Source organism: Spea bombifrons, chromosome 4 (genome assembly GCF_027358695.1).
Source record: "Spea bombifrons isolate aSpeBom1 chromosome 4, aSpeBom1.2.pri, whole genome shotgun sequence".
Classification (NCBI taxonomy): domain Eukaryota; kingdom Metazoa; phylum Chordata; class Amphibia; order Anura; family Pelobatidae; genus Spea; species Spea bombifrons.
The window spans coordinates 96,464,848-96,525,490 of NC_071090.1; the positions used below are offsets into that span (position 1 = coordinate 96,464,848).

Genomic DNA, 60,643 nt, shown 5'->3' on the forward strand with positions numbered 1-60,643 from the left:
TTAGGGTTGAGAGTCTTTGGTGAGTAAATCCCCTAACGTAAAAGGGCCTAGATGCACTAAAGCGAGTAAAGACAAAGCCCTTCCAGTTTCCAAAGGTCTTTTTGCGACCTTTAATGTATTAGGATCTTTTCAGCTTGTAATAAGTGGCTCCGTAAAATAGTTATTTCCCCTTAACTGCTTCAAAGACAAAGTATTTTGGAATTTCCATCTGCAACTTGGGATGTTGAAAACCCCTAGACCTGTTACACTAGCTTTTAGTAGGTTTCATTCTTTTAAGTCTTGTTTATTTTTCTCATTTTTTTCTTTTTATTCACAATGTTCTTCCAAAATGATTAAAAAGCACTTGGCAAGAAGACCATTGTCCCCTCACGTATACTTTAAATAATGAATTCTAACTAACAAAGTCACACAGTATTACATTGTAAAAGCTGAGAAGTGCAATAATGTTCTGGAATGTGAGTAGCAATGGATATTAAGATGTTAGTATGTTTAATGTATATAATCTAAATGACATTTTGGGCTTGGAAGCAAGCCACCATTCGCTGTGTCTGTGAAAGGTATATATCCTTTTGAGCATAAGCCGGAGAAGGGTATTTGTTGAAATGCTAATTTGATATCCTCGCTGGTCACTTTGGTCGTTTTTTTATTTAGATATGTGCAAAAAATATGATTCAGACAAATTTTTTTTTTCAGTTTTGCTCCAATCATTTTTGGACATTTGCTCTCTCAATGTCTCCCTATCTTCTCCGACGACCATTTCTGTGTCTGTTTCTCCGTCTCCTTTTCTTGTTCTCTGCTTCTTCTGACTCTCCTTTGCATTATCTGGCCTCTTCCATGTACTTCTTCGACAGGGTTTAGCCTCTCCACGCACCATGCGCCCTGTTGCGGAAGTATTACACCAGGCCAGACGGATCCACAGAGAGAGAAGCGCTTCTTCAATTCTCTCTCTGCAGAGCTGGTGTAATACTTCCGCAGCATGGCGGAAACTCGGTGGTCAAAGCGGGGACATCCTCTCCTCTCCCACATTTCTCCAATCGGGGGGAGAGGATGTGCGCCAGGCCAGGATAACACGACGGAGAGCCAGGACAAGCGGAGCTCCAGAGAAGACAGAAGAAAAAAGAAACGGAGAAGCAGAGACGCTGAGAGGGTAGAGAGACATGGACAGAGAGCGTGAACAAAAACAACGAAATCCACAGCTCTCTACTTCGTTCTCGTTTGTTTTGTTGATGTCGTTTTAAGACCTTTGTATGAATTGACGAATGAAAATGTTAAATTCGTACAAAAGTGAATGCACAAATCTAATAGACGTATTTGATACATGACAGTATTTTCAGCAATAACTAAGGATGCCCAGAAAAAATCCATTCCAATGGATGTGAGTGTCTGGATAGGTCTGAAAATGTGCGTCGATTAAAGCAACACGATCACGAAATGGTTTCATTTGCCAGCTTATCATGTGACTCGCCAACATGCACAACCTGGGGTTCATTTATCAACCAGTGTTGTAGATACCGATTTGCAAATGCTGAGAGGATACAAGTCTATTACATCCCAACCGAGCTGAATTTCTGTTCATTTTTTATTAAAATGAAGTGCATAGACATCAAGTAAATAATCATCAATTACTTGTGATTTTATGCAAATATCTTTACTCATCTAAAATGAACGTTGTACACCTTGTACACGTGTTTAGGCTCTGCTTTTAGCAAGCTCCTTTTCTCCTCTCCTTGCATTCCCCTTTCTGGCTCTTCTCTCATTTCTTCTACCTCTACAATTTACTGTAATCAACTTATTTTTTTCCTTTCGTTTGAATAATGTGCCTTTTTTTTTTAGCAACTCATTTTACTTTCCTGTAATTAGTTGTGAATCCTGTATTCTTACCTCTGCCATATATACAATTCTGCGCATGTATAATGAAAAGAGTGTGTGGAAAAAAATAACTACGTATTTTATGTGATTCTGTCTTCTTAATGTAACTTAGAGTAAGAAACCTGTTTTCGCTGATCAGGTTGAAGAAAACTACAGTGACAGACCATCATTTCTCATTTAAAAAATGCTTTGCACATTCAATTCTGTAGTGAAAAGGGGAGAAAAAAAATCTTCCGTACCACACTGTGTTAGAAATGGACTACACTGACATTCAGTTCAGTCACGGGGATGTGGTCTTACTGTGATGTAAATTCTGTTATTTATTGGAAATCGAACTGTTGGAATGAGCTCTGTATCCTTCGGGGAGCGTCGCCGCGTGTGCACGCCTGGAAGTGCCGTCTCAAGCTGTGTGCTGCTTCCGGGATCCCTGAAAGCGTAAAAACATCAATTGGTGGATAAAACCAAATAAATTTTCAGTCCATCTGAATGGAAGTCTGTTTATTTTAATGTACTTGTACTGTGTTTTTTTTTTTCCTCTTAGCTATATAACATTTATTGGGTTCACGTGAATAACTAGCGGTCTACAACCCCAAATGTGCTGGTTCAACTCTGCTTATCGGTTTGGGGGTTTATTCACTAAAGGAAGAGTTTGCAGGAGAGTTATGTTTCATCTTCATCCCTTCATTATACATTATAAAGATCCAAACCCATCAACCTTCTGCAAGGTGGCACCGTATAATGAGAAGTCGTCTCTCTGATTTAACTATAAAGTGGTAGTTATCGTACACGCCGAATTATATTAAGTTTAGCTCAACCCTCTTCAAATTTCATAATAAATAATGAAGTGAGATAGTTAAAACCACAACTTTCCTCTCGGCAATCTTTTTAGTGAATAAATGCCATCGTAAAATCATAGAAAACGCATATAATAGCCGAGAGGTCCATTTAAAATTTGGTGGTTCTCATAGAGGGATTCTGCTGACTCTCCACAGCCTGCCGTGTTCATATTTTCATCCCTTCTTGCTGGACAAGGTAACTGGGGTTGGTTCTTTGTTAAAGCAGAATGACATCATGGAGTTGGAATATTAACCCAACAACTTGTTATAAATCGGATAGACCACTTTTTAAGGCCTGATTATGGGCAATTACTTTCACAGGCTTACTTTTTGGTCTTTTAATCTATTTTGTAATGCATTTTAGAAAATGTATTAAATTTTTTTTCTTGTGTTTTGGTACGTGGGCAACCCCATAATGTAGAAGTTTAACCCCAGTAGGGAAGATATTTGTGGGGGGCATTTTCATTTGGCACAAAACAAACCCCATCTCAAATCTGAGCACGTTATCTTTAAGCATGGGCTAGAATACAATACGCCATATTGAAATCATTATCTTGCTGTTAATCAGCCATATTGGAGTCATTAGCTTGCTGTTGACAGACAGACGCACGTTGACATCACACATTACATAATGAATTGCAGACACAGCATATTACAGAAATGATTAGGGCAGAATGACATGATTATAGGAGGCAATTGGAAAACAGATCTGATTTTGGTTATTGCACATGGGCAGTATAGGTGACCAACCTACCTACACATGTGGATAATAAGTGGCAGGTACATTATATGAACAAAGTATTTGGACATCAGACCATTACACTCTTACAGGGTCTCTGGCTTTACGTGGTCTCCTAGTTAGTTCCTAGCCGCTTCCACTTTCCAATGATACCACTTATAGCTGACCGTGGAATATCCAGCAGGGATGTAATTTCATGGACTGACTTATTGCAAAGGTGGCATCCTATCTCAGTACCGCACCTGAAATCACTGAGCTATTTTTTTCCATTGCATTTTTTGTTTGAAAATGCAGACTGAATGGCTCGGCGATCGATTTTTTACGGCTGGTCTGATTAAAACACTTGAATTCAATAAGACTTGTGTCCCAATACTTTTGTCCCTATAGAGTATGTGGCTCCCATATGATCTGCACAGGTAATCCTAAAAAATTAGGGAATGACATTAAAATTACAGCTTCCGGCACTAAGGTTAGGAAGAAGTTGGCAATTTCTTTTCATTTGATGGTACTGGGTAGACCGTTTGCAGATGACCAGAACCACTATTGGTTGATAATACCTGAATGGGAAATTTGCTTGATTTTTAACCATGAAACATATTAATATTTCACTCAGGCGTAAAATAAATGTTTGTTTTGAACCCCAATGGATGAAGCAACAGTGAATGGCATTTGTTTAGGACGGTAACTGCATTATTACAGAGACCAGCCGGAAATACCAATACAATGATTTATTATTAAAACTCATAACCATACTAAGTCAAGGCAAATGCAAGACTGCAATCCATGCACCATTTGATAAAGCCTTGATTGTAAACGCGTGCATATAGGAGCCTGAACCCTGGAGAATTATTCTGTAGGAAAGCTGATCTGGAAATGTAATTCTATTAGTGACTCAAAACAAAACATATGCCTCGTGATGATCAAACGAACCTATTTGCAACATGGCTGGTATGTGTTCAGACGAGCTCCTGGGAGGCTGTGCCCTGCTACAACATTAACCTAATGACCACATTGAGCTTACTTTCAGCCTCTCTGCATATAAACCGCAGAGGTCTCGGCCAAACTCCTGGATCATATACGTCCTTAAACAATCCATGTGTCCGTACCTCCTCCGTGGTGTTACTATGACAAAAAACAGTAAAGGACACATCTGTTTGTTGTTAAGTTGATATCAATATACACTGAGCTGCTTTCAAATCAATGGAAGAATAATAAAAGGTAATTGTTTCATTTAAAAACTGCCCGCCGTTGTGAAAGGGGATCTTTGGAATTCTCGTGCCCTGCGCTCTTGTCTCTTTTACACGGTGCTCTGTGACTTTGTGGTCTGTCTCCTGGTCATCTGCGATGGTGGGATCGGCCGTAAACATCTTTACCTGTGCACCACCCCTCAATCTATTAAAGGGACATTTTTAATGCCCCCCGACACCCTATAGAAGAGAGCACGTTAAAATGAAAAAGATCAAAGACTTGTTACCTGACCGCGAAGTTGCTGCTGTCCTCCGCTGTGGTCTGACATTTTTAATCACTGATTGGCTGCTTCAAGCAACCAATCAGCACCAGGAAAGCGTTTCCATTGAAATTACGGGAGCGCTCGCCACATATGCGTGTTCACTGGCCCAGCACTGGAGCAGACCGGGTGGAGAGTATATCTGGGGATCAAAAGGAAGGGGCTAATGCATACGGGTAAATTCTGCAGCCTCCTGCCGTGCATTCACAAAAGAAACACCGTGAAAATGTAAAGGCCCGGTTCCCCCGACGTTCCGGAACGGCCAGAGACGCTTCAGCTTTATGGCATTTTGAGATGCGGTTGGAGGGGCCGATTTGGTCAAAACTTTTTAGCCACCTTTATGATTAATTGATAGTGATTTTGGTAACTACGCCATAATAAAGTATTTTATTGACACAATTTAATTTACAATCACATTTCCTGCTAAACATTAACAACACTTGGTATGGCTGTAGAACACTGTGATAACCAACAAATATACGGCTTCTAGAACACAGGGACATCAGGGGAGGAAAAGGGGAAGCGTGGGAGGCATGATAATCATTTACTAAGACGTCTCACAACCGTCTAAACATCTCCAGAGTCACTCCGAAGGCGCTGCACTACGCGCGCTTCCCTAACCTCCAGCCTGTCATCGGGCCCCGCCCCCTCTGCGGCTGACCGCGCCAAACAGGCAATACCAGGGCAGCTTTTGCGGTGACGTTTTGGGGGCCTTTCAATAACACAACAAACATGGCGGCTCCCGTGAACAGGTGGCTGGGCTGCGTAGCTGGAAGGTGTGTAACGCAATGTGAAAGTGGTGATAATACGCATAGAAAGAGATTGAAGCGAAAAAATGTGGAAAGTTATTAAACTAGGAAACTGTTGAACGGCGTTTGACATAGCCGCAGCCGCTGTTTTGGTAAATGCGTTCTGCTTAAATATATTTGAATGTGTTTTAAAAGGGCAGTAAAAGCGTCCTGTCAGGGGCTGTGGTAGGGATCGCCATTTTCACAAACAATGTTTTCTGACGCTTATAATGACCATAAGTGTTCCAACATCTTTTTATACCATCTTTTTTAATGGTACAATAAATGCCAGCGTAGAGCTGCTTCCCAGACAAGTATTATAACAAGTTCCTTTTCAAACTGATGCTCAAACTATTAAGGCCGTAAACCATGAAGTGCTTTGTTACATTTTTAGGATGACGCATTAGAAACATGTCTGATGTATTTCTTAACTATTTTCCTCTAGGTGATAACATTGTGTAAGATCATGTTAGCCAGATATATATTTGACATATTTGCCACGGCTTGCATGTAAATGCTTGCAGGATGAAATGCTAAATAAAGTTAAATGTAAGCGATTTATTGTATGTGTGTGTGTGTGTGTGTGTGTGTGTGTGTGTATATATATATATATATTGCAGTTCAATTGGTTCCAGGAAGTTGGGGCACAACTATTCTGTCTGATGGTCCCTTCTGTCTGATTGGCCCTGAGTGCCCAATTTTCTGTATGAAACCTTCCAGAAAAAAACATCACACACACAAGCCACACCTTGCACCTATCTGTATATATTTAGATGGGTGCAAGGTGTTAGGTGGCTTCTCAGATGGAACCCATGTGTTGTTGCTGCCACTTTCTCCCCTTTCTCATTATCTCCCCCTTCTCTCTATGTCTCTTCTCTCTCTCTCTCTCTCTCTTTCTCTCTCTCTCTCTCCCCCCCTATATCCTTCTCCTTATCTCTCTGTTTTCTTACTATCTCTCCTGTGTCTCACTATCCATCCCCCCCTTTCTCACCATCTCTTACCTTTCTTAATCCGTTTGGTGGGAGCACAAGGTCTGTTCATACAGACCTTTGTTTCAGCCCTTCATTGCCATGCAGGCAGTTTCAATGATGACAAATCCCAGCGCTTAGCATTAATTTCTGGGACATTAGTGAGGGAGCAAAGAAACAGAAGTCATATATATGAACATACCTTGTGCTCTCTTTATTTTGGGCTCATTTAAAAATTATTTACCAGTGGTAATCTGCCCCCATGCTAGAGCAGAGACCTTGGCATGCTGGTTGTGGCATGTGTGCGATAGGTTTGCCGTCACTGGTCTAGAACAAACTGACAAAAAAGGGAAGCAGATGAGGTTCTACAAAATATGTGCACTTAGAAAATGTGATCCAAATAACAAGCATAATCTGCTGTTAAAAATACGCAATAAGTAATTAGAAGGAACATTTTCAAACAAACTTGCGGTTAAGAGTCCTCAATAAGGTCTTTTTTCTTGCTATATGTAGATTGGCCAGTCTCATACTCCTAAGATTAATTATAAAATGTATTGTAGAATCCTTTTTTTTACTCCACCTACATCTAATGGTGCTTAATATCCGCTCATTCGCTGTCAGAGGCAAAAGGAGCAACCTAGATGTGTCAGAGCTTAGGCACCACTGCAGACTGTCAATCAGTGCTTTGCTAGAGTCTCTAAGAATTTGGATATAGCGGTATTGGTCCAAAAGAAGATGACTCCTTAGTCAAATATAATATTCTTTATTGAGCCAAAGTAGAAAAAGATCTGCCACATACAACTTCATGACCTCTAAGTCCCAAAAGCTAATATGTCTATGTTGGACCAAGAAATGTACCCCTTTTTTTTCTAGGGTCTTGTGACACCAGTTTATGATATCTGAACCCATAGTAGCTTGCACTGTTGTAGGACCAGAGTTCAACACCTTTAAACATTATATACGTTTTCCTTGAGTAGATTTATAGTTAATTTCATTTATATGGTTAGCTGCATGGTAGTATAAAATCTGTCTGAAAGGGAGCTATGACATCAGTGTATGACCTTATACTGCAGAACTCTTCTCAACGGTGAGGGAGCAGTAATGAAAAGGCGCATAGGGTTAGAACCATGGCTGTTTTAATCCTCCCATTGGACTTTCATGGAATGACAAACATAACAAAATATGCAGATGCGTTTTAGAAAAATATGGAGAGAAAAATGTGTTTCTTTTCCCAATGCTCAGTTGTGAATTCTTATTTTTATTATTGTTTTTGTTTTTATGAACTCCAGATTTTATCGACAACTGCAGAGAACAGAGCTTTATTCGACCAGAGCACATTATCCGTTTGTTGTGAAGAAATCACAGCTGCTGCCTAATTTATTTATTAATCCAGGTACTTTTGCTCACGGTTTATTAAAGGCATGTAACTTTGACAGGGAAGTAATTATTTATATTATTACTATATTTTATTATATATTATTATTTTTTTTTTTTTTTACAGAACCACATTGTATTTACAAATCTGTTGAGTATAAAGTAGGGTCAGCAGCCAACAACCTTTTTTTCCAGGGGTGTTCTGTCCTTTCTTAAATATGAATCTGGAATTGATATCTGATTCTGTTCAGATATATTATTTAGCCATCATATATTATCTAAGGCTTTGCCTAATAGTGGCTAAAGGGAGTGGAGCCCAAAATCGTCTTGGGAAAACCTTGGGTATGTGAACTCGGTAAATGGCATAGAGGAAATATTACAGGGTATGTTTAAGGGGTGACTGGTATGCTTATGTGCTGGTCTGTGTACCGTGTACGTTGAGGTTGTGTGTCTGCAGTAGTCCTGAAACAACGAATCGATAAAATCGATAATAATCGATAACGGGAATCGTTGTCGACGATTTCCGTTATCGATTAATCGAGTGATCGATTCGTCGTTGGAGCGCTCGGCTCCTTTAACTTACCTCCGCTGGCGTTCCCCCGTTTCTGCTGCAGAGCTCTGTAGTGTCCGTCTGCTTGAAGTTACGTAATGACGGATGTGACGCGCGTGTACGATGAAGATTTGAATAAAGTTTTGCGGTTGCACGTTGTAAGTGGAAGGATTCGGTAGCGGAGGTACGTATGGGGAGAGAGAGAGAGAGAGAGAGAGAGAGAGAGAGAGAGAGAGAGAGACAGACAGAGTGTGGGTGGGTGCAGGGCATTTTATTAAATATTTTTTTTTATCCGATTAATCGATTAATCGAAAAAATAATCGGCCGATTAATCGATTATTAAAATAATCGTTAGTTGCAGCCCTAGTCTGCAGTATGTATAAAGACCTTGATGAGCGGTGAAAGTTCTGTCAGTGCTTGTTATAAGCGCAAGTCCTAACTATTTAACGAGCTTAGCAGCATATCTATATACTATTGATTCAGAACCTGTGCTATGGAATGTGAGGTTAAGACATTTATATCTATAATGATCAGGAAATACTTGTCACCCTTCTAGAAAAGCAGGTTTTGTGCCATCATGAGCCTTCTGGAGCATTTTGGCTATAACCTCACCTTATCAATGAAGATGAGACTTCAGTCCACTATCGATTACTTTTGTGACTGCCCTTAGTTTGCTATCTGCCTTTTGCACTTATCTTGGTAGAGGATCTACCTTCAGAAGGAACTTACGTATATATCACATCTAGATAAAGAAGCAGAGTCCTCTGAAGAAGAGTGTGAGTGGACAAATGAGTTTGTTGTTAAGGATAGTAGAACATTGAAACTTGCTGTGTGATCTTTGTGTCTCAGTATCAAGGACAAGAAACCTAAGGATGGTGTCTATGCCGACTTTTTTTTTTTTTTTTTTTTTTATGAAGACTAAACTTATCTGAAAGACAAAGTTCCTAGAGAGTTAGTCCTTCCTTTTGTCGAGAAAAATTCTGACGCTTGGCAGGTACTTAAAGTGAATAATTTGGTAACTAACAGATCATTCTGCCCCTGAAGGATGCAGTGTATTCCTCAGACCCAATAGATTGTAAGGATAAAAGCGCCCTCAAGAAGGCTTTGGAATCGGCCTTTGACCACGTATACCTTCAATGGTAATTGTATAGTCCATTAAGTCCGGTCTATTGCTTGGAAACATGCTGGTTACCTAGTAGATGACAGCCATTGAATCAAGGATTTCATCAGCTGGAGGTTCAGCTCTCTCAATGGCATTAGAATGACAAGCCCTGTTCTGTCTGAACCTTAATTAGAAGAGGAGTCATCATTTGCTTGAGTGGGATGCCAAACTGGGATCAGTAGGTGTTCATCTTTATCACTTTCTTTCAGCCTTGTAGCATGTAACTATGGACCCTTGGATCCCACAGATGTAAGCCAGACTATTTCTGTGTCTGACACTTCCTCCACATCTGATTGCTAGAAGATCAGACTAAAGGCTCCTTTGTGAACCTGTTGTTTTTTTTCCAAGCAACCTCTGGTTCCTCCAGGAATGGTAGAAAAGATATGTCAATGTTTTTTGGGGTTGGATTTGTTTCATGATGTAGATAGTCATGTCTAATCTAGAAGCTCTGTTTTCCTATGTGCATTGTCAATCAGATGGATGCCTAGCTTCACGTTCCCATCTGGCTGGGACATTAGTGAGGAAAGCAGTGGCCTGCAACAACACCAACTGGCTTGCTCAATTCAGAGTCTTCCCTTCTCACCTTTCTCAGAATTCTGGTAATAGTCGTGGCATAATTTGGTTGTTGACCGTTCTTGCCTCCTAACTTGATGAATGGCTGGTAATAGCATGATATGTACTCTTCCTTTTGGATCACCTACAGCTGATCTTATAAACATTAAAATTAGCTTAGCTGTATCTTCCATTTTCCTCGATCTCCTTACATAGTCCAATGGAAGGTATTTCTTCCAGAAAATACGATTTTGAGACTGTTGGTATAAAGGATAGTGGGGTTGGACCCCAGAGAGCAGAGCGTGCCGGGAGAACAGGGTACCGTGAAGCAGGTCAGGGAACAAGCCTGGTCAAACCAGAAAAGCATGACAAGCCAAATCGGAATCCAGGAACGTAGTCAACTAGCCGAGTCAATACCAGACGTTCAAATGATGTCTGACTATGAAACTAAGATCTAGATCCCCTGCAGCGCTGCAGGGGACCTGGTTCCTCCTGTCTGGTTACCTCAGCAGCGGAGGTTGTCTACGCGCATTGCGCATACCTTACCCGGCTATATGCCACTTTGCCTCCAGAAATGCCTTATACACCTTATATGCCACTCTGTCCCATGATATGCCATTTAACCCCCCATATGCCAGAGTGGCATATAGGGGTATAAGCTATTTCTGCAGGCAGAGTGGCATATAGGGGGTTAAAAGGCATTTCTGGAGGCAGAGTGGCATAAAGGGGCTATAAGGCATATCAGGGAAGCAGAGTGGCAAGCCTGGGGGTAGATGAGCATAACTGGGGGGCAGACTGGCTAATAAAAACAAAAAAATTTTTTCTCAATCATAGCTTTTTATTAAATTTAAAAAATAGTTCACATGAATTCATATTTACAAGTAAAACTTTTTTCCTATAGAGTTGTCTGATATTCAGGCTTTTTTTTTTTTTTCCCTAAATTAATCAGATTTTGGGGAGGTCGTCTTATAATCGAGCAAATATGGTAATTTACTAGGCAGACCTGTTGGCTTGTGGCCAGGAGTCATCATGGCTTCTTGTGGTTGCTCTAAAAATGACGCTGCTTTCTTTGTTATTAAACTTAGCTTTACAGAGATTAAAATAACTCTTTACTTTCACACCAGATATCTCCAAAACAAAAATGCTGATTAAAAAAGCGCAAGCTGCATGTAGCTTAAATACATACATTATTTGTTTCGTGTGACATCCTTCCCTTCAGCTGATATCAGTGATGGTCTCTTATGAGTAGTCGTTGGTTCTTCCAAAGCTCTAACATAATTTTTGTTTGTCTCTCTCTTGCAACGAGGGCCTACAAGAGCCATGACAAGACGGCTCACTACATTCATAGCACAGTCTGAGTCACAGGAAGACCATGAGATAGGTGGCAGGTTTCAGAAATGTAAAGCAGGCGGTTGTCAAAAAAATTTACGTCAAAGGTTTGGGCTCAACAGTTGGATCCTAGTTGGCTGTTTTGTTTTCGGCAGTAGATGTGTCACTAAATGAAAATAGTAGTGGGTTTTCATTAACAAGAAAGTTACCATGGATGCCAACAGAGGGCAGCACTACCTCAATACACACACAGTGCATTTACAGTAAAAACCCCTGGACAGCGGGTCCCTTAAGCAGTGGTTGAACTAATTAATGTACACAACATGATAAGCTATGCAATTAATAATGCAGCTTCCCCTTTAAAAGAGGGAGTAATCAGTATGATAGTTCTGGCAAACGTACTTTGCTTAAAATATTTTTGCTGAACTTTTTATAAACTTATCCTACTTGGATTTCGACCTCTGCCTACGATGTCAGTGTTGAGGATTGGAGGACATACGCACTTTAGGTCTGGGGTCATTCGGCGATGTTGCAGACTCATGATGTATAACTGTCTGGCAGGCTGTGATTCAGTTTTAATAAAGATATGAACATCCTTTCCATGACTCCATGTTTTTCCAGCTGTATCTCTAGTGCTCCCCTCCCAAAGCTTCAGCAACGAGCAAAACCGTCAGCAGACACAACCTATTTACTCCTCACTTAATGAATACGGCCACGGTGGCTTCTAGACCCTGGCCAGAGGAGGCTTTATAATTGCGGGTAGACATCCTGCATAGTGGTAGCTTAGTGCCAGGCAACTCAGGACCAGGGATGGGGTGCTGGTTGTTCCCCGACAAAATCTGGCACCTCCCAGGGATGCAGTCGAGGCCCCTGCAGCGTAGAGGTCTTCTTTTAGTCACTGATTGTGTTATTTTGAGGCCCTTTAAAAGTCTCACAGTTCATAGATATTTTTTTTTTTTTTGCACCGAAAATATTTGCGTTTTATGGCTTGCAAGAAAAACATCATAACTTCTATGGAATTTTATGTGGCATATTTTGAAATGTGTATGTTTCAGGCACTCGTAAGTGAATGCATTGTAAGCCCACCATATTTGTACATAGTATGGAGAGTTTGGGAAGCCATGTTTATAATTTCCCTTTCAACCTGGCTTTACTGAATCTAGAATAGACAATACTACCAATCCTGTGAAACGTTGCGATTGTGATAGATCCTTCTCAATGGTGCCGTTACATTTGGGCAAAACATTAACTGCACTAACTGGAATGGGAAGCAAAGAAACCTTAGTAGATCTGTTATTCTTTGCTCTGAAGATTTAATCACATAAACCCATACAGACATTAAGGAAGCTTTTTTTTTTCAGTTTCCATAGCAACAACCTATCCATGCCTGGTTTTGTGTCACTTGACAATTATGTCTTCCGTTATGAATGAAGCAAGATTTTGTGTGATTAAATATTTTAGGGACGACTTTGGGCATCCAGTCGTACCAAGATTGATGCTTCTAATGTTCCGTTGAGTTACATGTAAAGTAGGTGGAACAGCATGTTTTGAAATAACTTGACATATAGATAGAAAATGTAAATTAATTTGTTTACAATTTAGTGCATATTGAATTATTATTGTATTTGATGTGTAATGTCAGACTTGTACAAAACAAGGCAGTAACTGCTTACAAGACATGAGGCACATACCTTGTCAACACCCCTGAAGCCCATGACATGCTATACAAAATGTACATATCTCAGATTCTTTTATCATTTACAAAGTGTATATATACTTAAATGTTACTGGGTTATCTTTGCTGCAGTTGGTCAGAGGAATTTTTAAGCACAGTACATTATTACTCACAGTGCCTGTAGATGTGTGAACATCTCCTGCCGTGCCCTGGGTACAGAACTACTACTGTAAGACTATGACATCATCAAGGTTAAGGAGTGTCACTACAATACGTCAATGATTTGGTGTTATGGAACTAACTATGCCGGCCTAATGACACCATCGAGGTTAAGGAGTGTCACTACAATGTCCTTCCTTTGGAGTTGTAGAACTACTTTAAAGCCTGGCCTTAGGACGTCATCAAATTCACTCACAAACACAAGAACTTTTAAGAAGCTTGTAAGTTTCTGTTGCAACATCCTATATCTGCCTGCCTTGTTGTCACATGCCAATTCCCAGCAAACAAAAATATCAACAAGGTATTTCAAAGGAGGACCATGTGAGGACACGAGGTCATAGTCTAAAATGAGAGGGTCAGAGGCTTAGGTGTAATCTAAGGAAGTTTTACTTTACCCCTAGTGCTTCTTCTCAGTAGAAGTGGTAGAGGTTAATATAGTGAAATAATGTAAGCATGTATGCCATATGGCTATCCTAACTATAAAACAAGGCCAAGGACCAAAAAAGGGTTGAGTCTGTCCAGCAGAGATAATATGCAGACTACATGGGCTGAATGGTTCGTACCTGCTGGCAAATGTTTCTAAATAGCTATTTCTGGGAAGGGTTTGGACATCAAACAGCAGAAGGAACAATGTAAGATCCAGGCGAGTAGGCAGGGCAGAACCTCTTCTACATTGAAAAGTACTCGGTAACGTAAGAAGAATGAGGGCCCACTGAGACAAACAGGACTTCTCTTCATTCCAATAAGGGAGAAGAAGCCTGAAACTTCAGTAACACATTTCTGTATTACATAGTTACATAGGCTGAAAAAAGACAAGCGTCCATCAAGTTCAGCCTTTCCTATATCTGTTAATTTGTTGCTGTTGATCCAAAAGAAGGCAAAAAAATCCCCGGCTTCGCTCTTTCCAATTTTGCACTAACCAGGGAAAAAAAACTCCTTCTTGACCCCAAAATGGCAGTCAGATTTCTCCTTGGATCAATAAGCTGTTTCCCCGTAATTAAAGATTATATCCCCGAATATTATGTTTTTCCAGGTATCCATCCAGTTGCAGTTTAAACGTCTGTACAGACTCTAATAAAACTACCTCTGCAGGCAGAGAATTCCACATCCTTACTGTCCTTACTGTAAAAAAAACCTTTCCTCTGCTTTAGTCTAAATCTCCTTTCTTCCAATCTGAACGCGTGACCACGTGTCCTATGTATAGTCCTGTTTATGAACAGATTTCCACACATTGGCTTGTATTGGCCCCGAATATATTTATATAACGTTATCATATCCCCTCTGAGGCGACGTTTTTCTAAACTAAACAGATTTAAATTAGTTAACCTTTCTTCATAACTATAGTGCTCCATTCCTTTTATTAATTTTGTAGCCCGCCTCTGCACCCTTTCTAGTGCTATGATATCCTTCTTTAGAACAGGTGCCCAAAATTGCACAGCATATTCAAGGTGCGGCCTTACCATTGATTTATACAGAGGCAAAATGATATTTTTATCCCGCGAGTTGATGCCCCTTTTTATACACGACAATATCTTACTGGCCTTAGCAACCGCAGACTGACACTGCACATTGTTTCCTAGTTTGTCGTTTATAACAATTCCCAAATCCTTCTCATTTGTCGTGACCCCTAATTCACTACCGTTTAGGGTGTAGGTTGCTTCGCTACCCCGAAGTGCATAACTTTACATTTATCTACATTGAATTTCATCTGCCATTTGTGTGCCCAATCCCCCAGTCTATCTAGATCCCTCTGCAGCACTGTAATATCCCGCTCGCCCTGTATAACTTTACCTAGTTTAGTGTCATCCTCAAACACAGAAACATGACTTTCAATGCCTACTGCCAGGCCATTTATAAATATGTTGAATAAAATTGGTCCCAGAACGGAACCCTGAGGGACACCACTTACCACTTCTGTCCAACTTGAAAATTTACCATTTATAACAACTCTCTGTTCTCTACCTCTAAGCCAATGTTCTACCCAAGCACAAGAATTTGCATCTAGACCAATTTCCTTCAGTTTGAATACTAACCTATTGTGTGGAACCGTGTCAAACGCCTTGGCAAAATCCAAGTAGATTACATCCACTGCAACACCCTGATCGACACTTCTACTTACTTCTTCATAGAATGCAATTAAATTCGTTTGACAGGACCTATGTTTCATAAAACCATGCCGGTTTTTGCTAATAATACTGTAAGGACAATAAGGATGTGGAATATTCTTAAGTTTTTCCCCCGATTCGGTTGGAATTTTCTTTATCGCTCATACAGATTGTGTTTTTGATTTGTTTTTTATATAGGACTGACAGCTGTATAATGACATGTTGGAGATGTAACTATATAAACAGTTAAAAGAAAATGTTTAGTCGCCCAATTATGCCTTTGGGAGTGTATTTAGGAGCCGCTCCCTGAAGTCTTTTTTTTACTCATTGAAGAGTTTTTAAAAAATTGCTTTTGCTTCCATTATGCCCCGTAACGCACCTTTCATTTCATGAAGGAAAACTGGGAAAACCGGTTTGTCAACTTTGGTTCCGGGAAAAAAAGCTCTGCTATAAATAGCAAAGTAGATGTCATACAGTTTAACCATTTTTGCTACCGAATGGGTCAGGCTTTGGTGGTTAAAGCAGCCAAAAAATGTCAAGAAGCTTGTAGTAATGTAAACATAGAACGGTCTTGGTTTAGACAAGACCAAGGCCGATTTAAGGTTTGGTCTTTTTTACATCAGGGAAAAAAGGCAGTCTAGAGGGGCCGAAAGGTTCTTATCTGCCATCAGATTTTAGGGTTCTATTCCTGCTGCTGCTTTTGCTCTCGTAGCACAACATGAAAGAGATATTATTCCTAATGCTGTTGAATGCCCAACCGCTTCCCAGAAATATTTATTAGTCCTGTAAAAGTTTCTTACTCATATTTTTGCCAGGAACACTTAAATGTCATCATGTGGCACAAAAGCAGACGCCGATAGCTTGTTGCCATAGAAACTGAATAGGCTTCTCAGATGTTTTTAGCATTAATCACCTTCAAAAGAAAATAATAAAAGGAGAGCTTGTTAATGCCAGAGCTCTGAATTAATGTTCTGTCTGTGTGTCTGCACCGTTAATCGATGTGGAGATAAAGTGCATCCTGCTGGTAATGGTCAACCGTATGGGCTTCCTGGTGTTCCCCCAGCTTCTGGGCATGTGACTTCATTTAGGGACAGGGTTATACCAGACAGGGTGGAAATTGGGTTGGAACAGGTTATAGTGGGCAGGGAGTGGGCGTGCTCACGTCTGGCTCCCCTCGCTGGAGAAGGAAGAAACTGACCTGGGGAAGCAGGGCTTTACCAGGAGACTCCAGGTCAAACCCAGAGGGTTCCCCTGCAAATTATTAGTAACTTCTGGGAGACTGGGCCATGAAATGTAACATGGCAAGCCTCTCAAGTAGCTGTTGAACTTCTCTGTATCCCTGACTTGGTCCTCACCTCACAACTGTATTACTTTATCATCCATTAACAGACCGAACCATATAAGTAGACCCTTAAAGAGACGTCTGTTTATACTGTGCATCTTATATTTAAAAGAAAGTCCTTGTCCAGTTAGATACAATACGTAACCTAAATGAAACACTGGTTAAACATTACTATACCAATACATTTCTTCTCTGGTCTTCCCTTTTTATATATTATGATGTTGTAATGTTATTTTGAACTCCTTTGATTCTCTGCTGGGTCTATGGTGGAGAATTATAGTAGCTGTAGTCCCATTACAACAGTGGAGCTACCTGCTGTCCCTGGTTTATACTGATGATGATTATGAGCTCAATGAGAATTGCGTCTAATATTCTTGTCACCTCCTATAGTGAGATGCATGTTCATCCAAACACAGGACACCCCAAATCCCAACAGCATCAAATTTATCCCTGGGAGAGCGGTCCTGGATGCAAGAACCATGGACTTCCCAAGCCCTGCTGCAGCATACTGCTCACCTTTGGCCAGGTAACCTCAGCTTACAGACCCAATGGTCAACTTGGTTGCTTTTGGGAAGCATTTGCTGTTGCCTATTTATTAAAATGATGTATTTGTTTTATTCTTTATTTCATTCTCTTAATTTGGATTTTACTTTATTATTGATGGGATGGTGTTATGCGACTATAATGCACCTGCACATGAAGACTTGAGAGGTTACGCAATTAGGTCACTGAGCTAAAGTTATTTGCAGTAATGGACCTTGCATTTAGTAGTATGTAAACACTGTGTAACATTCGTAGCTTCTAAAGGTTTATGTATCCTGGATAACCCTGTTACAATATTCTAGCTATTATTCTGTATCGGAAATATATGTGAAATGTCCCATTGTTGCTTAAACTCTTGTATAGCCAAGCTCAGAATAGTAACTGTTGAAACATAAAAAGTATTATCTGAGATGAAGATTTTTGCAGCCAGGTAGATGTTGTTTGGGGAGCGAATATGATTTCTTTTGCAGGCACCGAGGTAAGGCTGCGGCCACAGAATAAAATCTGATATGGCCAATTGCCCTACAGGCAACAACTAGTCCAAATAGTTCCTTTGCAATGTAAGCCCACGTGCATGGCCCTCATCGGCCCACCATTTTTCATCATGAACTTTGTAGGAAGGGCTAAGAGTGTAAGCTCCCAGACACTTCTTGTGTAACATATAATATGTACGTTCATGTCTGGTATTTTACTATGTACCTTAAAAAGCTTAACTACGGACAAATTAGTTTTCGAGCAGTGTTTTGTGCAACGTTCAGAGAAGTACATGAGCCGTATTTCTTATTCTCAGACATCTGTTCCGAGTGGAGGGAGTGAAAAGCGTCTTCTTAGGTCCTGATTTCATCACGATCACCAAGGTAAGCGGGATAGTTTATTGCAGGAGGGTAAAAGGGCTAAAATGATCATAATTTATTTAGAATGTATATGTTTTACCACTATAGGATAGTGAAGGGTTTGACTGGAACTTGATAAAACCCGACATATATGCGACCATCATGGACTTCTTCTCCTCTGGCCTTCCCGTGGTATCTGAGGATGCTCCCCGTCCTGACTCTGGTAACTTCCATCGTAGATTTATGCCAACTAACACGCTAATGTGATTATGCCTATGATTAGGTGATTAGCTCCACGGCAGCCCATTTCATCCTGCTTAGCGTTACGCATTTACCACACTTTGAGTGGGATATCACCCCTTTCAACACAAATCATCTGCTTCAGATTTCCTATAAACCCGAGCTAAACCACAATGTGTTTTTAATTCACTTCATCTACGTTGGTGTTTTCTTTTTTCCTGAATGAATGCAGCTTAGGGAGATGACCTCATGGAACATTGTTAGTGCAGCTGGGTGACAGCATCTCGGTTTATTGAATACACCCAGTGAGAGAACTTCTGACTCTGAAACCCAAAGGGCCCGCTAGTATTTCGTAATCATGATTACTCTTGGCAGGCAGATGCGTTTGGTGACTCAGGCAGGATTGGAGGAAATTCACGAAGGGTCACTAATGCAGGAGGAGGCAAGAACCCACCCCGGCTTATTCATATAGGACATATTGTTTTCGCTGTCTCTTCTGGATAATTTTACTCGTGACATAACTTGTCATGCACTTGACCTCCCGTACGTCACTTTTAATGACATTCTCTGCTTTCGTGTAAAGTTGTCCTATAACAGCTATTGACGCTCTAGGGGGGCAGCTTTTTAGAGATGTCGCAGTCTCTTCTAACGTGCTGCAGGCTAGCAACTGGCTGTTGTGATGAGAATGCAGAGCACTCTGTTTAAAGGGCCTTCAATTTTCTCTTTTAAAAGGGCTTTAATTTTTCTTTCACCTGTTTTTAACCCTAATTTTATAAACCAAAGGGCAGGTCCAGTTAATTCTGTTGCAGGACCCCATATACTAGATTTTATACCCCTTATAGAAAAGGGACTTTTAACTTTAAAAGAAAGCTATTTATAATGTTCAGAAATGTCTTGTAGTACATTATTTTTTGTCTTCTGTTAAGGTGTTTCAGAAGATGATGATGAGGTAGTGGCTATGATTAAAGAACTTCTGGATACTCGAATCAGGTAATTCATTTAAGAAGTGATGGTGAAAGATGAATTTCTTTATTAAAACACGTTTGCATGTACAGGAAGCATCTGTATGTATTTAATATCATGCCTACGCTGGCAATGATCTTGCTCAATGAGCCATACTGGTGGATCCACCCCAGCGCACTGCTCTGTTTCCGAGCCTGGTGGCACTGAACCTTACTTGATCCTCTGCCCCATTAAGTCTTTCAGTTTGGATCTTTCAGCAACAGTAACTGGAGGCCAAAACATCGTTGTGATGACTTGGTGTATGAGAGCAAATCATGAGCGGACTTGGTATCTGTTTAGGATAATGCTGGCTGCAGGTAAATGATCATCCTTTCAGGTTTCTACATATGATGTTGCCCTCCATCCATAGGGCTCAAGTTGGGTTAGGGCCAGTCAACCTCTGTGTGGGCTACTGGAATAAGGCTACATAATCTCAATGTCTTTAACATACCCCTTCCAAAGGGTTACTCACTCCATATATACTGTAAGTACCGAAGCTCAAGCAGCCATACTCCTAATGGATACGCTGATGAGTTCTTTTATTCTTTGCTCCTAAAATAAAATCAAGCCTTTTAAAATGTACTGTTTGGCCCAGATAATTCAGTGTAAAATGTGGGATTTGAGAAAATTACCTGTCATCGGTTTTGAAGCTATATTGTCAATCACATTGCAACTGTCCATTAGAAAATTTCCTCCAGTTAACCAACAAAGAGATGTGGACTGCAGATAACAATCTAGTATGCCCTTTTTTGCTTGCTGTAAAGACTCAAACCATAATCAGACCTTAATGCATGTTTACATTTCCTCTCTGTATTGGCCTCTACAACCTCTGCTGGGAGCTGTTCCATTTACCTGCTACACTCAGCAAAGTAAAAATTTAATTATGGCCTAACATTTCTCATCCTTTAAAATAAACTTCCTCCTCCTTCAAATTCCTTTATACGGTTTACAATAATTATTTTCCTGTTATTAATTAGTTACCAGTTGTGTAACCAATGATTATTATTTTTAGTCATTGGAGACCTATTATTATCTTAGCCTTGAAATATGTTATACCATTTTCTGACTGCACCTATTCAGCTGTATCAGCCCTAGGGCAGGGATGAAAGAAACCCCTTGAAAAGGTCAGTGTTCATGTAGATGAGATGAGTGCTAGTCCAGCTACTATTAGGACTACAACTCACTTCATTTTATCTTGAATACAAATCATAAATGTATTATAAGGTTTTAGGATATATAGCACATTTAAAAGGAATGTCTTCATTAAAACCAATATCGCCCAAAGAGACCACATACTGACAAAGTTAGAACTAACCCAGACATGTGGCTCACGTGACATCACTTTGCAGAGTGGAACTCTACTAATAGCTCCAATGGATCTATTGAAGATGATATAATCAGATGCTTCTTGGTCAGATGTCCCTAGCGTGATTGCCATACCTGAGAACTCTGAGTTTGACCCAGGCTCTCCAGGTGGAGCCCTGCTTTCCAGGGTCTCCAGGTCGGTTTCTTCCATTCCCACACTATAATGGAAAGACCAGGGACAGGTGATATCATTTCAATCATCCATGAATTTCCCTATGAATTTCCCTTGGTGTGTGGAGAAACCAAATCCATTGCAATAAGGCATTAAATATTAAAATTGTGGCTTCCCTTTATACTAAAAGCCTTAAAGGTAATGCTTTTAAATATAAAAAGGGTGTTAGAATTGAATTATAACATAATTATTATTTCTTATACTTTTCCTTGTTTAGCTAAATGCCTCAAGGTGTACATTTTGTAGAAATGTGTTTTTTTGGTATTTGTATTTGGCTTTGTATTTTGCTTGAAGTGCATCATTCTTCTAGGACAGCCAGGTGCATGAAAAAAAACCCAGTAATCTCATCATATTTCTTTATTATAATGTACTAATGACAGATATCAATAACTTAATCGCAACAAACTCAAATACAATAGCCCAAACTATTAGTAAAGATTGTTTCTCATACAGATTTTAAACAGCGGTCTTATCACAATGGAAACGGTTCAATGTTAATATGGTGATAAGATCTTTACAGTAGAATTGTGTTGTTTTTTTTATCAATATTCTTCAATATGAGATAAAACCTGATTATCTAGTTTCAAAGGAGAACTTTTATATCCGTTGTCACTGCCCTGTGCATGTAAGGGATATTTATGTAGAATTTGTAGCAACAACTTGCATAAATAGTAACTCTTATTTCTATGCTTTCCACATAGAGTACTCATCTACCCATGATACACATACATTATTTGGTGCACAATATACAGTATAAATAATATCCACATAGTTTGAGACATTACTATGGCTTCACGTACAGAGCTTCTCAGGCTAGTACTGCCCTCTAGTATCAGAAGTCCTGCTAGAATTCGTGCAAAACTTTCTGGACGTTTTCCTGCTCTTCTGCGAGTAACAAAAACACACAATGCTACTACCTGAATATGCAACATATAGGGGGAAAACTACTTTACTACTATGTGATCTATCTGTCTACCGTTACTGTAATCTTTAAATGTAAATCATTTTTTAGGGCATGCATGTTAGACGTAAATCCACTATGAACATAAGGCAAGGACTAGGTAAGGTTTAAGGTCTTAATCAACTTGGGTAGAAAAAGACTACGAGCCATTGGCTCTAATCTGCCATCGCACTTTCCAGGTTCACCCAGTGCCTGGTTATATTAGGTACAGTACTGTTCAAATGTTTGGGGTCACTTTCTGATCCATTTTGGTTATTTTAATGGGCAAGATTTGCTTTTCTTTCAAAAGCAAGGAAATGTTTGTTACCCCAAACTCTTGAACTGTAGTGTACGAATGATTTGCCGGCCCTCTTATGGAGCAATGGGACCTGGTTCGTTGTGTCATAATGTCTCTCTCCTTTAGCCATGAGTAATTCTGCCCCCACTCCACAGGCCCACAGTCCAAGAAGATGGCGGTGATGTTCTCTACAAAGGCTTTCAGGACGGCATTGTACAGCTGAAGCTGCAAGGTTCCTGCACGAGTTGTCCCAGTTCTATTATAACACTGAAGAGCGGCATACAAAACATGCTTCAGTTCTACGTCCCAGAGGTAGAAGGTGTCGAGCAGGTAAAAGCTGTGTGTATGCAGCGGTCTCCCACGTATATATAGATGTCTGTTAAATAAATGTTATATACATGTTATGTCACGGGCACAGGCTGCAACCTATATCAGAGACATAGCTTGGCTGGGCTGTAACCCAGGGCAACACCCCAGCCACCCTCTACCACTTTCATTGCTGTCTGGCACAGTTTGATAAACCCAGTCGGGTGATGTTCCCCGGTTATGCTGCAGAACGGCTACTGACCTAGTCCTGGTCGGCCTAGGTGAGAATACACTGCGGATTCTGGTGCGCTCCGGAAAGCAGACTTGTCACCACAGCTTTGCTGATGGAGCCATTCAATTGGTTGCTGTGTAGATAACCCCACTTCTCAAATTTTCCACCAGAATCATTTTATACAAAACGTTGGCTAGTAGCCACATTCTTTGGTGGCAATCAGCGTTATCAAGTCAAGGAGCGTAAGGACTGTTGAATCTCTAGGGATAACTGCGGGTGTGTGCCGCAGCCACATGGAGTAGAAATTATATATAATGTCCTTGTTACTACCGTGTAGCTGAAGACTACAATGTTATAGTTATGTGTCTGTAGAAAATAATGAATTATGGCTGCCCAAGCATGATTCCTGTGCATTTAACTGAATTTGCTGAAAAAATACAGATGTCAAAATTATTAGGAGTTGGACCATGGTGCATTATTTACCAATGAATGTGGTGTTTAAAAAAGGAAATACCAGGCTTTCCCCAATGTCCTATTAAAAAAACAAAAAATCCTCGTTGATCAGAAAATGTTCAGCTGTACGCGGTAACGTAGGTTAGCATTGACAAAAACCTGGTTCTCTCTCGTATTCTTCCCATAATCTTCATTTATCTGCAGAGCTGGTGGCCGCCATGGTTGTCAGTCATGTGATATTTCGGGTGACTCCCTGTTTAAACACCACACTGAGCTGATGCTTTACGGCAACGCTAATGCACACTTCTACATAGGCTTTCGTCCGTCATTCTCTTGTTTACCATGGGTCATATAGTTACGAGTCAGGGTGTCTGTCTAGTAGACTGGGCTAAGGAAACGCAAACATTGTTTACACAAATGTTTACACAAACATTGTGTAAAAAATAGAGCCGTTTTGAAGAATGAAAACCGCGTTTTTGAAGAGTGTTTGGGTTTTTTTTTTTTTTTGGTTTTTTTTTTTTTATAGCTCCTTTCGCTTTTCTGACATCATCATGTTCCTCTCCTCTGCTGGCCTGATGCCGGCGTGGGGCTGGAATAACAGGCCTCTGTTCGTTTCATGCAGCGCTGGAGAGCTGCACGTAGATTAGTGCTGAATAAATATGTTCTCTGTTGGGCAGATCTCAGCAGCTCACACAGGTCAACATTTACCTTTCAGTCCGTACACGGAAGCGGACCTAGCAGGAGATTACTCATTCCTCTTAGCGCTTGAAATTGAGCTTGATCACGCATGAGGGTAACGAATTAACCCGTCGCACACCAGCCCCATCTTCACCTGTCTGCTCTCTGATGAAGACATACTTGATTTATTTAACCCTTTCAGTGCCAAATGAGTGATGATACAGACTGGCAGTACCCTAACAATTCGAAGAGTTAATGGAACTTAGTGGGGGGGGGGTTGAGGTGTAATGTATCTTACTAAAATATTTCATACAGAGGACATACTTGAGGCCTCTGGGGAAATGAGAGGAAGTGGAGCTGTGCAGAAAGGTGGGGGTTCAGGAGAATAATGTGCCCCCCCCTCCCCATGAGTGGCTGCTGAAGGGAATGTAAAACTGCCCTGGACTGTTATACATCTGTTAAAAAAAAAAGGGGGGGGGAGAAACTGGATCCTGAAAGCGCATAGAATGGGGTATAATCATAGCACATTGATTAATGATGTGCTGCTATCAATTACTTGATTTACATGTTTTAAGACCGCAGTCTTCTCTGCTAAGATTATAAGACTTTGGTTTCTGCAGCCCAAAGTGTAAAGGTCTGCCATGGGATACTACCATAAGTATCCCAAAAAAAACCCAAACTATATACGGTTGCTTTTTGTTGGGAGTCAGGCTGAGTGTGGTTCAGCTGCATAAGCGTAGGTTAGTAGCTATCGGAGAAAGTTACCAGAGACAGCTCGTGGCTTAGTGACTAGACTCCTGGCACTCCTGCCATTCCCTTATTTACAAAAAGATCCTGCTTGTAACAATTGAATATCCTTAATGCGTGTTTATTGTGTAAATAAGTCTATTAAAGAGACATGCTGTATAATTAAAGAAAAAAGGAGTATAGCAAGACTGTCTTTTCTTTGGCAAATATGCTTCCTAGCAGTCATTTGCAGTCTAATCAATCCCTTATGTGTTATTTCACAATCTCCCCATTTCCTCCTCATTTTCCTGCAATGCTTCAAAGCATCATTTGGCAAGGACTGAAACCCACTGTGTAGTCAGAGCCGATGTCTACTTTTAACAAAGTCAAGAAAAGGCCCATTTAGTTCGTCGTAGGATATTGCTATGTCCTATTTGCCTGTTGTACAACGCAGTGGAATATGATGGTGCTATAAAAATCAATAACTAATATTGGCACTAATGGCGTTGGTTATGTATGGACTTCATGGTAACATCTGGGCTTTATGTATGTGTTGGCTCATACCCTACATCACTTCCAACAAAGTTTACTTCACTTGTTGAGTAACTGTAACGTGAACAATGCGCTGAGTTGCGTAGACTCCGGCACTCAGACCTAAGATGATTTTGCCGAAACCCCACCTTGTACCCTACTCCAGTGTTAACCGCAAAAAAAGTCAAGTGGATGTTTGATGATATTAAACTTCTATTACATTATATTTGTTTTTCTGTAACCTTCCCTATTGTTTAGTGGTCAAGCAGCAGTGATTGCCCAACATCGTCCCCGCTGTAGCCAAAACTGAGACACTTCTGCCAAGGGAGTGATCCGAGAGGCAATCCTGGCTGCTCGATGAATGGGCGAGGTGATCTAATGAGCTAAACTCACAACAGAAAAATGTACACGGAATTTATTCTAATTTGTGATTCTGTCAACACAAAATCGCCACGGACCTGGTTATCCTCACTGTGTGAAAACGAGGTCACGCCATTCGTGGCATTAATACAGTTCAAGTTAACCTGCGTCTTTCTAGACACTCTCTATCACCTACTTACCTGTCCGGTATTGTGTAGAAAGCTGGTCGTACGTCATTGCATGCACACTATTTTTTTTTTTTTTTTTTTTTTTTGGAGGTACAGTTTTTATTTTTAAATTTATTAGCGCAGCCACTACTTGGCTAGTGTTTTTAGAGTAGGTTACAGGATGATCATATAGAACGCTCCATAAGTATGCGCACACATACATAAATACACATTCGCCCCCCTCAGATGTAAACACATGTGCGACCATGATTGTGATGTGTTTAGAAAGCCCTCATTTGTCTTCTAACAGACTGCATTCAGTCTAGCCCAGCCAGGGGTCCTTGTATCTATACATTATGTACATTGGGCTGCCAGTGCAGACTAACATAAACAATGTTATCAGTCAACAATCCCTAATCTCCCAATTTACTGTGTGATTAGCCAAACGTAATTAACACGTAGACAGATAACAGCGCTAACTGCCCATAGCATCTCTTTTTACATTCATGAACTTGGAGTGGAAGTGCATGTTTTAAAGAGACGGTGTGAAATATATTTTAAGTCTTCTGTTATGGCATAAATAGATTTCTGGCGCCTGTTTGATATAAGCTCCATAAAGGTATTTTATAGCAATAACAAGTAATAAAAGTGATGGTAAATGAGTCCCTGTTTTTAGATAAGAGTTTTGAAATCTATGCTGCAGTGACTGTGTCTGCGTGGTGGTGTTGGAGGTTTTACGGGACGTTACTTATAAACATATCTCCAAACACTAAATACTTCCCTTGCACCATTATGGCTATATTCATTTTGCCCGTTGTGCTGCTTACGCTTTGCTGAAGGTGAATCTTTTTTTTTCTTTTCTTTTTTCTTTCAAATCCTACATTTTACAGATCTATACAGCAAGAACAGAAAACAAACTGGCCCATTTGTTAATACTGTAGGATATTTTTCTGTACGTCCCAGGCTTTCTTGAGTTCCTTAACTAAATATGCTTGTGGAACTGTTTACAGATTAAAATTATAATATACACACACACATTATAACATGCCTTATGTGTATACTCTGGAGAAATATATCTAAACTTCTGGTTCTCAAATGTGTGTGATTACCGTAAAATCTTGGGTATAATATGCCCAATTTACCCCTTTTTCAACGGTCCTGAAAAAGGGGGTGCATTTTATACCAGATTACAATTTTGATTCTCCTGCATGATCGCTCAGAGTAACTGTGCTGTGTCAACCCTTTAGTGTTGCAGTCCCAGCATCGAAGGGGTTAAACGCTTGTCTTAAGTCCCCACAGGCTCCTATGGAGCACCAGCATTGAAAGAGTTAAATTAATAAAAATATATTAATAATCTTCAACATCTCTGACCTGGAAGTCAAAAGTATTTCCTGGTCGGCTGCTGTCAATTACATTCGGAGGCAGTTGACCCCTCACCCTTCCATTTGTGAGAGTCAGAGAGAGAGAGGGGGCATCGGGACAAAAAAACTTAACTTTTATTACATAACCGATTGCTACCCCATCACTGATTAGTGACATTTTAGGTCACTGATTATTGCTTGTATTCACCAACCGATATTGATCTGATAGAGGTTACAGGTTTTTAAGTTTACAATATTTATTATATTTTTACAATTTTTAATCTAATAAATTAAGGACTCTTTTAATCAGTTTCACCAGTGACCTAATCTGCTGGGTGCGTATTATACACAAGTGTTTCCTTATTTCCTTATTCCCCAAAAGATACTGTCCATTTAAATGTGTATTATACACGGGGGGCATATTATACCTGACATTTTACATTATTCATTAGGTTTTTGCTCACCTATTGTTATAAATTAATATTTTGAGACTCTTGTTTTCTTCTCTACTTTCCAGGTAACTGATGACGATGAAGAAGAACCTGGGAAGGAGCTCAATTCTCCCTAATACAATTCATCTTATATCCAGCGAGTAACTTGCAATATTGTTTTAGCAGTACACCCGATGCAAGATTGTCACCAATGCTCACCTAAGAGTTTCTTTATCCTAGAAAAAAGATCTGTGGTTTTATGTTTGTCTTTCACAGTTGAGCAGCAATCCTTATTTATCTGCTTATAATAAAAACAATAAATTAAGTAACATATGGTGAGGTCATTTTTTTTTTTTTTTAGAGCTGTGATGTGGATGGGATTAAGTATTGAGTATTACTGTATAGTTTTCTTTGTAATCTTTAATGTTTTGAAGCATCCAGGAACTCTATAAAATGTTAATGTTTTGGGGATCATTACAGCCGACTTCACATTGCATGTGCTTAGCAATGAAAAGCACAGGGTGCAAGAATGGGGGAATTTTTTTCTTCAGCTACAAAACTATATTAACTGAGCGGTTGATATAGTTTATTTGCTGATACAATTCTAGACTGAGTGGATGGTTAGAGAGAGACCATGGGAATTTTGGAGATACTTTACATCATTTGTGGCTATTTTACAACTCTGGCCATTAGTAATTCCAAAAAAACAGAAATGCAGCCTGCCCTATTGAATATGTACAGAATATTGAACAAGAAAACTATTGATCTGGAGCAATTCCAAAGAATAATCTTGAAGGCTTCATGAAGGTTTCATTTTAAAAATAGCTGCTAAGCTACCAGTTGTCTTCCCCGGACTTTGTATATTTTGTTTATTGAGCGCTAATTACGTGAGCTTTTCACTACAGCATAATAAAAGTGGAGGTACAATACATGTTGTCATATAATATATACAATAGTATACACACCCAATTGTGGCACAGTAGGGATAAATACATTGGTAAGGGCCGTCTGTGCCCCATAGAGGTTACAGTTTATAAATTGCTTGTTGTCCAGTAGGATCCAAGCAGAGTAAACAGATACCTCTGTATAATAAGGTCTAACGTGTCGAATCGTGTAACGCGGAGCGCATACATCTCCTAAATACTTAAATGAGGGCAAGGCGCTGTTTGGATTCTTGACTATTAAAAAAGCTCTGTTTGGGACCTGTGTGTAACTTGGAGTGCTGTTCTCAAGTGCCATGGCATAATGCACACACAATCAGTTAGAGGAGCATTGTGGGGCTGTTTTGTTTCAATATTATGTTTATTTTGTAAGCACCCAAGGGGCTAATGGGCTATGTGACGTTTGACAGCAGATAACTCATTTGTTGCAACCCACCTTGAGCTGTTCCTAAATCGCTTGTGAGCTTTCACACACGAGATGGTCTTGTACCTCTGCTTCTGGATCTCTCCTGAGGTTCGGCTACCTAAAACTACCGTGTGTTATGCCCTCGTTTCTCGCAAGCTGGCCTCAACCCCCAGCTTCAGAATTGTTCTAGCCTGTCTTTTTCTGAAATATGCTTCCCTCCTGTACTTAATTGAATCCATATTGTATGTGGAACATTGTCACCCCCCTCACTTCCCTCCAGTATTCTGAATATTTAGATTATCTCGATGGGGGGTGTTCTCATACCATATTATGTACATCTATGATACAAGCGAGTATACTTTCTCGAGGCCAATGTTCTTGCTGACGATCTCTGAATTTGCTTTCATTTGTCCTGGAATCAGATCTTGATATGTTGGTAAAGAAGTAAATAATTATGTGTCGTCCATCAAATAAAAAGTAAAGCAAAATTCTGATTGGTTGAGACTAGCCCTCTCCTATATATCTTCTGATGCAAAAACATGGGTATGACTGTCTCTCCAGCTTATTACCTAGAGAATAGCAACAATTTGGAAATAATGTGTAACGACTGCAATCTAAAAATCAGAGAGGATACGGACAGAAAATAAGAGTAAATCCTGACAAGACATTGTGCTTTCTGGGTCCAAATGCTGCTCCCCACCACCAAAAAAACACCCACATCCATTATGCTTAATGATGAATACATTCATTCTCTCATGCGTCTCACACAGGGAGGCCATCGGGGGCTATCACAGTTATAAGAGGCCCGGCTGTCCTGGGGGGCCATCTCAAAGAAAAAGGCAGCTCATTAAAGCTTGTGATCCCAATACTACAGGACCACCAATTAGAGGGGGGCTGAAGTTGGAGTCCTAACTGTCAGAGATGTCAATAGTCTCCAGCGACAGCAAAGTGGCTGAAAAATTCCGAAAAGAAATTACAATTTTGTAGTGAGACCCTAATGCCATTTAGCCTCCAAACAGCTTGTCTGTGCCATCTTTGTCCGCAAACAGCTTGCCATTGCCCCCAGTTTGTCATCTTCTCACTAAATGCCCTATTAAGTAATTTCGTTTAGTAACTAGAATTCTCCCAACGAAATTTAGACCCTACCCTGTCTCCTCAAGAGGTGATTTGGGCATAGATGCGAACTATGTTCTATATATATTTTAAGCATATTCAGAATTCAGAAACCTTATCTAAATTTACTGAATTTATAACATTTATATGTAATAATTTTGTGTTGCAAACAAAGGTTTCTGTATTACATCTATTTATTGTTTTAATATTAGATTTATTTGTAACGAGAACTTAAAATGAAAGCTTTGGAATGTCTTCTGTCATGGGTAATGTACCAAGAGGCAAGATTTATGTGAGGGCTTAAAACTGCCTATTATCCATGACCCAGAAAGTTTCATTTTATGGTGCAGAACCAGAAAGGCTGTTAAAAAGTTGCATTGTTTTATAAGAAACACACACTGAGGTTCTGGTCGGTGAGAAGAGAAGCTTGAGTCTCCTGGGTCCTGCCAGGCCGATGTTATATTTCAGGGCACGACAAATTGGTGTAGAAGTTAGGATCCAAACAAACAAATCTGGGATCCATCTTGATATTTTTCTAGGAGCCAGAATGTGCTACACCCCTGGAGATCAATATAAAATGGCATTAAAAGTCAGGAATCGCATCTAAAACTTTAGAAATTATGGCTCCTGGAAGTTTTCAGGCCATGTTGTATTATAATTCCTTCAGCTCAAGGTAGTCACCCAATTCCAACCCAGGCGTTGTACATACGGTGGCAATAATAACATGAAATTGAACTGTTCCACTTTGATCATCTGTATATCTGTTCCGTATTGTATTTGCGCTATACTGGTGAGAGGTTATAACTCGCATCAATCACCACATTTTACATGAAAACAAAATGTGTTTCCATATGTTGCCCTAAATTACGCACCTCCTTTGTGTGTGTGAGTGTAGAATATTCACGGTAAGATTTACCGCATGGCACATATATGTAAAGAATGTATAAAAGTTCTTAAGAATAAACCCTGATGGGGTCCTCCACTGTGTAGTCATGCAGTCACATATATAAATATATATATATATACATGTATACACCCGACTATTACACCAACAGTGACTTTTATGACATTGCATTCTAAATACAGACATTAATATGTAGTTGTCCCCCCTTTGCAGCTATAACAGCTTCCACTCTTCTGGTGAAGGCTTTCCGCAAGATCTTGGTAGTGTTTCTGTGGGAAACATCTTGGTATGTCGAAGGGGGCGTACCAAGACATTTTGGACAGTGCTATGCTTCCAGCTTTGTGGGAACGGTTTGGAGAAGGCCCTTTTCTATTTCAGCATGACTCTGCCTCAGCGCACAAACAAGGTCCATAAAGACATGGTTGGATGAGTTTGGTGTGGAAGAACTTGAGCGGCCTGCAGAGAGCCCTGACCTCAACCCCATCGAACATCTTTGGGATGAACTGGAACCTAAAGCGGAGATTGCGAGTCAGGCCTTCTCGTCCAGAAGAGTGGAAGCTGTTATGGCTGCAAAGGGGGGACCAACTACATAATAACACCTTACGGACATCCTCAGCCTTTTCTGCCTGTACTATAGAAACATTTAGCGCTGTATTATTAGAAAGGTTAAAATAGCGATGACCCTTTCTTTTATTATTTCTACATATTGTTAAGAAAAGACGTTAGTGCCCCACCCTGAGGCACTTCACACCCTAAGCCCGTGTCACTGACTGTCATGCCATCGGCATGAATAGCGTTGGTGGCTTCCATTCATGACCTTTGTCAGTGAACACAAATCATCGCAGTCATGACTATTCCTGACTGACTGGGTTCAATGGGTGAACTCTGTCAGGCCAGAGTAATCAATGGCCACTTGGCTACAATGATTCTACATTTTCATGCCAGGTACAGGGCAGAACAGAATAGAAAGTGAAGCACATTGGCTTAAATAACGGGGAATCCATTTGGTTTAATGGGAAGAACAAACGATCTACGGTTTTTCCACACTTTCAATTCCAGTAAGTGTTTGTGATATTTAATACTGGAATAATACAAGTAAATGTTTTGTTGATTTGACATTGTTATCTGGGTCAACTGTAAAATTCTGGCAGAAAACGTAGCCAACATCTTGTCGTAGAAACCTAGAATTTGATGGCAGAGGCTTGGACCTTAATCAATCGGTCTTACAAATTCCTTCGCTCTACCTCTTCTGCTGGGAGGCTGTGCCATTTATCTACCACCCTTTCAGTAAAGTAACACCTCCTTAAATTAAAACCTCTGACCGTTTGGACTCTTGTTCTAGCATTTCTCCTCCAAAATAGCAATTCCTCTTTGTTTTACATGGGCATTGAATGATGGTTTACATGCTGTGCCCTTGTATTTGTATTATATTTAGATTTTAAGATTAAAATATATAACTAACGTTGTTGCCTCCATTGCTGTTCACTCATTGTACAGCGCTGCAGGATATGATGGCGCTATACAAAATAAGTTCGGTAATAGGAGTGGGTCTATTCCCTATAAAACTATTTGCCCAAGGAGCCGATAAATTATTGATTATTTTGGAAGAAGTCTAAAAGTCTCTTTTACATTCTTCTGAAGCAAATGAAAGGTACTTTAGAGAAAGACACCGAAACACCATGAAGATCAACTTTCCAATCAGTTGGCCATCAACATGCGAATATGCAAATAAGAATTCACAGACCCAAAAGATTGATTAAATTTACTCTTCGTATACAAATTAGTGTTTGTTCTTTAGGCAGACGTCCCCGCAGCGTGCATTTCGTATGGCATTCCTCGCGGGGTGGAAAGTCTGGAACGTGGTGCTATCTACAGCTTACACTGATATGCGTGTAATGAGAAGAATGAGACGCGTTTTTCCCAATATCTCTCCCCGTCTGAGACTTTTTACATTGTCTGCCTCCTAAGTCTCGGCAGGGGTTTGGAATCGCAGGCAATACCTAGAATACCCCTTATCTACCGGACCACGCCAGCATTATGTATGTACCAGTACGTTAATGCACATTCAAATGCACAAAAACATTTGAATTACTCGAAAAGCCGCGGAGGTTAATTGTGAAGATTCTGATATTTTTCTTTTATATAATCATATGTTTATACGGATAATGTGCATTTATGAGCGACCATGACTATTTCCTACATATAACCAAATTCAAGGATTTTTTTTTAGACTTCAGCGATCTCACTTCGAGAAGAATAGTCAGAACCATTTTAAATATAATTATTAAATATATTGTAGTAAGTACTCTTATGACATCATGCTGGGTAGATTAGGTGGACCAGATGCGTCCCTACATTTAAGGTATACTATTATTTGTTTTATATAGCGCCATCATATTCCGCAGTGCAGTACAATGGATAAACAGGACATAACAAGTAGAGGATCACATAATAATTTGACTTACAGAAACAAAATGCAAAGGGGAACCCTGCTCAGAGGAGCTTACAATTTAGAAGTTCTTGTTTTATATATCTTTTACTGTATATATATATATATATATATATATATATATGTGTGTATGTATATATATATATATATGTAAATAAGGTATATATTATATACCATATTCAGTGGTACCAAATCCCAACCAGCAAATTCGTTTTATTGAAAGCTGAACGTGGGATTTATATATTTTAATTGGTTGATTTATCTTCTAGATTGTAAGCTCCTTATTACTTTATTATTGATATACCTGAAAATAAAGATTATGCTATAAAAGCAACACACATGATGTAATAACAAGCAATGCATATACAGGCCGACCGTATGACTTCTAATGACTATGACGTGCTGTCAATCATTTTCATAAACTAGCAAGTCAAAGGTCAAGTTCAAGGGTTAGGCTGTAAGCGAGGCCCATTGACGTTAATCGCCACGCCCACAACGTGTGTAGCGCACCCAGTCCCTGCGCGGAGTCACTGCTTCCTAGGTGGATCTGGCCACGTCACATTTGCCAGCATTCAGCCCGCCTACAAGTCTCAGCAGCCAAGGAGATGCTGAGATTGCACCAGGGGCGGGGTAACTCTAGGGGAGTGCCCAATAGCGCTGCTCGTCAGCGCAGACCGGCAAGGTAATGGCCAGTAGGAATTGAGATAGTGTTTGTGTGGGCCGGGTCAGTGACGTCAGAGCACCGTTGTGGTCCTTATGAAGGTAGGGTCGCTGAGGCAGATTTGCGCAGCTCAAGCAGCGAGAGACGAGTGAAAGTGTCAGATACACAAGACCCGGGATACTGACAGAATGTGCGGTGAGTGCCCCCTCAGTTATGAGTCTTCCCTCCTGTCCTCAATGGGTCCTCCCGCAGGGAGTGAGAAGCCCGTGACATGTAGCGTCATCGGTAATGCCCCGTTTATCTTACGTTTAGCCCGCGTTATGATGCCATTCATGCGTTATTATAGCTGGGACTTCGTCCTTCCCCTGGGTGTCAGCTCTTGGGCCCGTTTCTTGGGTGACGGCTCCGTTAATAGGCAGGTCGGATTCTCATTCATTGTGTTGGGTTTCGTTGCTTTCATTCAGTAAATACGCGAACGCTGTGCGTTCTTTTCTCTATTGCTTGTGATCATATCTTCTCACCTGTGTCACAGTATGACCTTTAACTTTCATAGCAGTCATGTTTCTCTAGTAGAGTGTCAGCTCTTGGGGTATTGCCCATCACTAGGGGGGTGTTTAGCGTTACCATGCGTATTGGGTACCAACCAGTGCTACTCGTTGATTGTCAGCTCTTGTGTTATGTTACCTTCCTATATTTTCTAATGTTATTTAATGTCGCTACTTTGCCTGTTAGAACTTCATCTCTGAAACTACTGAACTGATTGTCGGTTCTTTGGCCTGGCTGTTCAGTGCTTGTAAGGTCTCTGTGTGTTATAATACTTTAAAGGAGCACGGTTCTACCCCCCCCTTTTAATGAGTGTCAGCTCTTCAGTCTGCGGTTAGTGGCCGTAGTCATTGCTTGGTCTCGTGGATGTGGAAGTTGTTTTGTTGGTGGAGTTGTATGGATGTTGAGTTCATGGTATGTGTCTTAGTCCAAGAATAGTCAAAGAAAGCCACCTATGGAGTAGGATGAGGGTCAGTGGGCTTTTTCTGAAATGCCTGCATTGTCACCATTGGCCACAGTGCCGTTGATGGGCGGCCAGCAGAGTATTGAGTTCATTGGCGTGCCCTCCAATAGACGGAGTAGACCAATAAAAGTGGCCGTATGTAAAAAGGGCTGATTGAATGGGGTATCTATAAATGTGAGATGTTTGATCTTATCACCATAGCAGTCAATGATTGCTGGTTACTATGGTGATAAGATCACTTTCCAAATGTTGGACCAAGATTTCTTTAGTTTAACTCCCCCCCCCCCCGGATCATTTTGCTCATCTTGTGGAGCATCACTTGGTTTTTTTAGCCGTGACTGCGTGAATGGAATGTATAGATTAGCGGCTGCAAGGAAACATGCTAGTCGGGTTTTTGTTTTAGGTAAAGCTAATTTTTGGTATATAAAACCTGTTTTGGGGCACCGGTAACCCCGTGTTTGTTTACCAATTGATCGCTTGTTAGGAGTCTTTGAACTGTTTACAGCAAATAAGGGATTTACACGTCTCCTTAAAAGGAGAATTCCCACCCATTATAGAACACCTTGACCCCTTGTATTGTCTGTACTAAACAATGGAATGGCTCAGTCTTAATCACCCAGTGGAACCCTCTGACTATTAAGTCTGTGTAGAAGCAGCCTTCATTAGTGTTGCCATAAAGCATCAGCTCAGTGTGGTGTTTGAACAGAGAAAGTCACCCAAAATATCACATGACTGATAACAATGGCGGCCTCCAGCTCTGCAGATAAATGAACAAAATGGGAATTTTGTTTTGTTTTGTTTTGTTTTGTTTTGTCAGGTGTGTGTGTGTGTGTGTGTGTGTGTGTGTGTGTGTGTGTGTGTGTGTGTGTGTGTGTGTGTGTGTGTGTGTGTGTGTGTGTGTGTGTGTGTGTGTGTAACTATTTACCATCTTCCCCTATAGCATATCAAGTTTAGGTGCTGTAATTCTAGGATTCGGGTCACTAAATGCATATTTTGTGAGAACAATGAAAGTGCAGTCATGTAATCCGTCTCCCCGCATCGTCGAGGACTCCCTCCCATGGCCGTTCTCATCTCGCAGGAATCTCCCGTGGCTGGCATATAGACTTAGTATGCAAATTCCAGCATTCTTTCTGTTATAGATTCCATATTGTGCAATTATCCGGGGACCTGGTATTCATTTAAATATCATACCCAAACCATTATGCGCGCGTTCCCAAAATGCTAGTATCTGCTGGCGTAGTTACAGCTCACGGCCACCTTGCATATTAACAACCAGGATGGGTATATTTGCCTGTGATGAATAATTTACATTGCTGTTTACACCCCCCCATAATTTAATTGTCACTACAGTATCCAGTTTTATTCAGTCTGCAGACATCTTCTCCATTTTATCTCGTTTCACTGGATGGCAAGAAAGTGAATATATCTTATTAAGTGGGTGCAGAGGGGCCACTTAGACTCTGGGCACTGCCAGCCATATGAAGCTGACGGGTTTCATGTGATTAGAAACGGAGAATGTTTCCTCCATGCTGTGATTTATTACGTGGTTGCCCCCTGTGAGACCCCCTGCTTAAACGCGTAGCTGGTGGCATTTGTTTTCATAAGAGACCCCTGGGAGCTTGCACATGCTGGATCTGGAGGGTTCATTCCCTGCTGTTTACCTTTTAATTCATTGTGTTCTTATTTCATTTGCTTGGGAGTGGTAACGTGACGGCTGCTGATCCCCGAGCTGGAGGTCACACCAGGGCATTTAATCTGAATTAATTTGGGTGCGTGATTAAAGAGGTGAGCGGTGACAGGGATTTTGGGTGGTTGTTGCTTTAGACGCTTCTGTCACTGTATAGTCATCTTCTAGCTGTGGCATACTTATGCGCTGCTGTCATAGGGCGAAGTCTCTCTCCAAAGAACAGCAACTCCAATGGACGAGTACAATTAGACATTGTTTATAGGAAAGCCACCTGGATAGATTGCATGTGGTTACTCGGGGGTTCTAGAACTTATGAAAGTCAGATATCTCTGATTATGTGGAGATGATGGTCCTCATGCCCAGAGCGATGAGGGTTATGTATGAACGTGGCCTTGTTGTATTAATTAACCTGAAGGTGATGAGGTGACAGTGGTCACTAGTGCTCAGCTCACACCTACGAGCTGGCAGCGAACGCCGTCTAACAGTCTTCACATTCCTTGTTTCACGTAACACGTCACTGTAGGCTCGACCCAGACATATGGCATGTGTGAAGGTAAATCGTCCCATTGGAGAAAAGGTGCGGCGGGTTAAACATTCACTCGGTTACGTCCTGGTGAAGTCTCTTTACGCAGCTTGCTTAGTGGAACCAGGAAGACGTTGAGGATAAATTCCTTTACTTGCACACTTCCTCCTCCTTTGGTTCCTACTGTCCTACAAACAAAGTGGCCAGAACAACCAGCCGGGTGTCACTGGGTAGCCTGATCAGCATGGTAGGGTATCAGGCTCCTAAAGGTTCTGTTCCACTTAGACTCTCTAGACTATCTAGTATTAAGAATATTCTCGTGCGCATTCATCTGAGGGTTTAATTACATAAAGACACGGAAGCCTTTATAAAGCTTCTATGAGAGCGTCCTATTTTGTCCCAGCTTTTGTGGCACCCAGAAGAATTCTGAATTGGTCAAAGTTCTATATTCCAATCTAAACTGACATTACATGGTTAAGAGAGTCTTTGACAGTAACTTTTATTACTACGACACTTTCCTGATGTGAATCCATACCCCCTCCTGGTTTCGTTGTTCCTGGGCAGTAACCAGCGAGTGTTTGGTCCGTCTCTCAAGAGGAGGTTTCTGTAGGGAGTGATGAGATTTGACCCCTGGACCTCCTGTTCTGCGCACCTGCAGCTGCTGGAGGCTGTACACCTGCTAGTATACTCTTCACTAGGGGAATTACAACCTGATTTACCTGCAACACATGAATGAACATTCTATCGTGTTGTTGGCTCTTGACTTGGTTTGTCTGCAGCTGGTAATAAGTGGTTATTAGAAGTGTAGGTCGCCTTGTGAACTATTTTGCTGAGGTGGAGCTGTCCTTCTTCACGTTCCTAGTGGGCCATAAATATCTATACAAAAATCTCTTTAAAACTGTGTAGTCATGTTTTAGTTATCACTCCATACAATGCGTGGTCGTGTAGAACGCACTCAGGTCGCGTTATAAAATGTATACCCCCAATACATAATAAAAAATGCCATTGAATTCCTTTTATGAGATGTGTGATGGCCACCTGAGCATTAATTGGGGAGATGTGACATAATGTAACATGTATTGGACCAAAGGTCTCTGTAGTACAGCCAAGAATTAGCCTACAGCTCCCCCTATAGGTCATGGCTGTAAGGAGTCTTGCAGCTAGAAAAAAACTTCATCTTGTAAGCTTTGCGTTTTAGCCCATCCAGTCTCCTCTCTTTCCTGATGAAGACTCGGCCCTTTGTCTTGTCTTACATTCAGAAGAGTTTAAATTCCCTCGCTGTATTCGGCTCCACCACTTCTGACGGGTGGCTGTTTATCTACTTGCCTACTGGTTAAATAAAACTTCCTAACGTTACACCGAAACCTCTGACCCTAAAATAGTCAAAGCTTTCAAGACCTTAATGGTCCCCCTCCGCAGATTAAATATAACATCCGAAAAGGGGGTCTCTGAGATCTCCGCTTATGTGAACTCTACATCTCGTAACATATATATGGTGACCCATTAAAGAGTACATTCTAAATACTCTGCTCCTGGAGCAAACCCAGCAATATCTGTCTTTGCGTCCTGGCTGTCCTCGAATAACATGAATTCGAATAACGCAAAGAAGCCCAGGATTGCCTGAAGATGGATCCTGGAAGACTTTCCAGTAGGAACCTTTGAGGAGGAAACGGATTGGGGACGTCTGAGTTAAACGGCGTCTCTTGCCCTTTTATCTCTTTCAATGAGACGTACACTTGGAGTAGACAGAGGCTATGGTCCTATTACTGGCATCTACTATGGAAACTTTACCTTCTTGATAAGATAGCGGCCGAGCTTCAGGAAGCATGTGTTTTGTCGCTTGGTGTTTAGAATAATATGTGATATCTATACGTTTTTTCCTTGTTTTGAGTGTAAGGATATTTTCCCCCAGAAATGTATTAAACTGCATTGCTGCGACTTGCTTATAGTTTTTTTTTTTTTATAAAGTCTGCCCAACTCTGAGATTGACACGATCGCTGCGACGCTGTAATGGCTCTTTGTGAGACTGAACACAGCCTCTCCTCTTCTATCATGAAGGTGCTCTGTGTTCTGAGCAGCACTCAATCCAGGACTCTGAATAAGCGTTTAGTGCTCCGCTTGTATGGGGGTAGTCAGATCTGGCAGGAGTCCACCATGTCTGTACCTGCGCAGTCATGGTGGAAAGTTTTCTTATTTTTTGCCATTTGAAGCATTCAGGTTTATTAGAAGCATCACTGACAGAAATGATTACTCTATAATAAGCATGTGCAATCCATTTTAATAATCGGGTAATAGTTGAGCTTCAGATGGGCAGAAGTATGGTTTGAATTCAACTACAGATGTGCTTGTCATCCTTTATATCTGCCCTTAATGTTTCGTTGCATAGAGGATTACTACTGTAATCGCTTGATTCAGAAGCATAGGGCGTGGATTAAATGGGCATTGTGGGAAATCGGAATATTAAAGGGTATTTGGACGTTATGCTCTGTTTTGGGGGAAACCGTCTCTTGGCGCTCAATGAGCGCACGTAATGGAGAACTCTAGGGGCTGCGACCCAAGGTTATACCGCTAACAATATTGTCCACAAAACGTTGTCAGACACCACCACCTATATTGCAGACCATTAACTATAGACTTCATAGACTGTTATCAGTGCGTTGGCCTCTCTGCTCCGCTAGGGAATACACCTACAAATGAGCTGTTCCTTATCGTTTTCCGCTTCCTATAAATCTGACCAGTGACTGATTCGTTTAATTCCTCTGCAGGAATCTTTGCTTACCTCAACTACCATGTTCCCCGCACCCGACGTGAGATCCTGGAGAGGCTCATCAAAGGTCTTCAGAGGCTGGAGTACAGAGGATATGACTCTGCAGGTGAGAAGAGCATCTGGATGATGACTGCACCATGTAATGCGTTGAATGAATCCTAATAAATATGGTCCAGGCTGAAGCACATGCAGTAAACGGAGAATGGATGAGATTCGAGATACGTTTATCGGCCTCTTCTGTAACCAGTTTGTGTATGAATTAAAAACGTATAATTTCATAATACAGTCTGTTGGTTGGCCTTTCACGTAATATTCGTCATCAAAGTACCAATAAATAGTCAGGAACAGTCTGTTTTAAAATAAATTTAGAAAAATAAATCCATGCTTGCCTGGTAACATACATGCAATTCCTTCACAGGTGTTGGGGTTGACGGTGGCAATGAAAAGAACTGGGAGAACAACTCCAGCTCAATCCAGCTTATCAAGCAGAAGGGGAAAGTGAAGGCCCTGGATGAAGCCATTAACAGTACGTGTCTCTAGGTTAACCAGCAGTCTGCTTACGGAGACCTTGGTTCTTAAAAGGACAACATCCGTGTTGTCAGAATGCATTTAGATCGTATTGAGGAGAAATTTCCTGACCTCGTAATGTCCGCACATGGTTTTATCTGCATAAGTGCTTGTCCACTATCTTTTACCTTTTTGCTACCTCCAATCTTACTTGGTCCTTGTCTGCGTTGTATTCTTCTTGGCGTTATTCTTCTGCCAAAGGGTTCTTTCGCTTATCTTCCATGATATTTTTTACCTTCCATACTAATCTCTGAGGTCTTTTAAGACCATGACTTCTTGTCATTTGCTTGGTTTATGAAGTGAGTAGCCGCAGGAGCCAGACCTGAGCCAACTAAAACGCCTCTCGATCAGGATTTTGGATTTTCTTTCTGTTTCTGGGTAGCCTGGCTTTGCAGGTCCACCTATACTCGGGTCCCTTCCTCGGGTGTAAGTCTACGTTCTGCTTCTGTCCAAGGACCGCCTAAGATCAGAAGTGGTTTGTGTGGAAATAAACCTGTTTAGATTTTTTTTCTCTGTATATGAACTTGATGAAGGTAATTTGTCTTCTTCTGGGAACTGTTTTGTTTGAAATCAGATGCCCTCTCTGGGAAGTATGAGTAAGTTCCCGGAGTGCCCTCCTGTCATTTGCCCTGGGCTTAGACTGGCTTTGGTATTGCCATGATAATGGCTTGTTATGCTCTATGGCATGTTGGTTAAACATCCTGTGCCAGCTGGCCATATTAAGTCCATGTTGGCTTCCAGTCTGATGCAGATTGCCCCCCCCCATATACGTGGAGACTCTAATGGAAATAAGATTGAACTTCTGTTGAATCTCTTCTATTGACCTGAAACCTAAGACTTTGTCCTACATAGTGCGAGTCCAAACTTTGCTCCAAGTGTTTGTTTTTCCAACAAAAACGGCTTCAGAAAATGTCATTTAGTCACATCCCCCACTCCCCGAACCATCCAAAGCGCTCTCCCTCTGCCAGATGATTTCATAATAAAATGTGGGGTTTAGGTAACAAAATATAATAAATTCTTTTCTCTGTAGAATTCCACTAAACTGGAAGCACTGGAGCTGCCCTTTCGCTTATTCTTTCCTATTTTTAACCTGTGATTAATGGATTAATCAGCGGCTTCAGCCCCCCTCTTCTGAGTAGTCTGCCTATAGGGACTGTCCTTAGATGAATTGTATCTTAATATGTCCCCTAAACGCAAAGCCACCGCTCCGGGACAAGCTACAAAGTTTCCACTATGTCTTCTCCAAAAACCCATACTGTTCTGACCACTACCTTTTTCCTAGCAGCGGTGTCGTTTTCCACATATTTACTTTAACTCCTTCTTTTCAAATGTACAGAAAAGTTTTACAAAGGGGGGCTTCTTACCCTCTATTTCCTCTAACTTCTATACAGTGTTTATTGTCATTAAGTGAAATCATGTCAGATGTAGATAGCTAATAGCATTTTAAGCTTTTCCACATGTTCACAGAAAAAAAATAAAAAAATCCCCGCATGCTGTATAAAAAGCCTGCACATGCGGCTCCCCCCTCTGACAGAACGTCTCTGGTACGAACGTAGCAAACGAAGGCATACACAAACCTGCAAGTTACAACAGAATAACTGAGCGGGGTATGAGTCCGATGTAAAGGAAGGAAGCGCTGGGGAGAATGCTTATATAGAGAACTCATTTAACTGTGTAGGTTGGACTTACCCTGGCCAAGGACTAAGTAACGTTTGAGTGGGTATTACTCTGAGCAGATGGACCGAATGGCTCTTATCTGTTGGATTGTGCAGAACATGTGTACAGAGATGTGTGTTTTTTTTTTTGTTTTTTTTTTTATACCCTTTAAATCAAAAACTGTTAGATTAGACACCTGAAATGGTCTGTGGGTTGAGTTGTGTTGCCTCTGCTAGTCCTCCCGTTCCTGATCTTGGGGTTTTACTGTTTAATTTCACAGAGCAGGCCGACCTGGATCTGGACATTGAATTTGAGGTGCACCTTGGCATTGCTCACACTCGCTGGGCTACCCATGGAGAACCAAGTCCCACCAACAGCCACCCCCAGCGCTCTGACAAGAAGAATGGTATGATCACCACGTACGCCGGATGCTGCGCGTGGGCAAACTGCTGCTCATATGACCTGAAATACTGCGTTATATTTGTACCTCTCTGCATGGTCCAAATAGGATAAAAATTTAATTTTTTTTTTTTGTCTCTCCAGAATTCATTGTAATCCACAATGGCATCATCACCAATTATAAGGACCTCAAAAAATTCTTGGTGAGTGTGCTGTGCGAGACCTTTGTGGGTTTTAAAAATTTAATTTTTAAAAAAATAGTGTATATGAGAGAGTTGTCGCTGTGGAAACCATTACAATGTTTAAGCAGAACGCTCCATTCTCTGACACTATGACCCAGGATGCCTGAATAATCGCCTTCAATGACCAGCATTGGGTTTATCCTCATGGTCTTAAGTTGCTATAGACACAATTTTTTTTTTTTTTTGGCCTGCTGGAAGAGAAAAGGAAATTTTCTCTTCCAGAAAAGAGAAAATTGAATGAAAACCAACTATATAAACTCCCAGCCCTGTTTTTTGTTCCTTGATAATGGCCATGCTGGTATAATGTTTTCTGTTATATACGGTATGTTAATTTTAGATGCATAATGGTCGTTGTTTATATTATCTTTGCAGGAGAGTAAAGGTTATGAGTTTGAGTCAGAGACCGACACGGAGACCATAGCCAAGCTGGTGAAATACATGTTTGACAATCGGGAAAGCACTGAAATCAGCTTTGCCACGCTGGTAGAGCGCGTCATCCAACAACTCGTAAGTAAAATGGATGCGTTAACGATGACCGATTTACAATAACGGCCCAGAGGCATCTCCTCTTCTGCGAGTTGTGCGGGGCTGTCGGGTTTAAATCTGTAAATGCTTACCGGATGGCGTGCGTCTCTGAACAACCAAAGACTAGTCCATCAAAGCTCGCTTAGAAATGTATCTGGTGGATCCATGTTGATGTAGATGTTCTTATAACCAGATTTCCTACTGTTTCCGTTGACAGGAAGGTGCTTTCGCCCTTGTGTTTAAGAGTGTGCACTTCCCAGGCCAGGCTGTTGGCACCAGGTACCATTTATTTATTTATTTATTTATTTATTTATTTTCTACTTTGCCTCGACTCGCCTCACTTCCACGGCCAGATTGAAAGTAAGTCATCTGAACCTATCCACTCTTGCTTTTGTCCTTCAGGAGGGGAAGCCCACTTTTGATGGGTGTAAGAAGTGAACACAAGCTGTCCACAGACCACATTCCTATTCTTTACCGTTCAGGTAAGCATTTTGGGTTTTCCATCTATGGTAGGGCAGGCATATCAAACTGTCTGGGTGCCATGTGAAGCCATGGGGGTTAGAGAGGGACATGTTCCAGAGGTCTTATTTATGAGACAATAACATTAAGTCACCCATTTGAGGTTGGCAAAGTTATAATGTGGACTCTTGGTTAAGGAGATATGAGTGATCCCTTGTACAGTTCAGTCTGGGGATCTTGTAGGGAATCTACCTTGATTGCCAAGTGGTAAGGGGGCTGGCTTTTTATTTATTGTGCCAACAATGTCTTGAATGTTAAATTAAAAAATGATTTGTATTTTATGTCTGTAATCCTTGCAGTGTGTCATTAGAGCGTTCGTTGTCTTTTCTGTCTGCTCATAATGTATGTTACATTGGCAATGCCTACCAATGTTTATTAAAATTATGCATTCAGGGGCCCTGCAATGCATAGATGGCTTGTATACATGTTGTCTGATCAGCTTTTTGTCGTGCTTTCTCGTTGTACTTTCAGTGTCCCAGAGCATAGATTATCCTCTTGATGGGATGTTCATTAATGTGGATCAAGGTGCACTGTCCATCGTACTCCCCGTTTTTTTTTCTCTGCTCTTCTCTAGAAATGGGCTATATTTGTTAGATCTGTAACTGTATAAGCGCGTGGTATTGTTTCCCATGGAGGTGAATGTGTTGGCATATTGCATGCTATACAACTATAATTCAAGTAAATGGGTGGACATAAAATCAGGCGTCACTCTGAATCCTAGTAAACTCTCAACATACTTGGTACATATGGTGTGTGTATATACACAACTATGCAGTTTAACATTTCTAATGTAAAAATAGTTTATCCGATGGAAGAATGGTGATTAACAACAAATCTAGTGTTGGTACGGGATGAATCATGCTTATCGGTAAAGATCTCTGACCAAGGGTGAGTCTAAGGCTTTAGGTCTTATACCTACTTCTCCCCTGCTGTGGTCCCGTCGGTACTAGGTTTCCACACTACATGTCACCATTACTTCTTTGGTGTAACATCTCCCGTTGATTAGGATTCTCAGGTTCCCCATAGGCTAGTGTAAATTTTTTTGTTGGTTTCAGAACCCAAAATATGTGCACAGAAGCCATTATTAATCAACTGTCTTCTGTAAGAAGCATGCTTAAAGACAATGGGTGGTCCCCAAAACCCATTGAAAACAATGCATTTTGAGCCCGTACATGTACGGGCTTTGTCATTTAGGGGTTAAGGTTACATGCCACTAGTGGAATGGCGTGCAAAGCCATTTATATCAAACAAATTGTCCTTGAAAGGCCACCATGTTCACTGAGGATGGCAGGTGGGGTAGTGGGATTTAGAACACATGTATGTTCCATGCACACAATCTAAAACCCATGGGAAACCATATTGGATCAGATAGGCTCCAGAACTACATCTCTGTCTTCTGTCCATTTGGAATGATGCACTGTTTAACATTTTTTTTTCCTTCTTTGCTGTAGGGGGTTTTCCATTCCAAAAATCAAGGGAGGGGTATATTTCTTGGAAACCGGCCCTAACATGCAGTATTCTTGCAAACTTGATCTATAAAAGATGCGTATGTTGTGGTATAGTTGGCAGCGTGGCCTCCTCTTGTTAATATGGAATCTCCTTATACACGTCTTGTAGAGTGTTTTTCATATCAACGGGGGGCAAACACATTATAAATGCATGCGGACATCTTATAGCTTTTTTCTTTTGGTGTGTTTTTTTTTTTTTTTTTTTACCTTAATACTAGTTTGTCATCACCGATGCTGTCACTCATTAAAATACATGTGACATTTATACAGCCCAATGTTATATCTCTACCACAACATGCGCATCGTGCTTGCTTTAAACTTTACTCCTAACTAACGAATCCCTTTTTTTTCAGAGCATTCTTGCGTTCTGCCACGAGCTTCCTCTTGCTTGGCTGAGGCTTCGCAGACTAACTCCTATCCCTTGTCACTCCTGCCGATGCCGACGTAACGCTGTCTTCGTTCTCTCTTGCAGGCATGGAGAAGAAGGGTAACTGTTCTCTACCCAGAGCGGACAGTACAACCTGTCTCTTCCCGGTGGAGGAGAAAGCTGTGGAGTACTTCTTTGCATCAGATGCCAGGTGGGGACTTTATTTTAGGGAAGGACTTGGCTAGAAATGTTATAAAGTAATGTAGAAAATTCATTGGGATATCCGCCCTCGGTATCTTTCCTTGAAAATCTCTCATAACCCTCTGTAATAGAATGAATGAACACATTGTGGCTTCTCATGTTTTCACATTAATATATGTTTTACAGGAAAGGCGTTAAACCAAGCTGGTAGTGATAGTCCAGTTATTCAATATACCTCGCCCGGCCATAATATAAAATGCCCAAGTTATATGCGTCTACACTGGAATCCAAGTGGAATCCAATGGTACAAATGCCCCGTGCAGACACCATTTCCATAATGTGCTGAACGAATCATTAGCTAATACTTGTCAGCTGTCTGGATATCGTTGTGGTAAGTTGCAGGTCTCTTGTAAACGTATTGTTTTTTGTGTTGCAGCGCGGTCATCGAGCACACAAACCGGGTCATCTATCTGGAGGATGATGACGTAGCTGCCGTGGTCGACGGACGTCTCTCTATCCACAGAGTTAAACGTAATGTAGGCGATCATCCAGCTCGTGCCATCCAGACCTTGCAGATGGAGCTGCAGCAGATCATGAAGGGTGAGTCTGGAAGCAGGAAATGCCTTAACCTAACTGGCCTAGGGGAGCCCATTGGATTGTGCAGGTCCCCTTGGGTTGGGGTGGAAATAAATGTCCTAAGATGATATTGTGGCCTCATGAAATAACCCGTCAGAAGATTGCATGTGAATCTGGGTGGGCTTATTTTGCCTCTTGCTCTTCACAGGTAACTTCAGCTCTTTTATGCAAAAAGAAATCTTTGAGCAGCCGGAATCCGTTGTCAACACCATGAGAGGCAGAGTCCACTTCGATGACCACACAGGTAACTCGCTAATCCCGCACCTACAAACCGGCAGCCATTACAATGACCCAAGTGGACCATAGGCCTTGGATTATGTGTGATTTGTCCTTTTTAAATAACTGTCTACCATTCTAAAGCTAAAATCACTGTAGAAGTGACTGTGTTGTAAGTTGCTAGCAGCCCCTGCGTCTTTTTTTTTTTTTTTTTTTTTTTTTCTTCTTCATTGTAAACTTGCATCACATTTTATGAAATTTTTAGATCTTTTTAGAATGGAGTGGTAGGACTTGCACCCCAGGGGTATCGGTTGTTACAAAACCTGCGACTTGTTGCCCTGCAGTAAAGTTCACACCGGGTTATGGTATCATGTTATTCTTACTGTCTATCTGTAGTTATCTTGGGAGGACTGAAAGATCACCTTAAAGAAATTCAGCGATGCCGACGTCTGATCCTTATTGCTTGCGGTACCAGTTACCATGCAGGAGTAGCAGTGAGTATTTCTTGTTAAAAGCTTTACATTGACTTTTGGCAAAGTAACTGCACACATAGTCATGCCATGAACTGCATACAGACCTAAAAGCATAGCCTGGGGAAACTTTTACCCTGGGAGATGGCAGTCGGTGGGACTGAGGTCTTCGTGCCGGGTCATATCCTGAAAAACTACTAGTAAAAGTAACCTGTTTTTTTCACGGGGCATTGGGAATGTAAACGAAAATAATTGGCCTGCATGGGGGAGAAATACATTTTTATTTCTAATCACAATCTCCTATTTACAGACAAGACAGATTCTGGAGGAGCTAACAGAGTTGCCTGTTATGGTGGAGCTGGCTAGTGACTTTTTAGACAGGAACACGCCGGTTTTCAGAGATGACGTGTGCTTCTTCATCAGCCAATCGGGTAAGAGGATGCAGACGTTTTGTCCCCGTAATTTTTTTTTTCTTTCCTTCAGTCCATGTGTGCTGTGTATGTCCTAGGACTATTTAATATTTTTATATAGATTGGTATCTTGTGTGTTTTTGGATAGTTTGTTTAAGCAGCCAAGTCCACTAATCTAATGACTTTAATCTCGTTACAGGAGAAACGGCAGATACTTTGCTTGCCCTTAGGTACTGCAAAGAGAGGGGTGCTCTTACAGTTGGCATTACAAATACTGTGGGCAGCTCAATCTCCCGTGAGACGGACTGCGGAGTACACATCAACGCGGGACCTGAAATTGGTGTGGCTAGCACCAAGGTGAGTTACCACTCTCTCCTCATGGGACGTTTTGCTAGCGGGCTAAGAGCTGTGATTGACTGGTATCTCTCTGTCCTTAGGCATACACTAGCCAGTTTGTGGCTTTGGTCATGTTTGCACTGTTGGTGTGTGATGACCGAATCTCTATGCAGGGAAGACGGAAGCAAATACTTGAGGGGCTGAAGCGTTTACCAGGTAAGAGGCGTGTGGCCTAGGCACCGGCAGTAGCACGAGTTAGTCGGCTAGTACCCATGCAGATTAATTGGCTCAGTCATTTATACGGTAAAAGATTATCAGGGATTTGGAGGTGGCCCATGTTTTGAGTGGCGTTTTCCTACCACCTGACCCAATTCACATTCTTCCCTTTGCAGACGACATCAAGGAGGTACTGAGTCTGGACGATGAGATCCAGAAGCTGGCAACCGAGCTGTATCAGCAGAAATCTGTGCTTATTATGGGTCGTGGATATCATTATGCAACCTGTTTGGAAGGAGCATTGGTAAGTGGTCACCAACTACTCTAATCATTTAATGTAAATGTGTGACTACAGACAGGGAAATGCCAATTCAGTCTGCCATTTTCTTGCCTGGAGGAATTCCAGTGCATTGTCTGTGTAGGAGGCTGTTTCTTGGCGGGTTTTTTTTTGTTTGTTTGTTTTTATCTGTTATTACCGCTCAAACTCCCTATAGACTTTGTACTGAAAAACCTGTGTTGCAATTTTCTTTCTCCTCTAGAAAATCAAAGAAATCACATACATGCATTCAGAGGGCATCTTGGCAGGGGAACTGAAGCATGGCCCTCTGGCACTTGTGGACAAACTCATGCCAGTGATTATGATCATCATGAGGGATCATGCTTATACAAAGTGCCAGAATGCTCTGCAGCAAGTGGTGGCACGGCAGGTAAGGGCATCTTTGTTGCTAGGATCATCTTTCACAACAAGTCTTTTTGGTAAATGCTGGACACCCAAAAGCCTAAGCCACTGGTTAATGTATTCTAGAAGATGGAGCGATTTTTGTCTTGCCTCACTTAACATCTGTTACTTGTAGGATTTTTATTTTCTATTTGGCACTGTATCTGAATTGCTTTTGATGTTCTAACCGAAGTTTGCCTGTACTTTCCCCAGGGCCGTCCAGTTGTTATCTGCGACAAAGCAGATACAGAAACCATAAACTCCATTAAACGTACAATTAAGGTGCCGCATACGGTGGACTGTCTACAGGGAATCCTGAGCGTTATTCCTTTACAGCTTCTTGCCTTCCATCTTGCAGTACTGAGAGGATATGATGTAAGTTCTTCTGTGTCTCCTGCTTTAGATCTACTGATATTATTATTATTATTATTATTATTATTATTATTATTATAAAATAAAAACACAAGCAGCCCTTCACTTTCCATAAGATCAACACCAAAAACCTATTAGGATTAAATATATAACTAATTTATATAATATAGAATGAATATATTTCATTACAAACTTTTTATTTATTTATTTTTTCTTCCCCTAAGGTCCTTCCTTTTTTAGCTAAAATCACCTTGGTTTGTAATTCACTTGCATGTTCTGGTTTGGTTGAACAAGCCATAATTCTTGTTGTTTTTTTTTCTTTAGGTGGATTGTCCACGAAACTTGGCAAAGTCTGTAACGGTGGAGTGATCTGGAGCACGTGGCCCACGCTTTATTTGTATAATTTTTTTGTTTTCAAATCTCAATTTTTACTTTTTATATTTATGTTTCCCTCTTGTACCCCTGATATGATATTTGAGATTCCTGGATCCTTCCACCCCTCCCTGTTGTAAATGAAGGTACTGTAAAAAAAATAATAGTCCTTTTTAGTACATGTGGCATTTTTGAGTACAGCCTTCACCATGTATAATACCGTATCTTGCATATTATGTATGATTTCCTATAAAAATCCTATGCCAATATGCATGATCTGCTCTTACTGCAGGAGCCCTAGGAATTCTTTTTGCACAGTTACATTTCTTTAGGATTTCTAGTAATACTTGGTTCTTTAAGAGATTAAACAACTGGGTAAAGATTTTTAGTGTCGGAGAAGGCAGTGTTGACATTAGAGCATATGGTGGCTTAATAGTGAAAACCAGATATTGCTTGGAAATGTGCTTCTGTGTAAACTTTTTTTATTCTTGTTCACCCGTCCCGGGAGCCACAAACTCCCTATAATCGATTGAAAAGCTGCATCAGCTTCTTTTCTTATGAAACGTGCCGGTCGTTATTAAAATGCCAACGTTTACCAGTAATAAACATGAATCTGCCAACGCGTTCCCATTGCATTCACAGTGGGAGCAGCATTATAAGAATCCCAGCACAGACTGCCTTCAGATGCGCCTACCTGTTGGTGGTCACAAAGTGCTGACTGTGACATGATACTGGGTTCTGGTGATAGAATGGTCTGCGCTGCCATGTCAGCTTTCATGTTTAGAAATAATGTACCTACATGTTGTCCCATAATGCACTTGTGACTTGAGCTGGCCCAGTTGCATTCTGGCGTGTATTCTCATCAGTATCTTCCTTTCCTAGACATGTGTACTTGGTCTGGTAAGATTCAGGTTAACGTATATGGCTTACAGCATAGCATTGGTACAATGTCTCCCTAGGGAATAATACCCGCTTCTGAAATGTGGGTTCAGAAAATATAAACTATTTTGTATTCCACCAGGGTCTTGGTTAAGTTAAAATGCTCCCAAGGATCCCTGTATATTCATACCAGACTCCTTTAGTGAATGAAGGTAGGGCTAGCCATGCACTAGAAGTAACTGGAAAGAAAGCAAAATGTGACCTGTTAATCTTTCTAAAACTGATATTTACTATACTCCCCCCCCCCCATTTATTTCTGTTTAACGTTTTTGCTACTTTATATTGAAATGTGTTTGTCAATTTTTTATTATCTGTTTTTAAAACTGGAAAACATGGGGTGGGAAGTTTCCATGAGATGGAAATGTTATGCTGTTCTCCTTAACCCTTTGAGTTCCAGAAAGGTGCACAATGCACTACAAACACAATGGTACTCGAAGGGTTAATGCTGGTGACTTTTACAGAGGACCAAAGATGCGGTAACAATGCTTGTAAATGAACTAGTAACCCCCCACCCCCCCCTGGAATTCTGTGAAACAATAAACTTTGGACATGTACAGTCAATGTTTTGTATTTGTTTTATTTAACCATCAACTGGGGTTTTGGTGTGGATGGTCTGGATGCTCAATTTTCTTGAGTCTGAAGGGATTGTAAAGACTGACAACTCTCTAGTGTAGTTGTCAGAAACCTAACCTAAGATGTAAACAAATCGGGGGGGGGGGTTATTGATTTGATATAGCGCTTTACAATGGGTAAGCATGATAGAACTAGCACATCATCATATCGTAATCTAGCCTAACAAAGTGAAGCGGGTCCTGCTCAAATGAGTTTTTAATCTAGGAGAAGATCGGGGTAATTACACAAGGTGAGGTAATGCAAACATCTGCGAAGGGCCAGCCGCGCTAGTGTCTCCGTGTAAGCATTGTTTAAATCGGTGGTATTACCAGATACAGGCACAGCCTGACTGATGAATAAGGAGCTGTAGTGAGAGAAAATCTGACGACAGGAGTGAGGCAAGGAAAGGTGTGGCAGATATAGGTGCGAGGAAATATTTAGCCTGTCAGCTGTTGGGCTTCCCTGAAAGTTTTTGAGTTAAAGACTGCAGAATTACGTTACCTGAAATGTCTTCCGATCGGTGATCATCATCAGGCAGGAATTGCTTTGATTTTAAATTACAAACTTTGCGTGTTCGTTTTCATGTTCGCCCGAAGACGAATGCGTAAGTCTGGTATTTACGTCCAACCTGGCCCTGTCAAAGTCTGATGGACAACTGGGGCTGCTGCACTAAAATGTCACGGTCTCTGTCGCAAATATACCCCATGGCCGGTCCTGACCAAGATAAAGCACAATTGGGGTAGAGGTCTGGTCTGTTTTGTACTTTACACAGTGGTTGCTTGAAAGCGACCGTAGCTTGATTTAAATTTACATCCCTGTGTGCAAAACACATGCCTAGCCTGCCTTATGTACAATCTGTCCTTCAGACCTCTGGGCAGTTTCCTACAAGTAGAATCCGTTTAGGCTCTGAAGGTTGGCAGACTCTCTGACTGAGTTAGGCAGAATTATTTTAACGGCACACTATCAAGTCTGGCGGAAAGCAATAAATAAATTGATAAAAGTGTGGATGGACAAGATTCATTCTAGGGGTACATTGAGCCTTTAAAGAACCAGATGTTGCAAACATACACCTTGCATATAAGAGATGAAGATTAATAACCACCAACCATAAACTACAGTATAGGCAATATAAATATTTTTCATATAATTATTGTGGTTACATGGATGAAGGCGAGGGCTGAGTCAAAGTAGCTAGAGAAATGAGATCTAAAGAAATATAATCAAGCAAATACGCTATAAGACGAGGTTTTTGTTTTTTCCGAGCAAATGCAGGGTCAGTGCTTTTCATGCGCGTTCGCAACGTGTGAAATATAGCTGGAATGGTAACCCTAAATGGATGACTATTTTGAAGTCAAGACTACGAGTATTGCAGACTTATGAAAACTTAAATGCAGAGCGACCTTTGTAAAGCAAAACGTTTTAATAGAAAGACCGCTAAATTACACAACCAGATATGATTAGCTCTGCAGTCTCCTCGAGAGGCTTTGTGAATTGCTTGTTACAAGTCCTTATTTCTTCCTTTCAGTACTAGAGCTTTAATGCATTGCTAGTGTGGAACAACGTTCACGTGAGTGTCCTGAGATCACCCTTTGAATCATATAGTTTGGCAATCCCTCTTTAAACAGCATGTTATGTGATTTCCTTTGTCTCCTGAACCCTGCTTTGGAGAGTCTATATTCTCACATAAACTACAGCAGAAATATATTTACTGCGGATACGGATTGTTTAAGTCTTCAAAATCTCCTCCAACCATTTATCATCCAGGAAACAATAATACAAGATCACAGAGTCACTGTTATATCACGGATGTGAACATTTTCTATACCATAATGGAGAATGTCCTAAAATTGAGAGATTGGCAAACAAGCTTGCGCATGGCACGATTTAAGTCGGAGCTGAATCCCGCCTTAGGTTTGGCTCTGTGAGCTGCATAAGATTTGTATACAAAAAAAGAAGTCCTAGGATGCTGGCAAGGACCAAAATCCTGAAGGACAAGACCTTGGCTCATACAACTCCTCTCTTTACAAACTGGGCAAAGCTGGACATTGCTGTACCCCGACAGTCCTTCAACGTTTTGTTTCTGGAGATTTATATGACTTCATTGGAGTTCTTGTAATACTTTCTACAAAATCCAAGTGAAGCCTACCCTGGATTGTCTTAATAGATTTGGGCGCTTGTGTCCACTGGTCTTTAGTGGGAGTGGGAGTCTTGATTGGAGCCGAGACGGCTAGCCATCGATGGTAACCACGTGTTTATTAAACTGTAAATTAAGATTAAGTGACTACTTTTCCACCCAAATTTTCTCTGTATTATGAAGGACAAACCCTGACTTTATACAGTGGGTAGTGAAATGTTTCAACAGATCTTTGGATCATCTCGGCCCTTTGGAATGTTTACTAACATTCATCAGCTTTCATGACACAGATTTATAAAGTGTGTCCATATTGTCTGGCAATATGTCCCAGATGACATATGTTATGATATATCGTTGATACTTTTGGGTACATTTCAATCTGTCATTTAGTTGTAATCGATATCTAGATGATAATTGCCCTTTAAGCTTTTTTTCATGCATTGGGCCCTATAGTATCTACATATGTATCCTGCAAGCGAGTATGAGACGTATGTCAGAGCTGGTTCTGGTGTTTTTAGCGCCCCTAGAAAAGGGATATCAGCCGCCGAAGTGACCTTCATGAAAAGGTCTAGTGGGACAGGGGTGTAAATTGTTAGATATTCATATTTATCACCTATGTTAGTCTTCTTTCATTCTGTGAATCGCAACAGCCCAGGAGCACTATGGTCGGCTGTTGACGTTCTTTTACCGTGACATACGTTTCCTTCTCACAGCTGCTTTATGCATGAAATGGGGACAGTGGTGGCCAGAGACCTCTTGCTTATTGGCTCATGAATTGTAGATCTGTGTCATTGTATTTGTTAGACTTATAGTATCAATTGTCACTTATTACCGAAATTAATAGTATTGTTCAAGGTTCCATCACATTATACACTGTGGGTGCAATTCATGCATTCATACTTTTTTTTAATAAATTTCCGCCTGTCCGTTGCCAGAGATATTCTCACTTGAGGCATAGACCATGGGGCAGGATATGTCACCAACATCAAGCTGACTTTGTTTCTGAGCAAAAACATAATCGGATCTTACCACCAGATGAGGCTATAGCTCCAGGAAGGACAACGGCACAAAGCAATGAGAAACCACGTGGTTGATTTGCTAACCTAATCTGGCCCAGGTTCACATCTGAGTTGCTCCTTTCATGCAAACTCAAGAGACATAAATGAAAGAAAATTAAGTATCAACTAACATGGACAATTTTGAGAACAATTCTTGCGCTACTGTTGCAACTCAGATTGTAAATCAAGTTGATAAACCCAAAAACACAACAAATTTCTCTCCTCACTCTATGATTAACACTACTGCCCTTATAAACAAACATAGCAGCAGCTCTATGTTTTTCATAACGGTAATTGATCCCATCCGGTGAGTTTAGTGTGAATGATTCAGGCGATCACACTGAAATAAAGTGCAAAATTCCACGGATGGAAACAAATATAGTAAAAGCTGTTCTGTATTAAAATCCACGAGCAACAAAATAATTCTTACAGAGACGAAACAAAATTGTATGCAGAGCAATGAAAAGCAAACCCTTGACGCATTCCGCACTACAGTGCTTATTCAAAAGCCTCCAGATATGTAGGCACTCACCAGCATTAAATTAGGTTAAAAGCATGTTTGTTTAGTCTCCATAAGAATTATTTTGTTGTTTTTACATTCGTCGATTATAATAAAGAACAGCTTTTACTATATTTGTTACTATAAGTGGACTAAAGTTTGCTGTGATCGCCTGCATCGTTCATTCATGATCACCTGCATCGTTCATTCTTTATCACCTGCATCGTTCATTCTTTTTGCAACAATGTGACATGAGATATTGTCTCTAGCTTGAGCAGGCGATAGTAGGAGTCCCGGGGGTAAATAATTCTGATTCATAGACTGAGGCGCGTATGTTGGTTCATCCTGTGAGTTCATCTTACATACTGCAGTACTTTACATGCACTGGTTTGCGACATGTTATATATATATATATATATGCGTCCTGGAGAAATGGCTGCGATTGGTCACCATAACACATACATGAATGCTTCTCAAGCACGTGGCTCCTCTTTTGCTCCATGTCACATAACATGACTCCACTGGGTTCCCACCTCCCATCAAGTGCCCACCACCTGTCACTCTTCTCCATAAACCCTGTGATAGAAAGTATTATAGGTGGGTGCAGGCCCTAGCACTTTAAAGCCAGCAGCCAACAAATTACATAAAAGCAGCCCACCGGGCATTTGCGGGGCATGTGCACATTTACTATTAATTAAACATGTTTAACATAGCCTAGGCTTTTTGAAAATAATCTATAGAGCTGTTATTATGGTGTTTGAACTTAAAATAACACCGTAATAATATTTTTAGACTGCTTTGTAAAAATATCATTTTTTTTGCTTTATTAAACATTCTCACTGGCAGACTGTGTAATAGGGTTTAATCACTGGACTATAATGTAACACTCACACCAGAATTATGAATAGAGAATTTCCACCAGTAGGCCAGAGTTAGAGGATATAAAAAGATGGCAGACCCCTGATGAAATATTTGCATATGTATGTTCCAACCAATCACGTAGCAGTATCCAAATTGTGACGATATATAGCATATTTACTTTCAGTTGAGGCAAATTTACCAGTTTACTCATTACTGGCACCTAAGTTTTATTGGTACATATGCCTTATTAGTATAACAACAAAATATTACACCGATTTTTCCCACACTTTGTCCGGTGCCCTGGGGCTTAATTTAGTGACTCGTCTATACTTTAATAGGTGTTAATGTGGTGAAAATCCATGGTGGCTCTTCAGCTCCCTGAGTAATCCCCAAATAGTGATCATGAATTCTTGACTGTTAACAAAAAGCTGCAATCAAACTCTACAAAGCAGTCCAATGGGGTCTGTGGAGTACTAGTGTTACCTAAAAAGATACATTTTAGGGCTAGAATTATATTTTATTGCACTTTAGGATATAGTGACTGCACTAGGGTGACAACATTTTATTTCTGCCATTCAGGGACACACTATGAAGTGGATGAGATCACACACACAGACATATATTATTAATGTGTGTGTATATATATACACACTACCATTCAAAAGTTTGGGGTGACTTAGAAATCTCCTTGTTTTTAACAGAAAAGCAAATTTTGTCAATTAAAATAACATGAAATGTTAAGGGCAGGAGAGTTTTAGATGTTGTGTTAGAGCAATGGGATGTAAGGGTTTTTTCTTTATTTTTTATAATTATCTTTTTTATAGTTTTTTATTTTTTTATTTTATGTTTTGTATTTTCTGTATTTTTTGGTATTTTTTTTTTAAATTGCACTGTTCTCAGTGCAGTATGGTTAGAGGTCCTCTTAAGGTGGGGGGTTCTCTCTCTGATGTCAGTGGGAAACACCCCCATTTAAAGGGAAAAATGGGCAAGAAGCACAGCGTGTCAAGACCCGCGACCCGGATGATTCGTGTCTTGACCAAGAGAATCGTAGAAGTGATGCTTTACTCAGAGAGTTCCCAGGTATGAGTATGTATGTGTGTCTGGGTAGTTTTGTCTGCTTGAGTATGTGTGTTGCTGTATGTATGTGTGTCTGTCTGGCTATGTTAAAATGGGTGTGTGGGTTTGAAAATGTATAAACAGGTGTTAGTGAAAGTGCGTCTGGCTGTGTTAGTTTGAGTATCTGGGTATGTTTGTGTGGGTGTCTGGCTGTGTATCTTAGTGTCAAGTGTCTGTGTGTGTTAGTGCTGAGTGTCCGAATATGTGTGTTAGTGCTGATTATCTAGTTGAGTTGGTCTGTGTGTTGTCTGTGTGTTGCGAGCGAATGGGTGCGTGTTATTGCTAGTGCCTCCCGAGATCAGGCTCTGGATCTGCCCTGGACACCCACATACATTTTTTTATTAAAATAGATTTTGTTTGGATATTTATTTAAAAAACTCCTATAGGCATTTCTGTTAATCTGCATGTTTCCCAGTTGATCTGTACCGGCAATGCAGGGTTTGCATGTGATATTCTGTTGATCTGTTTTTCCATGTACTTCACATTTGATCTGTACCCACAACGTGTCTGAGTCCGATATCCCCAGCTGGACCCATGGTAGGGCCGGTCCTACTTCTGAGCCGCTTGCCTGTTTGCCTAATGGACGCAAATCAGCTAGCCCTGCCCTACTCTCCCTTACATGTACACACATATATGCATATTTCTGTTTATTAAATCCCACTCTACATCATGTATTTTTTGGGTGGATGGGTAGGGGCTTTGCTTTATGCAGTAGTAACCTTCCAGCGCTGTATACATTAATAACCCCCAACTCTGTATACAGTAATAACCTTCCAGCGCTGTATACAGGCTCTGTATACAGTAATATACCCCCCCAGCACTGTATACAGTAATAACTCCCCCAGCGCTGTATACAGTAATAACTCCCCCAGCATTGTATACAGTAATAACTCCCCCAGCATTGTATACAGTAATAACCCCTCAGCGCTGTATACAGTAATAACTTTTGGTTATTACTGTTTTTTTGTATCTATTATGCAGTTAGTCAGCATATGTTATATACAAACAGAAATTTGGAAAACCAATTGCCATTTTAAGGTCTCCCCTTAATAATGTATGTATTTGTAAAATATTTTTTGACATCGTTTTATACAAAACAAGAAATATGAAAAAATATATAATTATTAAATTATTATTTCTTTATAAATCTGTTTCTTTATAAAAAGACAAGATGTGTGTGATTTATCTATGCAGAGGAGGAGAAATGTCAAAACTAGAGGGTCAGAGGCTTAGATGTAACGTAATGAAGTTTTACTTTACTGAGAGTTGTAGATATATATGTGTGAATAATGTAATCCCCGCAAAATGCTGCTTACAGAAGACCCTTCAAAGGTTAAATTAAAGACCAATTAGACTTTTCTCCTCCGTTAGTTGGAAAATGACAATAGAAAGCAAATAAGCTGTTTTACTATTTGGAAGGAAAATTCACAGACAATGATTATGAGAATAATAAAACTTTATTATATAGTCAAATTTTTTTTATTTAATTCACAATAAAGCAGGTGGGGGGCACCTCTGGACACACAAAGAGTCATTCACGCAGGAAAGGAAAAACCCCATCTTTGGAGGAAACCTTTTGAGGGGACATGTCTGGAAGAATTGCCCTTCCCTCTGGGCATTAAGAGGGATATCTTGTGGATCGGGCAAAATTAAATTGAAAATTAAATATAAATGATCATAAATATTGATCTGCTGGTTACAATCTTCAGACCTCTGCTGGGATTCCGACACTCTGCGAATCTCTTTGCCGGAGAGCCGACACTCCACAGATCTCTTTGTCAGGCGGCCAGCAGTTTTGACATGTTTCTTCAGACTTCTTTGCTGCTGTAGATGGAGATTCTCCGGAGTGACGACTGCTCTCGTGTGTGGAGATCTGTGCACCTTCTGTTATGACATCAAAATGGAGAAAAATTTACACAAAACCTTACATATTTTAAAACTGGAACTGGGCATGGCTGAAAATGGTTTATGTAGGGGAAACGTTATCAATAACCTACAGCCTGCTTAATGTACAAGAGAGAACTTTATTACTGATAGGATGGTAGAAGGTGGAAGAGCCTCCTAGCAGAAGCGGTAGAGGCTAATACAGTGAGGGAATTTAAACATGTATGGGACAAGACCAACAACTGATTAAGGTTTGAGTCTTTACAGCAGGAAAAACTGGCAGACTAGATGGGATCCATGGAGGCCTCTGTGTGAAAGCTCAAGAGAAGCCATGACCACGAGTAGAGAGAAAAAAACAAAAAAAATGTGAATTATATAATGTAAAGGGACATATAGCAATAAAATTCCTGGTCGTTGTGTAATAGGTTGCTAGGTAATGAATTCTGGATGTTGTCACCTAGCAGGGAAGTCCCTTTTTCAATAATAGGTGCTTAGCAGTGACAGGGGTGGAACATGACACCGATCCTTCAAGTACAAAAAGTAGAAACCACTTGAAATTCCTGAAGTCGTTAATCTGGATTATTAGATAGGAAATATTTACTTTGATTGATGTGTCCAAAATGACTTCTTTTAACGTCCCTGTCCATTTAAATGAATGCACACTTTAGTCCGAATGTATATGTCCCAAGTGTCACTGGGTGCAAGTACAACCCAGGGCCGCGTTTAACGCGAGGCAAAAGGGGCCTCGGGTGCAGTTAATATTGGAGGCCCAAAGCAGCTGCCCCATGAGTTTACCACTACCACCCCTGCCCCCGGTAATCAGCCTGTTGAAGCCGGTATTTTTGTTTTTGTGATGGGAGAACCAACAGCAGATTTACCCAAAAGGGCGGATCTTCCCTTGCAGCAGCCAGCATCAATAGAGAGACAGGGGAGGGACTATCTTGCCATCTACCACCTTTCTCATTCTCCCAGCCACTCCCCCGAGTGTCTCTGTTTTGACACGCCCCTTCCTTTCCATTCCTGCTTCTGTTGGTCTGGCCTGCCCCGTTTTGCATCTTCTGGAGATTCAAGCTCTGCTCAAGGTAAGAAGGAGAAGGAAGAAGCTGTCTGGGTGTGATGGGAGTGAGGTGTAATGTCTGGGTGTGATAGGAGTGAGTTGTGATGTCTGGTGGCTAGGGGTAATGGGCATTAGACGTGCTGGCTGGGGGTCATAGGAGTGGTGTGTGTGATTGGAATGAGGTGTGATAGGAGTAATGAGATTGAGGTGTGATAGGTGTGCTGGAAGTGAGGTACGGCAGGAATATTATTGCTATATGTCTCTTTACATAATAATTCATATTGTTTGTTTCTCACAGCTTTCACACAGAGGCCTCCACGGACCCCATCTAGTCTGCCTGTTTTTCCTGCTGTAAAGACTCAAACCTTAATCAGCCCCCCGTCGACCTGCTTTATTATTCTCATAATCGGCGTCTGTGAATTTTTCTTCCAAATAGTAAAATTGCTTTTTTCACTATTATTCACACAATACCATCTGCACAAGCCAGAGATACAGTTATTAACATCTGACAGTGAAGTGAGAGAGCAGCAAATAAAGGAGAAGATACATTTTACATGGCAACAATTTCTGGGTGACTAAAAGTCGTCAGGAGCCATATGCCTATCCCATGCATGTTTAAATACCCTCACTGTATAAGCCTCGA

At 40.8% G+C, this 60,643-nt stretch overlaps 2 protein-coding genes across 3 annotated transcripts; both read left to right on the forward strand.

Moving 5' to 3' along the window:
- Positions 1-5,604: 5,604 nt before the first annotated feature.
- Positions 5,605-27,982, forward strand: NFU1 (NFU1 iron-sulfur cluster scaffold). Its single transcript, XM_053462444.1, has 8 exons — positions 5,605-5,727; positions 7,997-8,100; positions 17,406-17,541; positions 18,349-18,415; positions 18,500-18,614; positions 19,558-19,621; positions 22,564-22,738; positions 27,740-27,982. The coding sequence occupies exons 1-8, from the start codon at positions 5,684-5,686 to the stop codon at positions 27,788-27,790; spliced, it is 756 nt and encodes a 251-aa protein (XP_053318419.1). The 5' UTR covers positions 5,605-5,683; the 3' UTR covers positions 27,791-27,982.
- Positions 27,983-34,186: 6,204 nt separating this feature from the next.
- Positions 34,187-50,682, forward strand: GFPT1 (glutamine--fructose-6-phosphate transaminase 1). 2 transcript variants are annotated; one of them, XM_053464324.1, is made up of 20 exons: positions 34,187-34,322; positions 40,109-40,216; positions 40,529-40,636; positions 42,614-42,739; positions 42,877-42,935; positions 43,347-43,481; positions 43,717-43,778; positions 43,902-43,981; positions 44,490-44,543; positions 45,999-46,104; positions 46,531-46,694; positions 46,879-46,974; positions 47,343-47,440; positions 47,727-47,847; positions 48,026-48,183; positions 48,264-48,378; positions 48,555-48,682; positions 48,918-49,085; positions 49,310-49,471; positions 49,793-50,682. In XM_053464324.1, exons 1-20 carry the CDS (start codon positions 34,316-34,318, stop codon positions 49,835-49,837), a joined length of 2,100 nt encoding a protein of 699 aa, XP_053320299.1. In that variant the 5' UTR covers positions 34,187-34,315; the 3' UTR covers positions 49,838-50,682. The 2 variants fall into 2 exon arrangements, with proteins under 2 accessions (XP_053320299.1, XP_053320301.1); XM_053464326.1 differs by lacking the exon at positions 44,490-44,543.
- The last annotated feature ends 9,961 nt before the right edge of the window (positions 50,683-60,643 follow it).

What these genes read in the sequence shown, in the direction of transcription:
- NFU1 (XM_053462444.1), top strand. Translation starts at nt 5,684, where the DNA reads ATGGCGGCTCCCGTGAACAGGTGGCTGGGCTGCGTAGCTGGAAG. An exon ending in CTGGGCTGCGTAGCTGGAAG is followed by an intron (nt 5,728 to 7,996) that starts GTGTGTAACGCA and finishes TATGAACTCCAG; the next exon opens with ATTTTATCGACAACTGCAGA. An exon ending in CTTCTGGATACTCGAATCAG is followed by an intron (nt 19,622 to 22,563) that starts GTAATTCATTTA and finishes CCCACTCCACAG; the next exon opens with GCCCACAGTCCAAGAAGATG.
- GFPT1 (XM_053464324.1), top strand. An exon ending in CAGAGGATATGACTCTGCAG is followed by an intron (nt 40,217 to 40,528) that starts GTGAGAAGAGCA and finishes ATTCCTTCACAG; the next exon opens with GTGTTGGGGTTGACGGTGGC. An exon ending in TCCTATTCTTTACCGTTCAG is followed by an intron (nt 43,982 to 44,489) that starts GTAAGCATTTTG and finishes TTGTACTTTCAG; the next exon opens with TGTCCCAGAGCATAGATTAT.